Here is a 71,491-nt window from a genome sequence, read left to right as displayed (position 1 = left end):
TTTCTATAAAAAGTTATATAACAAATACTATTACGAAAATAAAAAAGGTGCAAAAAAAGTTTGTACACCTTTCGAAAAATTAACATAAATAATGTTATTTGTTGACAAATCATCATAAATCCAGTCTCCCAACTCCAAATAGGCATCTAATTTGGATTGAATATTAAGTTTACTAACTACTTAGTATAAAAGTTTATATAACTCTGGAAATTCTATATAAAACTTATCTAAACTTAATTTTGCAAACTTTTAATTCAATTAAATGTCAATATATTACCATAGAATTGCTAAATAAACATTTTGGAGTGGGTATAACACCGTTTTGGGGGTATTTGTATCGATAGAATAGATTTTTCGTTGGAATTTCGTACCAACCCGGAATTACGTCGTCGGAAAATCCGCCGGCATCTGAACCGGTCCACAATTCACAAGTCAACCTATGTGGCATCAGAAAGGGCATAAAATTTCCGATCTTTTGATACCCATACATCTAGGTTTTCTTTAAAACCTACGTTTTTAAATACCTGGGCAAAAAGTAAGTTTGATCCACGAGAACAAAAATTACGAAATTACATACATTTTTGGCAGATTGCTCAAACGAAACCATAACAATGTTTTTGCTTAGGTATTTAAAAACGTGGGTTTTATAGAAAACCTGGATGTATGGGTATCAAAAGATCGGAAATTTTATGCCCTTTCTGATGCCACATAGGTTGACTTGTGAATTGTGGACCGGTTCAGATGCCGGCGGATTTTCCGACGACGTAATTCCGGGTTGGTACGAAATTCCAACGAAAAATCTATTCTATCGATACAAATACCCCCAAAACGGTGTTATACCCACTCCAAAATGTTTATTTAGCAATTCTATGGTAATATATTGACACTTAGTTGAATTAAAAGTTTGCAAAATTAAGTTTAGATAAGTTTTATATAGAATTTCCAGAGTTATATAAACTTTTATACTAAGTAGTTAGTAAACTTAATATTCAATGCAAATTAGATGCCTATTTGGAGTTGGGAGACTGGATTTATGATGATTTGTCAACAAATAACATTATTTATGTTAATTTTTCGAAAGGTGTACAAACTTTTTTTGCACCTTTTTTATTTTCGTAATAGTATTTGTTATATAACTTTTTATAGAAATCATCTTTTCATGAGCTTTTTGTAGCAAAATGTTTGGCATAAGTTTCTGAACAAAACGTAGTACTAGGTTCCTGTCAAACTTTACATTTTTAACATGTTTCATCACAAAATGTGCATAGTGCCCAAGGGGTGTAAATACTTTTTTTACATACTGTACATAAAATCTTATTGGTTGTTTAAAAAAAAGAATATGCTTTCAAAGTTATTTACTCCAAATGTGTTATTTTTTAAGCGTTTATTGTAAAAATTTCTTTATAAATTTATTTTTAAAAATTTAAATGAAAAAAAATAAAATAATTATTTAGCCTGATATTTGATCCTTTTTATGAAGCAATTTTATCAGAATCAAAACTCTGTTCCGCAAGGTACCATAGTAGAAATGTTAAACATAATATAATTCTTCCAAAATATAAAAAGAAGAACAAATCATATTAAAAATTGAATCTTGCTAACAATTTTGAATATATATATGTATATATTCCAAAAAAAAAACGAGGAAAAAAATATAACTAAAAAAGAAATTTATGTTTAAAAATAAACATAAAATATTTTATTTTGGAAAAATAGTGTGAAATCTTTTGCGAACAATTTTAAGTATATTTCATCAATTCAAATAGATATTTCACTATAATATTTAAGTTAACTTTAATTTAAATTAAAGTCAAAAATCTAATTATTTCTTTATTTCGATTGATTGTTTTGTAAATTCAAACAGCTTGATTATTTGATTCTAAAACCTCATACATATTTTCCTTCGATATTGACACATATAGTATACCTGTACAAGGATTTGCAAATTCTTGGAAAATCCATCAATTAGTAACATGATTTATGATGAAAAGAAAGTCCTATAATTTATCAATCATTTCTTCGAAAAAAATAGAAGAATTAAATAAAACCTTTAAAAATAACATTGCATTATCTATTTATATGGTTAAATTATGTTTTTCTCAGTTTGAAATAATTAAATTTCACTGAAAATCTTTTGTATTTACACCTTAGTTTTCCGATGAAATTTAGGTTTTATTAATTCAAAAAAACCAAATATATTTTTTATTCACTTAAAATTTTATCGATTGAATTGCTGTGATCGCTATAATACATATATTTTTAAAGATTGATAAATAGATCGCTTGAGTTGATCCACTAAGGTTATGAAGATCAATTAATCAAGTTTTCATTCCATCACATCTTAATATTATGTTTAAAAGAAGTTAATGAATTAAGATTTTTGTATTTATTATTTTTCAACAAGATCAATCAGTTACAAACTGTTTATTCTGGACAGGCTGTTGATGTTTACATTGGGAACGAGCAGGATGCACTGATCATTTACAGTTCAAAGTAATCTCAAAATTCCTTTGTTCAATTCTTCTGTCCATAAAACACAGATAATTGTCATTATTCAATAAGTATTGTACGCAAATAGCTTCTAAAGAGAACTAAATTGCCTATGCATGATGAGAGGACTATTAGGGTAAAATGGGATAATTCAAACAATTCCAAAATATAAATATTTAATTCACTTGGTCATCTTAAGCGTTACAAAGTAATTAATCTTTCACCATATTTTGCAAATTGTTCGAAAAACAATTCAAATTATATGAGATATTTTGAAAAGGGGGCATGGGGTAAAATAGGAAGTTTCAAATAATTCCAAAACAATATCTTTCAGTTCTCATGATCATTTTGTACAAATAACAGTGATAAGTTTATGAAAATAATACGCAAAACACTTATAAATAAATGTAATTAGGGAAAATTAGAAAAAAATGGCCCATGGGGTAAAACGGGTTATTATGAATAATCCTAAATAAGCATTATTTGATTCTTCTGCCGATTTTACACGCATAGTAGAAATAATTTTACGAAATTCCTACGATAAATGCTATAAAAAGGAGTAAAACAACTTAATTCGCCAAAAAGGGCCCATAGGGCAAAATGGGTTACTCCAAATGGTTCAACAATGTCACCATTCGATTCTCCTGCTAATTTTACGTCAAAATATGTATATAGATATCCTATAAATGTTAATATGGTTAACTTGTAGAGTGAAAATCAAGAAAATTCCGTTTTTTAGGACAAATGGGGCAAAATGGACCCTTTCCCGTCATTTCCGGTGGGTTTGCTATGCGGCAATCGATTCCTGAGATTTTTTTACATAAGAAAAACTATTTTTCAGAAGAAAAAAACAGCGGCTTCAATTTAATGGGATTAGAGGTGGGTTTCCGCCCACTGTGCATTGTGTGTGAAAAGAAAAGAATTTTATTTCGTGTTTCATCCTGGTTGGCTTGCTCACAAGCAGAAGAAAATCAGTTCAATTTGTTGGGTGGTGACGCGCGGTTAATTATGTGGCATTGTGTGTGAAAAGAAAAGAATTTTATTTCGTGTTTCATCCTGGTTGGCTTGCTCACAAGCAGAAGAAAATCAGTTCAATTTGTTGGGTGGTGACGCGCGGTTAATTATGTGGCATTGTGTGTGAAAAGAAAAGAATTTTATTTCGTGTTTCATCCTGGTTGGCTTGCTCACAAGCAGAAGAAAATCAGTTCAATTTGTTGGGTGGTGACGCGCGGTCAATTATGTGGCATTGTGTGTGAAAAGAAAAGAATTTTATTTCGTGTTTCATCCTGGTTGGCTTGCCCACAAGCAGAAGAAAATCAGTTCAATTTGTTGGGTGGTGACGCGCGGTTAATTATGTGGCATTGTGTGTGAAAAGAAAAGAATTTTATTTCGTGTTTCATCCTGGTTGGCTTGCCCACAAGCAGAAGAAAATCAGTTCAATTTGTTGGGTGGTGACGCGCGGTTAATTATGTGGCATTGTGTGTGAAAAGAAAAGAATTTTATTTCGTGTTTCATCCTGGTTGGCTTGCTCACAAGCAGAAGAAAATCAGTTCAATTTGTTGGGTGGTGACGCGCGGTCAATTATGTGGCATTGTGTGTGAAAAGAAAAGAATTTTATTTCGTGTTTCATCCTGGTTGGCTTGCTCACAAGCAGAAGAAAATCAGTTCAATTTGTTGGGTGGTGACGCGCGGTTAATTATGTGGCATTGTGTGTGAAAAGAAAAGAATTTTATTTCGTGTTTCATCCTGGTTGGCTTGCCCACAAGCAGAAGAAAATCAGTTCAATTTGTTGGGTGGTGACGCGCGGTTAATTATGTGGCATTGTGTGTGAAAAGAAAAGAATTTTATTTCGTGTTTCATCCTGGTTGGCTTGCCCACAAGCAGAAGAAAATCAGTTCAATTTGTTGGGTGGTGACGCGCGGTTAATTATGTGGCATTGTGTGTGAAAAGAAAAGAAACAATTTACCTTTTATTGTTGTGCTCAAAAAAAAAATCTTCAGCAATTTTTCAAATGAATGACAGAAGAAAATATCATTTGATTATCTCTGCACCATCACCATCAGAGAGTATAGCGACCATCACTATTATAGCTTGTGAGAACTCTTCCTTTGTCTCGTGATTTCCTCGACTCCCTCGCTCGACTACACGCTCTCACCGCTCAATCTCTCCAAAAACTGCAATGACAGAACGCGAGACGGCGGTTAGGAGCCACACATGACGTCCCGCTAAACTGCTTATGCGAAATTGGTTCTACGGCGGCTTTTGTGGTTAAACTCGTCTAAAACGTGTTTTCTGCTCGAAAATCACGTTTTGGACGATTTTTGAGGACGCTATATCTTCTTTCAGGAGCAAGTTAGCACCATACTCTCTTCGGCAAAGTTGTAGAGCACATTCCAGAGCATTCGAATATGAGTACGGTTTTGATATAGCATGAATCGTGGGTTTGATAAATATCAAAATCCAAAAAAAAATGTTTTCCCCATAAAAATGTATATATAAAATTGAATCGCTTTGCGCAAAGTGAGGACTAAACCAATCGGTCCCAAACTTTGGGGGGTTTTTTAGGGCCCCAAAAGGAACCGAAATAGTGCTGTGCTGGAAAATCGATTTTGATTTTACACCCTATTGCCCCATGTTTCTACTCTACTTGTTAATATGTGGACCTTTGACAAAAACAATTCTTCAAAAAATTGTGACTTTAAAACAAGCACTGCTCCAAGTTATTGAATGTCGGGCCAAATTTGAGGCTTACATGAGCTTGCGGACCAAAAAAAAAATAAAAATTTAAATTAATTTAATTTTAATTTAAAAATAAAAATTTGAAACAAAAATGTTTTATTAAAAATGATAAAACTGATAAATACATTTATCAGCTGATTTTTTTAATGCATGATTTTTTCTTCATTTTTGTCATTTCAATACTAGAGAACAAAAAACGCATTTCTCCCACATTGGTTCAAAATTATTTAAATTGACAAAACCAAATCAAAAATATGATAAAACTACAGTATGTAAAAAAAGTATTGACATCCCTTGGGCACTATTCACATTTTGTGATGAAACATATAAACAATTTAAAATTTACAGAAACCTAGTACAACGTTTTGTTCAGAAACTCATGCCACACATTTTGTTACAACAAACTCACGAAAAGATGATTTCAATAAAAAGTTATATTACAAATACAAATACTATTACAAAAATCGAAAAAGGTGCAAAAAAAAGTTTGTACACCTTTCGAAAAATTAACATAAATAAAGTTATTTGTTGACAAATCACCATAAATTCAAACTCCCAACTCCAAATAGGCATAATTGACTTATCAATAAAATAGTTGGGATTGAGTATTAAGTTTACTATAAATTCAACTAAATGTCAATATATTACCATAGAATTGCTGAATGCGCATTTTGAAGTGGGTATAACACCGTTTTGGGGGTCTTTGTAACGATAGAATAGATTTTTCGTTGGAATTTCGTACACCCAAAATTCAGAGTCGAGATAATCGTTCTCTCAAAATTTATTGAGGGCTCAGTGCCAAAATCGATAGAATAATGGTACCAACTCACACCATCATAACAAATGAGTTCATTTGTTAGTTGAATCAATAAATCTCCAACAAGTGTCATACATCGACTTCTGACTTTTCCTTGGTCACCAAGCTGTGGTGGCCGAGGCAGCTAAGTCATTGGATTGGTTTATAAAAGGTCTCTGGTTCGATTCCCGTTGTCGACACTTTTGGATTTTTGTTTGACGGATGAACTTTTTTTGCCAATGAACCTCGAGAGAATAGTTCTATCGCCCATCTCGAGCTGTGTTCTCTGCGTCCGTGAGTGGTACCACTATTCTCTCGACTCGAGACCATCATTCTCTCGGACTAGCGCTGCCAGTTTTGGGTGTACCAACCCGGAATTACGTCGTCGGAAAATCCGCCGGCATCCGAACCGGCCCACGATTCACAAGTCATCCTATACGGCATCGGAAAAGAAATAAAATTTCCGATCTTTTGATACCCAGACATCTAGGTTTTCTATAAAACCCACGTTACTGATAAATCGTTTCTAAAGGATTTTTCATCGATTGTTCCTCCAATTTCAATACATTTTGATCTGGCCGATAAAGGTGTTAGCCACTCAGATTGAGCAATTCTCTGAGATTTCGGCCATTCGTTTTTTTTTTGTATTTTTTAATCCGACTGATTTTTTTTTTTTTTTTTGGTGCCTTCGGTATGCCCAATGAAGCCGAGTATTGTGTGAGCAGCAGTGCTGGGAAGCTGGATTTTTGTGGTGTTCTTTTTGTTCTGTATTCGCGATCGTGTTCATGTTCATATCATGCATGCGGTGAGGGGGGTCATTGTGCTAATGAATATTATTGCGCGTCAGTCGAAGTCGTGATTATTCAGGTTATTTTTTGTGTGCTTTTGTGTCGCTGTTCGTATGGGGTGAGTGATTGTGGTAATTTTACTGCCTCATGTAAATTTATCAACTCACTATATGATTTATATAAATGTTTATATTATTCCTTATCCTTTTCCTTTCCTGTAACATACCATCTCCTCATACCATTTATGATCAAATTGTTTAAATTAACGAAACTTTCTAGAACAGCATGGAAACCATCTGGTGCATTTTTATTTTAAATTACTGCCTTTTTTTTACAGCTTCCTGGAATCATCTTGATTTTATTTATTATATTTATTATATGTATTACATTTGTTTCATTTGTTTTTTTTTTTACAAAACTACATGCTTATTATATAATACACTAAAGACTCACATTTACACGTACAAACTTCCAAATCATTTAATACATTACGCATTCAACCATTTTCATCGGCCCGATGAAATTCCCCTAACCCCCATTCCAAACCTCCCAAAAATATTCCGTTCACTTTCAAAAGTCGCATGGGTTTCCTGCACTTTTGCCACTAGTGAACAACAAAAACATCCCCTCCCAAATCTCCACGGGACTGTATGGGCGTAGCCTTGGAGCACAGTGTTGAAATTTACGTTCTTAGATATTTTTGGATGTACCGGGCAGCAATCAAATTGTCTAAGAATATTGAATTGACCATTGTGGCACCCCCTACAGCGTGGTGCAGACCCGTTATGCTATGCTATGCCTTCGGTATGCTCAATGAAGCCATTTTGCATCACTAGTTTGTCCATATCAAATTTGGTAGCTCTCTTTACAAAAATTATTTATGAAAATTTTAAAATCTGTATCTTTAGAAGGAATTTTTTGAGCGATTTGGTGTCTTCGGCTAAGTTGTAGGTATGGATAAGGACTACACTGGATACACTGGAACCGATGTGATACACGGTAAATGATCCTTTGGAAATGTTAGTCTTGGTTTAAAAAAATTAAAATATTTTTTGGAAAAGATATAGAAAATTTCCTCAGCTTTTCTAAAAAATATTATTTTCAAGGGTGGGCAAACATGAGCACTAATTTAAAAAAAAGAAAAACTGCTTCTATTTTCAAACAAAATGCCTTAAAATGGCTATAACATGAAAACTGTGCACTTTAGAGGTGGGCAAAACCGCTCTTTTTTAGGAGCCGCTCATTTTCGTTCGCTCACTAAAAAGAGCCGCTCTTTTGAACGGCTCTTTCGCTCTTTTTCAAAATTTTGATGAAAAGGTTATTTTTAAGAATTGAGTGATTTAGCGAACTCTTTTCTAAATTCTGATTTAATCGATGAAGTCTATAAACACTGAAGTTAAATCAGGCAAGAGAATTATTTTTTTCCATAATCTTTCAGCTATTTAGTAGATTTTTGGTAATATTTTACAAGCTATGCTATGCAATGGTAATATTTTACAAGCTCAAATGCCCAAATTTGTATTCGGATAATACTTTAATGTACGATCAGTTATATAAAGAAAAGCTTTTTCATTTTGTTTAGAAAATCATTTACTTTTGGAATTTCAAAGAAAAGTAGTAAACTGAAAATAAGTATGAAAACTTTAAAGTGTTGTTTGCAGCAATGCTATTTTGGGATTAATTTTTATAAGCAACTATTTTTCAATTGAGAATTGCATTTTCAATTCTAAAAACAAATTTTCTGATGCAATTTGTTCGAAATTCGATATATTATATTTATAACAAGTTTAATATTCATTCTATATTGGAACGGTTCTTTCAAAAGACCTGAGTTTAAAAAAGAACTGCGGTTCTTTTTTTTGTGAGCCATGGTTCGCTCTTATTAGAGAACCGGTTCTTTGAGTGGCTCACTCTTTTTTTGGCCACCTCTAGTGCACTTTATCAAAATTTCACTTCAGAACTTTTTGATTTCAAATTAAATTTTACATCGAAAAATGAAATTGAAAAAAATCTGCTACTAATATTTCGATTTTTAAGATTTAATTAAAAAATTCATTAGTTGGTCAAAGATTTTTTGCCCATTCTGGAAATTTCCGAAAATTTTGGATAAAAACATATCAAAAAATGAAAAAAAAAATTAAAAAAAATGTTTTGTTTTAAATCAAGTTTTAGTGAGTATACCACATTCTTCCTCTGTAGGGGAGCGGCCGTGGCTGACTGGTTACGGTGTTCGCTTTGTAAGCGAATGGTTCTGGGTTCAATGCCCATCTGCTCCCAACGAGAAAGATAAGAACACAGAAATTTGAAATGATGAATATAAACGAAAAATCAAAGTCGCTCAAGGCGAGGTTCGATCCCCCGTCCTTTGGGTTGGTAAGCAAAAATGCTAACTACTAGGCCATGACGACTTGGTAAGCTTGGACTGGAATTAGGAATACTGTTACAGAGAGCGAGTTGTGGCGCTATAACCACGGCAAATAGAGTCCAGGGCATTCGTGGAAATACAATGTCCCATCCCAGAGGGTCCCGGAGTACCAAACCTTCTTAGCATGGTGCTCCCAACGAATACAACCAAAATCTCGGAGCGTATGGTGGTGTGTCCCCACGCTTCTTCCTCCCCTGTCGATTCAGAATTGTGTTGTTGTTCGAACACTCAGTGCTCAAACTCAACCCAATTACGAGTCATCTCTGCGATACGGCTTTACGCAGTAGGCCTGGCCGCTTTAACGCTTGTGATGTTTCAATGCATTCCGATGCAATGGCGCACTACAAACGTTAATAAATGACAAGAAGAGTGCTAGGCGTCATCTAACCTAAGGCACTCTCCAGGATCCCTTCGAAAGATTGGCTGCGCTAGGGTCTGATTAGATTAGATTAGATTAGATTAGTATACCACATTCTTCCTCTGTAGACCTTATCCATACCTACAACTTTGCCAAAGGCACCAAATCGATCAAAAAATTCCCTCCAAAAAAACAGATTTTAGAATTTTCATAAATCATTTTTGTATGGGCAGCTGCCAAATTTGATATGGAAAAACTAATGCACAGTGGGCGAAATGGAACCCAAAATCGGACTTAATTGAACACGGCTGGTTCCCTAGTATGTAAAATAGTGTTTCTTATATAAAAAAATCCGGGGAATCGATTGGTGATGGTTTCATCCACCGCACAAAATGGCGAAGGGTCCATTTTGCCTCAATTCCCCATTTTTAAACATTTTTTCTTGAAAATCAGTCTGTATTTAAAGCGGAGGCTCTACACGGAGAAAAAAGAATTCCTGAAATCGTGAACAAGCGTTCATGAAAATGGGAACCACGAACAAAGTGTTCAAATTTCATGGTACGTTTTTCAAAATCGTACCATGGGATTTGAACACTTTGTTCGAGGTTCGCATTTTCATGAACGCTTGTTCACGATTTTGGGAACTCTTTTTTCTCCGTGTATGCGGCCATCCAAAATGCACTTAACTTATGTGAAAATGTCCCAGGAATCCAGTAAAAATAACCACTAGCACCGCAAAAATCATCTAGGGTCCATTAGACCCCAATTCCGCTATAAAAGCATTTTTGACCATTTTTTAGGTGCAATTTTTGAGATAAATAAAAGATATGAAAATAAAAAAAAAATGACCATATTTTCATTTGGAAACTGTCTGATTCGTTGGAAAGTCTCATCACATCCGGAAACAGATTGATATTTCTGAATTTGAGCGGCAACTCACCCCGGTTCAGCACACTAGCTTTCATCTACATTCAGATGAATCAAAATCGGATTTAGGGGAGCTGAGAACGACACGACATAAAATTTGGCAAAATTTAACCACACACGAACATCACTTGACCTCCACGGAATTTGTTTTTCTCAACATTCGACTGTTGGAGATAGACGAGTTCTGTCATGATGAATCGATAAAGTGTCGAAAATCGATGCAGTGTGATTTTTCAGCGATTTTTCCGATGAAAGTTCATGCTGAATTGAAATTTTTGCGAAGGTGGAAATGACGTCCAGCCATAAAGTAAAACCTATAGGAGAAAGTGGGGCAAGTGTAACAAGCTAAGGAAATGCTCGTTATAACCAATTAAAAATGTTTAAAAATCTGTCGGATTTTATTATAATCATCTTATTCTAGGTCTTGACTAAGACTTTGTTTAAACAAGTTTTTAAAAAATCCTGTTTTTTAATGTGAAAAATTGATTTTGAAATTTTTGATTTTCCGTACGTTCTACTCAACTAGTGGGGCAAGACGAGCAACCCGTTGGGGCAAGAGGAACAATGCATGAAAAAATATGGTAATTTGCTAACAATTGAACGGTTATCACTTAGATACATCAGATTAGAATGTATTTGAATGGTTTCTTCCATTTTTAGATTAAATAATAATATTTTACTAAAAAATTTATCGTTTTTACGAAAAAAAAATACTACTTCGATGATAAATAGTAAATTTTCATAATATCACTATACTTTGTATGTACAATTTTGTTTAACGATTGTTTATCAGTTTTTAAGTACTTTCATGTATTTATTTCCCAATAAAATATGTTGTTGCAGCAATTCGCAATTTTTTCCATACTAAAAATCCATATGGTACACTTGCCCCACCTGAACAAGATTTTTTAAAAGCTCTCAACAAAAATAACCAAAAGTTAAATCATACTTTGTAATAGGTGCATGTCATTTGTAGGGACACTACTGATCTAGGAAAAATAGCATTTTGATAAAATGAGCCTTAAAACGAACCCTAAGCCTTATTTTGTACTTTCCAAATATTATAAGAAAACAAAGGTTTCGAAAAAAAACTTCATTAAATCTTATGCCCCGCGGCGTTTACGTCATTTTGGCGGTTATGTGGTAGTAGAATCAGCTAATTGCATTGCTAGCAACAATTCCTCATACTGGAAATAATCAAAATTGTACAAATTACGGCCGTAGGAGCGATTGTTCCTCTTGCCCCATATGGTCGTCTTGCCCCACCTTCCCCTACCTTTCTTTAGAAAGAAAGACAAAAGACCGATTTCGTAGAGAATTGCTTATTTATAACCCAAATGAATCAAAGTTCAAATCCCAAGTTGGAGGTTTTTGAGGGTAAATAAGTTTAAGGTTTCACTCATAAGAAAATTGTGCGTTTTAACTGTTAAATTTATTAGGAGTTACACAATCTTTCAAATAAGCCCGCGGGCCAAAAAATCACACTGGTCACCCCGGCTTTAAAACAATCATGATCAACTCTACATTTAAATTAACTTTTTTTTATTATGATAAAAGCAAGAATATATAAACAAAATTCAAACATCATGACATTAATATTCCCATTCTTAAGTTTATAAAGAATACATTTTACTTTATTGCTAATTTTTAGTTAAGTTAAACAGAATGTCGATAGAATCCAGAATTTATTGATTTTTTTTTTTGAAGATTTTTAAATTAAACCCAGCACTAAACACAAATAGTAACACCCCAACAACCAACCCGTTTATAAGCCACCCCAAACCATTCCAGTAATCCTGCCAAACGAGCCTGGAACGGAAGTTAACTTTTTGTTCAAAGAATAATTACCGACAGGCAAACGTGACGAAAGGGATTCCTTCTTGTTCAACAACAACAACAACATTGGGGGGACGAAACATTTGGTCGTCGACAATTTTTGCAACAAACAGGTTCGTCCACTCATGTTTTGCTTGCTTTTTTTTCAACCGTTGACATCCAAGACTTCCATTTGGATTGGACATTTTCCCCCACCCTCTGGAGTATTTTCCCAGCCAGCCAATTCACCATTAAATGCTTGTTATTCGCCGCTGTCACGATCCTACCATAAACAAGTACTTTTTGGGGAGGCCAGGATACTAAATAGCTTTGCGAGACAGCAGCGTGCCAAATGGACTGCCAGCAGGACTTCAGGGCGCTTGGCTGGTATTGCAGTTCTACACGAGTTCTCCTCTTAGGACGTGTGCTTGTTCAACCATTCTTCAACGAATGATGACATAACGATGTGTGTGTTTTTTGTTGTTGTACACATTAAGACATTAATATTAACGTGGTGAACATTGTCATCAGCATCTTTTTGTTACCTACGTTTCAAGCAGCGACTCCGATTTCAAATTTTGAAAATTTATCTACTTCTCAGAATTCGTCAACTTTACCTCTTATTTTGAATTCGGATCCTCAAAATGTGCTGATTTCGCCAACTTAAGCTGAAAATGTATTTATGTTTTTCAAATTTGACCCAAATCTTGTATGATCTTAAGTTAGTCAAAATCCAACAAAGGTACATTTGCCTTAAACCCTGTTTCTAAATCAAAATCAATAAATCCGTCTGCGGGCAAAACAATCAACCAAAGTGCAACCAAAGTGGCTTCCCAGAATACAAAACTTCCACCAGTAACCAAGTACGAGAAACAATCAGGAATATTCAATCCCGTTTAAGTTCCGTTCCGTCACCATTTCCCCGAGGTGTCAGCTGTGACACACTTTGCAGCAGTTTCGGTTGCATTTATGGTGTCTTCTTCTGTTGTGCTGGTGGAGGGCAATGTAACCTGTTACATACTGGAACAGCTGCTGCTACTACTGGTCCAGAAGAAGGGAAATGCTGGAATTGGATCCGTCATTCGGTGCTCTGCTCTGCGGGGAAAGTGGGGAAAGAAAATCCGGAACGTCGGGCAAATACAGCAGAAAATTGCATTATAATGCCCGTCACTTTAGGTAAGGGAGTGTGCAAGTTTTCACTTGTCATAAACAATTGAAATGAAAATTATTCTCCGCCACATGTGCTTCTTCGTGGCTTCGTTGAACTGAATTAAAGTTTTTGCATTTCAAGTGATAGTGAACATTTCGTCGCTGTCGTGCCATTTTGTCGCACGTGCCTTTTGGGCCAAATTGAGTTAAGAACGCCATTTTGTGCAGCTCACAATGCCTCAACTTTTGACCTTCGCAGATCCCCGAAATTCAATTTCAATCCTGAGATATTGAATAGAAACAAAAAAAACTCCGTGCATTTTTGTCACTTTTCATATGAAAGAAGCTTCTATGTTGTCGTGCTATCTTGACTCCCTGAAAATTGATGTAAGTGAGACAAGTGGCCAAAGAGATTGCAGATCAAAACGCGTTTGACATACGTACATGTCCGGCAACCGTAAGAATTTCGATAGCGGTGTGCTCTAATGTTCTAACTGAAAATTGGGCCAAAATGAGTTAATGATGCCATCTTTTAGCTAATTAAATTCCCTACAAAACGCTTCTAACAGATCTGAAAAATTCGTTTCCTACGCGGAGATATCGCCTTGCAACCATTTGTACTAACTGACATTTTCGAACGCATCATGGATGTGCTCTCTTATTTTCCATCATGGCTTGACCTTTTGAAAACACGCAAATCCATAAAAATACGATTACACTATAATATTATGGTAAATTGCCAGGTGTCCTTACTAGTTTGAGCAATATTATGGAGCACTATTTTGGAAGGCAAATAGCACAAGTGTGCACATTTGGAAGCGAGAAGGAATTATCAGTTAGGTGAAGTGTGTTAAAATGGTTTAGTGGAGTAGTTTTTTTTTGTTTGGACGACCCATTGATTAGGATTAGTGTACTTAGGTTCTGTAGGTTAGTTTAAAATGTTGTTACGTAGTTTTCTTTGTATGGACGACCCCTGCAGTTGTACTAAGAGTGCACAACTACTTGAAGAATGTTTCAAATTGGCCTTTGTGTTGGGCTAAGTGAGTAATGGGTTGGGGAAAAATGTTGTTACGTCGTTTTTTTTACCTGGACGACCCCTACAGTTGTGCTAAGAGTGCACAACGATTTGAAGAATGTTTCAAATTGGACTTTTGGGTTAGGCTAAGTGGGTAATGGGTTGGGGAAAAATGTTGTTACGTCGTTTTTTATCATGGACGACCCCTTCAGTTGTGCTAGGAGTGCACAACGACTTGAAGAATATTTCAAACTGGACTTTTGGGTTGGGCTAAGTGAGTAATGGGTTGGGGAAAATTATTGTTACGTCGTTTTTTTTACCTGGACGACCCCTTCAGTTGTGCTAGGAGTGCACAACGACTTGAAGAATGTTTCAAATTGGACTTTTAGGTTGGGCTAAGTGAGTAATGGGTTGGGGAAAAATGTTGTTACGTCGTTTTTTTTTCGTGGACGACCCCTTCAGTTGTGCTAAGAGTGCACAACGACTTGAAGAATGTTTCAAACTGGACTTTTGGGTTGGGCTAAGTGGGCAATGGGTTGGGGAAAAATGTTGTTACGTCGTTTTTTTGCATGGACGACCCCTGTACGTGAGCTAGGAGTGCACAACGACTTGAAAAATGTTTCAAACTGGACTTTTAGGTTGGGCTAAGTGGGTAATGGGTTGGGGAAAAATGTTGTTACGTCGTTTTTTTTTCATGGACGACCCCTGCAGTTGTGCTAGGAGTGCACAACGACTTGAAGAATATTAAATTGGACTTTTGGGTTGGGCTAAGAGGGTAATGGGTTGGAGGAAAATGTTGTTACGTCGTTTTTTTTGCATGGACGACCCCTGTAGGTGAGCTAGGAGTGCACAACGACATGAAGAATGTTTCAAATTGGACTTTTGAGTTGGGCTACTATACCATATTATACCATTTTAACAGAATTTAGAGTCATAGAGACGCACCTGAGAAATGGTAAAATCCGTAAAAAAATACTTTGACTCAATTTCACCCCCCAGACCCAGTGTCACCCCCACTAACGGTACGTAGTATTTTTTTTTTGCATAAACGAACCCTGCAGTTAAGCTGAGAGTGGACAAAGACTTAAAGAATGTTTTTAATTTGTTTTTTTTTTTGTTGGAACCCACTTGTAAAATGTTGTTACGTAGCTGAAACTTTGCTTACATGTTTCCTGCACAATAAAGCTCATACAAAATCCCATACAAAGTACTTAAAAAGATTAAAAAAAACTCACGACCCACTTAGCCCAACCCAAAATCCAATTTAATATTCTTCAAGTCGTTGTGCACTCTTAGCTCAACTGAAGGGGTCGTCCAGGCAAAAAAAAAACGACGTAACAACATTTTTCCCCAACCCATTACCCACTTAGCCCAACCTAAAAGGCAAATTTTAACATTCTTCAAGTCGTTGTGCACTCCTAGCTCAACTGAAGGGGTCGTCCAGGCAAAAAAAAACGACGTAACAACATTTTTCCCCAACCCATTACCCACTTAGCCCAACCTAAAAGGCAAATTTTAACATTCTTCAAGTCGTTGTGCACTCCTAGCTCAACTGAAGGGGTCGTCCATGCAAAAAAAAACAACGTAACAACATTTTTCCCCAACCCATTACCCACTTAGCCCAACCCAAAAGTCCAATTTAATATTATTCAAGTCGTTGTGCACTCTTAGCTCAACTGCAGGGGTCGTCCATGCAAAAAACTACGTAACAACATCTCCCATAGTTGATGTGCACACTTGGCACAACTGTATGGGTCGTCCATACTTTAAAATATTACGTTTTTAATTTATTTGGGGCACATTTGTTCTATTCAATACATTCATCGATTCCATTGCATGAGACACACTTGTTCCAACTGCAATTCACCATAAATCTAAATAACGGTTTGTGCCTTGGATACCATTCGTTTTTGAAAGGTCGTATGATATAATTGAAATAAAATAAACTTACTAAAAGTTTTTACAACATCATTTTCTTCTGTTTTTAGGAATACATCAACCTAGTATTCGTCATAGTTGATGTATTATGGATGGTTTTACAATTATATTCATAAAAAAATATTATTTCACTAATTTTTTCATACAAAAATATTGATTTAAATGCTAATTTTTCCGAAAGGTTAATTTTCCTACCAAATTCAATCTAAAAAAAGTGTTTGAAAAAAGTTTTGATATAAAATGTTTTTCTTACGCTTAAATTGACCAACTCGTGAAAAAATAACATTGAAACAACTAATTTGAACTATTTTAACAATAAAATTACTTTGCACGCTTTTGTACCAAAGCCCTGTGCACGTTTGTGCTAACTCATAAAAATTGACTCCCAAAACACACTTGTGCCAATTGCAAGCATGATTTTTTTTCGTATTTTCTCTGCCAAAATTTTTCTAGCATTTCAAAAGTTTTTATATTTCACAATGTCTTTAAGTAATGTCAGGTGCATACTTTAAAATTGTTAGAACAATTGTTTGTCGAACAGTTTTCCAGAAACAGTAATTCAAAGCTTAAAAATCGAAATTTGGTGTTAAAGGGACTTTTGTGTAAAATTAGACGCCCGATTTGATGGCGTACTCAGAATTCCGAATAAACGTATTTTTCATCGAAAAAAACACTAAAAAAATTTAAAAAATTCTTCCATTTTCCGTTATTCGACTGTAAAATTTTTTGGAACATGTCATTTTATGGGAAATTTAATGTACTTTTCGAATCTACATTGTCCCAGAAGGGTAATTTTTTCATTTAGAACAAAATTATTCATTTTAAAATTTCGTGTTTTTTCTAACTTTGCAGGGCTATTTTTTAGAGTATAACAATGTTCTACAAAGTTGTAGAGCAGACAATTACAAAAAATTTGATATATAGACATAAGGGGTTTGCTTATAAACATCACGAGTTATCGCGATATTACGAAAAAAAGTTTTGAAAACTTTTTTAGTGTTTTTTTCGATGAAAAATACGTTTATTCGGAATTCTGAGTACGCCATCAAATTGGGCGTCTAATTTTACATAAAAGTCCCTTTGACACCAAATTTCTATCTCATCACCGTTTCAGGCTGCAAATTGTTGAAAAACACCTTTTTTTTTCGCATGTTCAAAAATGAAAGGGGTCGTACCGCCCCTCCGTCACGAGATATCAAAAAATGGACCTCGGTTTCGTGATCAGGGACAAAAGTTACCCCTTAGGACAAAGTTTCACGCAAATCGAAGAGGGGTCGGGGCAACTTTTCCCGATTTCGTGTGAGTTGGTAGAGAATTACCCATTACTATTATGAAATTTATTTACAAACAACACAATATTGTATGATCTGGGGGTTTATTATTTGAATTTATTAAAATTTACATCGCGAAATAGACAACCTAGATTTTATGCATAGGAGTCAGGAACAATATTTGTAATGTATTCAACAAACATTATTCTCCATCGTCAATGCCTACAACATTCCACGTTTCAATTTCAGTTTACATGAAAACTCTCAAAATCACTTTATCTTGTCGGCCGAAAAAGCCACGTGCATGGCATAAAATCTCGTTAAAAGAATTCCCCACCCAACGACGGCATTGCAACCGCAGCGAGTGTCCTCCCAAGCCACCGTGTCATTGCAACATCACAGACATAAAGCCATTTTATGCTGTCTGAATCCTCCGTCCGTGTCCTCTCTCTGTACGGTGCAGTGCATTCCCTCGACCAAGGGCAGATTAGGTGGTACTTTTGCTCTTACCTCACTTTTACCTCATTCAACGTAATGGAATTTAATTAGCCACATGGGTGACTTTTGGCTTCTTTCCTCGGCACAGTTCTTTTTTTCGTTCCTTCTCTGCGAAATTCTGCGTTTTCCTTTGTTTTTCGCATTTTTCGCTCGACATTTTCCTTTGGGAGCCGTAAACGCCTCCTTCCCGCGCCAAATTCGATCCTATTCGTGGCTTGTTGCGTTCCAACGTCTGGAAAAAAAATCCCGAAAATCTCAATCAGCTTAAGTCGTACAGGTCGTTCCGTTTCCAGGGCTAGCACATGGTACCCTCCAAAAAATACATTTGAGTTTTACCAATGAGTTCAATACTTTAAGCAGAGGCATCAGACGCGGGGCGAGCTCTTTCCCAGATTGACAGTCAATTGACGCGCGGCTGGCTGTTGAATATTTATATTAAGTGAAATAAAATACTCTCACAAAAGGTGGCTACGGCTTGACAACCAATCTACATTTCATATCATCAATGGTGTGGAACAGAAGCTTTCGACTTGTGGTTTCTAGACGATTTGCAGCTGATCTGCTTGTATGCTTCAGAGAAATTCCAGCCGAAAAGAGGAATTTTTTAGGTACTTTTTCCTCGACCCTATCTGATTGTAATGGAACTTTGTAGACATTAGGGTGGTCCAAATTCGGGCTTTCTCGTGGCTACCCCCTGAAATCAAAGATTAACCCATCACTAGGCTAAATTCCAAATTTGAGCTCATTGTGACCGCTTGAAGTTTGTATGGGAAAAATTGTCAAAATGTATGGAGAAAAACAACTGTTTCAGTTTTTACCTGTGGAGGGCGCAATAATCGTCCAATCTTTGTCAATTCTCAGCTGTAGGACCTTCATCAAATTTAGAACAACCTTTTATTATTTTTTTTTTTGTTTAAAAGTTATTAGTTTCCGGATTAGTTTTGGGAAAAGCTGTTCTAGATTAAATGAAGATTTTTTTTATTCATAACTTATTTTTATTAGGTCCTTTAAGGTGCTACGACCAGGTTAGGACCGAGGATCAGTTTACAATCAAAATATAAAAAATAAAATTAAAAAAAAAACTCATTACACTCCATACTTGGAGATCATGTAACGGGTCTTGCAGGTTTTGAATCTGCCGATGTACTCGGAGAAAATGCCCCACAGCTCAGCAGAACTGTAGAGCACCTCCCCGGCTTCCTCTTTCGTGGCTCCACCGTCTCGGGAGCCACTGCTTCCTTGGCTTCTTCCTGCGGGGCGAGGGCGATCCTTCGATTTTCCGTCCGGGACTGCACCCGGCAACGGAGGGAACTCTGCTTCTCCGCCTTCCTTGCCGGCGGTTTCGGTTTCGACGCCTGCTGGCGCCTCCGGATGAAGTCCGCACGCTTAGGGCAGCTGCGGTCCGTGGCTTCGTGGGCTCCAGAGCAGTTGGCACACCGCTTCGGCTCGTCTTCTTGGACTTTGCACTCGTCCGTCTTGTGGGGACCCCCACAGTTGTTGCACCTCCCTTTCAGGTGACAGTTCCTGGTTCCATGACCCAGCTGCAAGCAGTTCCTGCACTGGGTCACGTTCGGCCGCTTGTTCCGGTAGGCCTCCCACCGGATGATAGTGCTTGCCACAACTTTCATTGCAGAGAGCTTCTTCAGATTGGTGTATCCCTTGGGGAAGACCACAATGTACGGAGTTTCGTCCACGGTGGACTTTTCCTTCCGCTTGATGATATGCACCTCCAGCGCGTCCAGCTTGAGATCCCTCTTCAGCAGGTACTTGACCTCGTCCGGTTTCAGTTCATCAGGAAAACCACGAAGAACCACCCGATGATTTCGTTCGCTCCGCCGATCGTGGGTGTAGAATTCCACTTTCTTCTTCTTGAGTAGCTCTTGCAACTTGTCAAAATCTTTGACAGAGAAGCAGGTCACCTTGGTTCCAAATCGGGTTAGTTTGTAAATCGGTTTGAAACCATATTTACAACTTTCCACTATCGCCACGAGCTTGTAAAAATCCGTGGTGTTCTTCACCACCAAAGGTGGTTGCTTTTGTTTACCTGCCGACTGGCCGGGTGGTGGAACCGCCGGGGCGTCCCCTCCTCCTGCTGGGCTGACATTGTTGTTGTTTTTGTTATCCGCTAGCGGGCTGAACTTGTTGTTGTTGAGCAGGGTCTTCTCAACTTTTTCTCCTTCGATGCCGATTCCAGTGACCTCGCTGGACTTCTTCCGCTTCCGATTCCCGCGGACGGGACGAAAATCTTCCTCCTCGGAGGATTCCTCCACCTCCATCTGTCGAAAACTTTCAAGCACGCGAGATAACAACACGAGCAAAACACGTCTTAACTTGTTATTGTTTACATTGCGTGCTGCCCTAAACTACTATGATTAAATGAAGATCCTACATCTAAGAATTGATAAATGATGATGAAACTTCAAGCGATTAGAGGGAGGGGTTCCCGTGGTCAGAATGAGCTCAAATTTGGAATTTAGCCTAATGGGTCAATCTTTGATTTCAGGGGGTAGCCCCGAAAAAGCCCGAATTTGGACCACCCTAGAAGACATGTTATCCTAAGTTTATGTAAGCCATATTTGCGTATACGGAGCCAGCAGCTCTCAATAATGACATTTGAGAAGGGCGTAAGTGTTTTAAATATTTTTGTTCTTCGTAATTTAGATGTTGCTGTATCTAGAATCTAGTGCGGCAGTGCGTGGCCGAATGGTTACGCTGTCCGCTGTGTAAGCGGATGATTCTGGGTTCGATTCCCATCTGCTGCAACCTTCCATCGGATGAGGAAGTAAAATGTCGGTCCCGGCCTTGGTTGTTAGGCCGTTAAGTCATTCCAGGTGTAGGAGTCGTCTCCATGCCATAAGTACAAACAACACACCAAACCAAGCCTACTCCGGTGGAATCGCTGGCGGCGGTTGGACTCGCAGTCCAAAGGTCGTCAGTTCAAACACTGGGGTGGAAGGTTCCTTGGAGTAGAAAGAGGTTTGGGTGCTCTCCCCATTCAAGCCTTCGGACTCCTAGGTTCGAGCAAAAACTTGCAGTAGAGACCACAAAAGACCCGGGGGTCGTAAATGTGGATGGTTTTTTTTTGTATCTAGAATCCGTGTCATCGTTTCAAAAAGTGGTGTAGGAAATTTGATGGGCTTTCTGAAAAAAAGTACACTGAAAAAAAATTGTGGTTTTATTTAAGCGTTTTAGCAGAATGCATTACTGTGAATACAAAGAGACGAATTGTTTCTTCTAATTCCGCTTTATATTTTTTAAATCTTGACAGATACGTATTTCTTTTACTACTTGCAGACTTCATCAGTGTTCTGTTCTCGACTGAAGGTTCAACGCTGGTGTAAACCACGCCACTTCTATGAGGTTTTTTTTATTTTTTATTTTGGAAATCATATTTGAAGGTGGGCCCACGGAAATAGCCTGAAATGTTACAAATAGACTTACGAAAAATGTAGGACGGAGCAACTCTCCTACAAAAATACAAGATTCATTTAATAAAACTGTTTTTTAAGTACTCTAAACGTCATAATTTTCCAAAACCAAACGCGGGAATCGATTCTCCAGACAATTTTACACAGTGAAGGGCCAAAATTTGAATATTACGTCCATTTAAAATGCTAGTCTTGATTTCGAAATTTTCAAAAAAAAAATTTTTCGAAAAGATCGGAAAATTTCACGAATGTTTCATGTATTAACATTGAAAATCGGACCATTAGTTGCTGAGATATCGTCATTAGAAAATGGTGGGTTGTTTTGGTGAGATTAAGGAAACTTCAATTTTCGTGTTTCTTTTTCTTAAAGCGGCTGTATCTCAGCAACCCGAGGTCCAATCTTCAAGGTCTCTTAGACAATTTTATAGCAAATTTTTTGAACTTTTCAAAAAAAATATTTTTAGAAATGGTCACTCATGGTCTCTTTTTTTAAAAAACGAAAAACTGCAAATATTTCGCTAAAATCAAACTTTCGGTGGCTATATCTTGAAAACGGAGCACTTTATCAAAAAATCTGTAGAGTAGTTTTCGATTTTGCATTGAAAAATAACGTCAAATTTGTTTTTGCATAAAATTTCGATTTTTTTCAAAAATCACTATTTTTTCAAAAATTCATAACTCGACGGCATATTTTTTGACCATGTTTCTCTATGGCTCAAAAGTTGCGGATTGTTGTCCCCTAAAACATATCAAAAAATCTCGAAAATCAAAAAAATATTTTGGGAAATTGAGTATTTGAGCATGAGCATGGTTGACTGCCAATGAGCTGCTACTCCGTTATTGACAGATCAGCTGAAGTTAAACAATGAATCAAAAATGATCAGTGGGAGCCAACCATCCGTTCACTGTTTAACCTCTGAAGATCCCTACTTTATTAGTCAATACCGGCGCCCTCCCAAGAAGCCTGCAGTTCAACAAAAGGGAGGAATGTTAGTCCGATAGTTGAAGTTGCAGACTCATCAAGCACATAGTTTTTCGCTATATACTTGTTGATACCGCTTGAGACCGTTGAATCCACAGCATCTCCTTCAAGCATCACGTGATTAATATTTTTTGGGTTAGTAGGATAAGGTATTGGCTTTTCGATGCCTCCCGAGCTACGACGCTATGGGGAGGACTTTCATAACAGACCCGTCGGCGAGCCTACCGAGCAACGATGCTATGGGAAGGTCTTTCTGGTTAACACACAAAATCACTCACACACAGTTATTTCCCTAGTAACATTTTTAAACTTACAGGTTTTATCATGGTTCTGGAAACCCTCATACGGCCTCAATAGGCTTTTATGGCCTACTTAAAACCTAAAATGTTACCAGGGTTTGCTCCACTATTCACTCAAGGATCCACTATTCACGTCTTTCGATCATTATATAGAAATGGCTTTTTCACCACAAAAAAATAAAACCTTATTCGAAAAAATTTAACACAATTCACCCGACGCCGTGCCTTCCGATCAACGATGATATAGGAAGGGCTTTGAAAATCACAAAAGAATCACTTTTCACTCCGAATATTTTTTACGACCACGCGCTCCCTTTGTCAATTATGCACTGATAACGCTGCATTTTCAGAGGGCAATCTTCTCCTCGCAACACACAATACACGACAAAAATGCGAAACAAAAGGCACACACGAAAAAAACAATCACTTTTCACTACGAATATTTTTTACGACCACGCGCTCCCTTTGTCAATTATGCACTCATTTTGGGAAATTGAGTATTTGTGAAAAAAAAAGTTGATTAAAAAATTAACAATTTTTTTTCCGTGTACCTATTTTTTCTGAATTGTCCTCAACAATACCTACAACTTTGCTGAAGACACCAAATGGATCAGACAATCCACTTAAAAGTTACAGCTGTTTGAATACTTACATACCATTTTTTTATGGACAGTAGCCAAAATTGTATGGAGACTTGTATGGGTGAACCAATGACACAAAATAGCTTATTTGGTCATGGGGAAGGCCCCCACAAAATTTGAGCCAAATAAAAAAATACAAAAAATAAAAATGGTCGAAATCTGCCGATTTTGTAGAGAGTTGCTCAAGTCGTAGATGGTGTCTTTCTCTCTTGGGACAATGACTGTCAATGATGGGTCTGAATTTAGGTTCCAGAAGGGGCAAATTTCCGAGGACCGTGGTGTAGGGGTAAGCGTGGTTGCCTCTCACCCATTCGGCCTGCTGTCGATTCCAGACGGTTCTGGTGGATTTATTCGAGACGAGATTTGTCTGATCACGCCTTCCGTTGGACGGGGAAGTAAATGTTTGCCCCGGTCTGACCTAGAGGTGTTAGATCGATAGCTCAGTCCAGGTGTAGGAGTCGTCTCCCTGAGTCCTGTCTCGGTGGAGTCGCTGGTGGGCAGTTGGACTCACAATCTAATGGTTGTCAGTTTGAATTCCGTGATGGATGGAAGCTTAGGTGTAAAAAGAGGTTTGCAATTGCCTCAACAATCAAGCCTTCAGACACTTAGTTTCGAGTAGGAATCACGCAATCGAGTACGCCAAGGCAATGCTGTAGAGCGAACAACTTATTTTACTTATTTATGTTTAAGGGTAAATTAAAATGAACAAATAATAACTACTTTTAAAATGCTTCTACTAACAACACAAAGAAAACAAATTTTTAATTGATACATTATGGATGAAGATTTGAATGTTTTTCTTAAACAAACATGGCCACCAAATGGCCGATCGGGAATGATACCTTTCAGAGCCTAAATCGCTAATAAAAATCGCCTAAAAACTAATATGAGTGGATCGTTGAAACTAAATTTGGTTGGAACGATAAAATAGGCAGGTTTCCGTGATTTATACCGTGATTCACTTAACTCTCGTGAAATTTCACATGGTTTACCAGAAGAAGAAGAAAAAACTAATTTAAGCGTTCCACCCCGTTCCCCTCGTAATTTATTCCACCCGAGTGATCCTGGCCACACCCTGCCAAGCCCCCTTTTCCCATTCTTCCCCCTTCTGTTTTTGGCAAGGAAATTCACGCAAAAAGGTTCTGGGACGGAGGTGATTTCGCGCTCGAACACTTGATGAGCCGCCTTTCGCCACATCGTCGAGCCCAAGGCGACCACATCACAGCCCCTCCCAAACTAAATGGCACGAAAATAAAAACCTTTTTGAAAGGACTGTGTGTGACTGTGTGACTGGGTGTGAGTGTGCGGATGTAATTTGTGTCTTGTCTGTAATGGAAAATCCATTATCTAGCGTGACATTTAAGTTTGTCCTTTTCGAGGAACCTTTCGGGATGATCTCGAGGTGGGGGCAAGGATGCCATAAAGTATGTTACACAGGTTTATGGCACGAGGATGGCAAAATTGACTCCATGATTACTTTGTGCCATTTATGGTATAATTTAGCTTCAAACAATGCATTGTTGAATTGATGATAATGGATGCTGATGTTAAGCATTGTGGATTTTGATGATAATGTATTTTCTTTTCTTCCGCAAATTGTGTGGTTGCAACAGAAAAGATAATTTTGTAATATAAGAGTTTGGTATTACCTTCAACATAAATCGTCGTCCATGATTATTTGGCAGAGCATTCTTTTCATGCCAGTTCTACGTCAACTTTAAGCTAATTAGTACAACTGAAAGATGGGAAGCCTGTTCTATCTCATTTACAGAGCTATTTTTATTCCTCTACAATGCTGCACCACTTACCGACTTTTATAGCTTTAATTGGTCATCTGATATGGAGGTCGCACACTCGCCGGATTGGCCGAAAACTAATTGCAATCTGTTCTGGCTCTGGAAACAGCCCAAATTAGACACAACCATTACCTCTGATAACATTTTAGTCGCTGGCTGAGTCCACAACCCACGGACGCACACTATTAAATTTGTCCACTCTCGGTGAAGAAGGGCGCGTGTTTTTCGGTCCTCATAACCCAGATGTCGCAATTAGAGGCCCCTCCGGAACTCTCTTTGAGGAAACATCCGGGCGGCAATTATCGTAATTGAAATTGAAAAATATGTGGTTTGGCTCTACTGGAGTCTTCTGCTGCTGCTGCTGCTGCTAATAGGTCAGGATGGGCTGGGACGATTTTATGCTTTTAATTTGGCTTGAAACAGACATCGGAAGCCGAAAGCGATAAATTGCTACCGGGATATCCAATTTGTGCATTCCAGTGGGGACTGTAATTGGAGGTAGGTGGTTTGATATGATGTGGTAAGATTTATCTTCGATTTTTAATGATTTTTTATCATAAATAAATTAAATTTTCAACTGCCAAAACTTTTTAATTTTATATTTGGATGACCAGTTTTTGTTTTTTGTGTGTTTTTAAAACCGCCCCGAGTCAGGGGTATTAAAAAAACACCCAAAAAGCAAAAACTGAAAATTTGGTTTATTGGACCTTTTAAAACAACTCCAGAAATGGAGTCTATTCACGCCACATACATGACGCCATTTTATATTTCACCCGCGTCAATATTTAGAGAAAATTTAGTGCTATTCAGTGCTCCAAGGGCAAGATTAGTGCACATTAAAATTCTTAGCAAACTCCCTTACCAGATTCTTAGCACAGTTTAATTTGTGTTCTTTCAAAAAGTAAGAGTAAAGTTTATGTTGCCGTCAGTAGAGGTGACATTGGGTCAAGTTATTTTTATACGAATTTTACAATTTTACAAGTTCTTTTTAATAAATTTTTTAAGGGGTTGTGTAGAAACTATCTTAAGATAGCTTTGCTGAAAAAAATCACTTTCCTAAAACAAATCCTGAAATATGTCTTTGGAAAAAAAACCTCTCGAAAAATTAACCATTCATTTTTTATATCAGGGTAATTCTCTACCAACTCACACGAAATCGGGAAAAGTTGCCCCGACCCCTCTTCGATTTGCGTGAAACTTTGTCCTAAGGGGTAACTTTTGTCCCTGATCACGAATCCGAGGTCCGTTTTTTGATATCTCGTGACGGAGGGGCGGTACGACCCCTTCCATTTTTGAACATGCGAAAAAAGAGGTGTTTTTCAATAATTTGCAGCCTGAAACGGTGATGAGATAGAAATTTGGTGTCAAAGGGACTTTTATGTAAAATTAGACGCCCGATTTGATGGCGTACTCAGAATTCCGAAAAAACGTATTTTTCATCGAAAAAAACACTAAAAAAGTATTAAAAATTCTCCCATTTTCCGTTACTCGACTGTAAAAAATTTTGGAACATGTCATTTTATGGGAAATTTAATGTACTTTTCGAATCTACATTGTCCCAGAAGGGTCATTTTTTCATTTAGAACAAAATTTTTCATTTTAAAATTTCGTGTTTTTTCTAACTTTGCAGGGTTATTTTTTAGAGTGTAACAATGTTCTACAAAGTTGTAGAGCAGACAATTACAAAAATTTTAATATATATACATAAGGGGTTTGCTTATAAACATCACAAGTTATCGCGATTTTACGAAAAAAAGTTTTGAAAAAGTTACTTTTTGCGTTTCTCTTTGTTTCGTCGTCCGTGTCTGTCGCGGGTGACCATGAACGGCCATGATCGATGACGACCAACTTTTTTAAAACTTTTTTTCGTAAAATCGTGATAACTTGTGATGTTTATAAGCAAACCCCTTATGTATATATATTAAAATTTTTGTAATTGTCTGCTCTACAACTTTGTAGAACATTGTTACACTCTAAAAAATAACCCTGCAAAGTTAGAAAAAACACGAAATTTTAAAATGAAAAATTTTGTTCTAAATGAAAAAATGACCCTTCTGGGACAATGTAGATTCGAAAAGTACATTAAATTTCCCATAAAATGACATGTTCCAAAATTTTTTACAGTCGAGTAACGGAAAATGGGAGAATTTTTAAAACTTTTTTAGTGTTTTTTTCGATGAAAAATACGTTTTTTCGGAATTCTGAGTACGCCATCAAATCGGGCGTCTAATTTTACATAAAAGTCCCTTTGACACCAAATTTCTATCTCATCACCGTTTCAGGCTGCAAATTATTGAAAAACACCTCTTTTTTCGCATGTTCAAAAATGGAAGGGGTCGTACCGCCCCTCCGTCACGAGATATCAAAAAACGGACCTCGGATTCGTGATCAGGGACAAAAGTTACCCCTTAGGACAAAGTTTCACGCAAATCGAAGAGGGGTCGGGGCAACTGCTGTGTGAGTTGGCGGAGAATTACCCATCACTAAAAAAGTACCTAAATGTTTGAAAATGTCCACTTCTATCATTGTAGCATGTCAATATGATTCCCTCGAAAAAGCAAAACTGTTTGATGACTTGCTTTGACTTTTTTTTTGAGTTCGAGCATCATTTTAGTTTCATGTGACGCAATGTCACCCCCTCTAAGAAGTCAGATTGGGTAAATTTTCAAACGATTGGCATATAAGGTAGAGTTTATCATATTCCATATTTAAGAAAAATGTCAATAAACTTTCTAAGAACAATCCAACGCCAAACGTATTTGAATTGATTTTGTTATTTCGAAATTGCGAGAGATTGCGTTTTTCGACCAAAAGTCACCCCAAAAGTGCTCAGTGCTGATGAACTAACTTGAAAACTTAAATAAATGATTTTCCAGCTAGTATGAAGCTCTGGCTGGTAACGACCAATCGTTTTGAAATTGAAATTATACTTTGACATTTAGCAAAATCAATGATTTTTAACTACCATGAATTTTTTCCCTAACATGTCGACTTGAAATTAATTTTTTTTATCGATTTTGAACAGAATTATTGATTTTTCTATATATACGAATTGTTGTTCTGGCTGGTGATGAATTTGATAATTTATTTTGATCTACGATTTTCGACTTGTATGAATAAGTGCTCTGAATCCTTTAATTTTAAAACTATTTTTATGTAAAATTGTTTGAAGGCAAACTTCTCAGTTTTGCAAGCGTTTGCTTAAAAAATCATGAAAAAGTGATTGAAAAATATGTTTAAATATGCTGCTGCAGTTTGCTGAAATTCACTATTTAAACAACTTATTTTGCAAAACTGTTGATAGAAAATGGCTTGTTCACTTCTTGTTCACTCGATTTCAGTTGATAACGCTTTTTATGAGCTGTAATTGAACGCCAAAGCGCTGAAATGCCAACATTAGAGGCACGATGGAGTTAGATGCTGTTCCCCTAGTTCACAATGGCAATTTAAATTTTGCATTGAAAAATAATTCCGATATTTTTCTGAATTCTAGGGATCCCAGTATATTTTTGAAACAGTTATAAAATCCATGTTTTCATTGAATTGGTTAACATAGATCTAGGGGTTTCTCAAAATTTATTTTCCCTAAAAGAGCACCCAGCAAGCAATATCTTAACGTAGAAATATGTACCCTACCTGCAAAAGCTTATGAAATGATCTCAGTTGAAAGGTTCTCCAAATCTCTGAATTGCAAATGGGTAATTCTCCGCCAACTCACACAGCAGTTGCCCCGACCCCTCTTCGATTTGCGTGAAACTTTGTCCTAAGGGGTAACTTTTGTCCCTGATCACGAATTCGAGGTCCGTTTTTTGATATCTCGTGACGGAGGGGCGGTACGACCCCTTCCATTTTTGAACATGCGAAAAAAGAGGTGTTTTTCAATAATTTGCAGCCTGAAACGGTGATGAGATAGAAATTTGGTGTCAAAGGGACTTTTGTGTAAAATTAAACGCCCGATTTGATGGCGTACTCAGAATTCCGAAAAAACGTATTTTTCATCGAAAAAAACACTAAAAAAGTTTTAAAAATTCTCCCATTTTCCGTTACTCGACTGTAAAAAATTTTGGAACATGTCATTTTATGGGAAATTTAATGTACTTTTCGAATCTACATTGTCCCAGAAGGGTCATTTTTTCATTTAGAACAAAATTTTTCATTTTAAAATTTCGTGTTTTTTCTAACTTTGCAGGGTTATTTTTTAGAGTGTAACAATGTTCTACAAAGTTGTAGAGCAGACAATTACAAAATTTTTAATATATATACATAAGGGGTTTGCTTATAAACATCACAAGTTATCACGATTTTACGAAAAAAAGTTTTAAAAAAGTTGGTCGTCATCGATCATGGCCGTTCATGGTCACCCGCGACAGACACGGACGACGAAACAAAGAGAAACGCAAAAAGTAACTTTTTCAAAACTTTTTTTCGTAAAATCGCGATAACTTGTGATGTTTATAAGCAAACCCCTTATGTCTATATATCAAAATTTTTGTAATTGTCTGCTCTACAACTTTGTAGAACATTGTTACACTCTAAAAAACAACCCTGCAAAGTTAGAAAAAACACGAAATTTTAAAATAAAAAAAAGGTGCAGTGGTAATGCTACAGGCATAACCATAATGACGAAGAACTTCGGACACAAACGTATATGAAAAGTTTTAAGAATTATGATTTGCATTCCTTCATATTTAGTCCATTGAATAATTTTATGAAATTCATAAAGGGGGATTTAATGTTGGATTTTATTTATTTATAAACAATTATTTGTTTAAGAATCACTCTTTCGTGATTTCCGGTGCAATAGTCCTGAATAGAACAGATGTATATGAAATTCTGAGAGCAGAGCTAGAATTGATTCAAAATCTTCCAGTCGTGAGATATCCGTCCGTTAATTTCCTTACGGAAGTATGAATGGTTAATCTGGAACGAAATAAAGTAATAGATTAATTCCAGATTGTTCTTTTTGTGTTGCATTTCATTAGTTTGCTTTGGTTTGATTTGCGATGAGTAACTCTTTCGTGAGATATTTGGTGGTCCTGAAAAGGACCGTTTGTTTTGAGTGCCCTGAAAAGAAAATTTGATTAGTGGTGATCCTGGGGCTGTCGTCTGTGGTGTTTTTGGGATGTTCGTCCTTCCTGTCATTCGTCCTTCCTGTCGCTCGTCCTTCCTGTCAATCGTCATCGTTATAGTGGGTTTAAATCTGAAAATAAATGGATGATCTCTGCAAAGATCTCGATCGGTAGATTTGTTGAAATTAGTAGAGGTGTTATTTATGTGAATTCGTATGTATGTGTGTATATGTTTACGTGTATGTGTGATTGTATGTGTGTGTAGAAGAGTTTAAATATTTAATCAATGGGAGAAATATCATTGGGTGGTGGAAAAGGAGGGGGGGGGGGATTTAAGTGTAACATAACTTAGTTTTAAAGTATGCACTGTTCACTTCAGCTTAACCTATTATGTACATTTCATTGGATCCCTATGTGTTTGTGTATTATTGTAAGGGGAAGGAGGTTATGTAGTTGTGTCAATGTCTCAATAGTAACAATGAATTCAATTTGACCTTAATCTAATAAATGAACAGTTCATTGTGAGTGTGTGTTAGTGTCAGTGAGGTTAGAATTTAACAATAAATTTTCTTCTTCGGTTTCATTTTTGTCTTCTGTAGGTGTAGATGCTGTTGTCAAATCCAGGTTGTAGTTGTTGTAGTCGAATCCAGGTTGTAGTCAAATCCAGGTTATAGTTGTGCGCAATCAGTCATGCGCAGAGGACAGCTGTTCAGATCGCCTGAGATGGTTCGGATGCTGCTGGTCTTAGGAGAGACAACATCGGCCGATGATAAGAGAAATATGCAATGTACCGCGTGACCTCCGCCGTCATGTTCTTTGTGAACGTAAGGTCAAGAGCTGTACCACCAAGTGTGGTCGTCTTCTTCGTATCATTGCACAAACTCAGCATGAAATGTTCTCGCATATAACCCACGAAGTCTGCACTATCCTGCTTGGTGATGTCAAGATTGAAGTCTCCGGTAACCACCATTGGCGTATCCACATAGGCAGTACGAATCAAATTGCGAGCAAGGAACCATATTTTCTGCTTCGTTGTGGTTCCTGGGGAGATGTATACTGATACCAGCAGTACTTCAGTACCCATCACCATCACCTTTGCTGCACAAATATCTCCGTACTTTTCTGCCTTGCCGAATTCTTGGTCGCGTTCGTTGCCCACCACTTCAAGCGTATGAGGGACTGCCAAGGTAGTATCCGGATCGGTCGTATTCTGGTAGATTGCAACACCTCCCGATCGCACACCAACCCGCTTCGATTGGATGATACAGGTAAACCCTTCTATTTCCTCTGAGGAGTGGTCATCCAGCCACGTCTCACTCAGTGCTAGAAAGTGAACCTTGGGAAGTATGGGATCGGTGGTTATATCCAACTTGTGAGCTCTCAAACTCTGTACGTTGATGGTCATCAACGTGGTGGCAGGTCCGCTGCTCTCAAAGACCTCACCCACTTCGTCCACAATGGTGCGCAAACGGTTATTCTGCAAACGCTTGTACTCGTTACGCAGTTCTCGCATTTTTGGGCTGTCACAGCCTTTCGCATGGTGGAACTTGAAGTCTCCCTTTGAGTTGGTCAAAAAGAGGCCCTGCAGCGACTTCACACGTGATAAACCGACGTACACCATTTGCTGATCCTGGGACTTATCATAGTCGTACACAATCTTATCAAAGGTTCCACCTTGAGATTTGTGTATGGTAAGGGCATTGGCTGGTACAACCGGGAACTGTATGCGCTTGCATTTAATGCGGTTACCCAGATCGATGTTTGCGGATCGCTTCACGATTGGAGTCCAATCTGACTGCAAGATGTCGGGTCGTGTGCGTATCATAGGCTCCACCTCTTTCCTCGCAATGATCCCGATCTGCGCGTTTTCAAATTTGATCCAAAGTCTCATGATGCGATCCTCTGAGTCATCAACGCCCTCTTCGACATACATCAAGTCCCCAATTGCACCATTCACTATGCCATCTTCCACATTGACAACGATTGCCACACCACAGCGCCACATATGGTGTTAGACGGAGGCTTGAACACGGCGCGAGCATTGACTGGGGGCAACTGCATCACATCTCCACTCACCAACACATTCACACCTCCATATGGAACATCATAGATCATGTAAACATCCTGGAGGCGTATGTGTGCGGTATTCAGGGTGTGGGCGCCAACCATGCTGACCTCATCGATGATGTGAAACTTGATATTCTGCATCTCGTTCCTGTACATCTGGAGCGTTTCGAAATTCATCTTCGTTGCCTGGCGAGACATGGTGATGTGGTAAGCGTGGTGCAGGGTGGTTCCACCAATTGCGCTGGCTGCTTTTCCAGTCGAAGCTGAAGCTACATACGCGTTGTCGCGGGAGTTGTGAGTTTGGCTGTACCGATTGATCGTTTCCATAAGCGCACGCAATACGAAGGTTTTGCCGCTTCCTGCCGGACCGGTCAAGAAAACCTGCAGCGGCTCGTGCTCTTCGTAGCAATGCATCAGATGGATTACGTGCAGAATCAATGCCCGTTGCTCTGCATTCGTAGCTCGCATCATCTCACAATATGCCTCCTTCGACAACACGTTTGTGCGTTGCTTGATGACAGATCTTAAACCTCTTGTGGGCAGCAGCTCAAAGTCATCATTATTCGGCTGCATGATGACTGTCCGCACCAGCTCGTCGTGCTTTTCGGTTGCTGCGTTGTTCTCCGCTCCATCCTCCAAGTTCGCAATAGTGCGCAGATACTCCTCGACCGTTTGCTCCATATTCAACTCACAGTCGTATTCCTTACGCTTTGCCAAGAGTTGTTCCTCATGCAAATCGTACAACTGGAGGAACTTATTGTGGTCGAGAACATCCACCACCTCATTACGAAATGGCAGAAACAGGAGAACAGATTCGCGCTTATACTCAGTAAGCTCGCTCATACCGAATCCGCGCCAACGCAGCACCCTTGGCTGTGTCCTTTTCTTGTAGCTCTTTTTACCTCTTTCCTGAGAATACCAAGCTACGAACTCAGCCAAGCAGACGTCTTCCAGGCCTTCACGCTCTTCGTACTTCTCGATGATGTTCTTGTTCCACACATCTGTCGAGTCATCGCCAACTCCTTCTGCATCCATGGTCTTGAAGTGCTTCCTGCTTCTTGTCCGGTCTTGGGGCCACGCAGTTGGAATGAACTCAACTTTCTTACTTGCCTCGGACATCGGCAATCGCAGTAGGAACCAGGCTGCTTCCTGAGCGCACATCTCCACGGCTCCAAGCATCTTCAGGCTGATCTTCTTCAGCATCTCGCCGTAGTCCATCTCGGGGTTCTGCTCTTGCATGAGGATCAGCTCTCGGTGCAATCCACTAACACCACGATTGGACTTGTTGACGTACTCTACCAGGTAGTGGCAAAGTTTCTTTTCGTCAACAATAAACTGGAGATCCATGTTCGAACGCAGCTTGTCCGCAATCCATGCGTTGAACGGATTCGTTCGCAGTTCCTTTTCATCCATCGAGCGCTTGTAGAAGACCGTAGGCTGTTTCAGCGATGCACGAACTACATCCAGGTAGTACTCGTATGTACACTCGCAGTGGGCCAGATAGTCCTCAATCGTATCGAATACCATTGTTGCCAGGACATCACGCATTTCCTCAGCGCGTTTCTTCAACTCTTTGCGGCGACTGTCGTCAGCCTTAAGAGGAAGCAGGACCCGTTGTTCTTTCATGGGCCAGTACGGTATATTGAACCGACAGCGCTTTTCCCCTCGCTTTGTGCAAGTGAACGTGCAACGATGAACCTGCTTAGTAGCCGTCTGCGTGGGAAGGTCCTCGAATCTAATGGAAGTGATGGTGTTGATCAGTTCCAGAGTAGCAGGCATGTGCTCGGAAGCAGGTTCCTTGGGATCGTTGGCGAGCCAAAGCACTGCATGGCAGTGGGGACTACCGCGATGCTGGAACTCAATCCGTTTGAAGTAATCGACGACGTAGTACTTCCCGAACGGACTATGAGTTTTCGAACCCAAGATCAAGAGGATGACTTCGATCAGCTTGTTGAAATAGAGGCAGCACGTGACTGGATCTTCACTGACCAATACTGCTCTTTGAAGTGCTGTTAGTTGCTCCATCGGTTCTGTCAAGTCGATCCTGTTCTCTTGATCCGAGAGCTTGTACAGTATCTTCAGCAGTTCGGGCCAGTGAGTCTCGTTAGCACTCATAGTCAAGAAAACCGTTGGCTTTCCCAGCTGTCGAATCATGGCGAACAAATCTTTCTCCCGTATCTGCCAGTACAATGCCGAGTTCGGAATCGATTTCAGCCACGCGAAGTTCCTCTCGATAAGGCTCTGCATGAACTGCGGGTCACTGAGTTGAGCACGGGTCACATTGTTCGTACCTTGGACCCTAAAGGAGCTCGAAACTCCATCGTGAACCCGAAGACGCATGATCTTAACACCCATGTACAGGATGTGAGTCGGCTTTGCTCCACGCCGGTCACGTCGTCTAGTTTCACTGGTAGCCTTATCGTAAGGAGTAACGCGAACCCCTTTCCTGTACGATCGTATTTTTCCTTGGTAGATTCCGGGAAAAGAAAGCTCTTCTGCATACTGATCGTACACGATGGAAGTCGGCATTCGGTTCTGACCAGGAGCAATATTTAGACTCATGTCCTCGTTCCATAAGACGGTCTGTTGCTGTCCTGTGAACAATTCCGCTTCAGTTTCGAGTACGTCAAGTGCAATTTGGTCGTTCTGCTGGGGAATTCTTGGGACATCTCTTGGGACATCCACGACTTCCGATACTTCCAGCTCAACCATTTCCTCACCGTCAGTACCTTCTGGTACATCTGGTTCTATGAGGCTTTCATCCAAAACGATACCTTCGCGCTTATACAACGGAGTGTTGATAAGATAGCGAAGCCATGCTTTAACGACAGACTTCTTGACATATCCCTGCAGGTAGTTGGACTTGTGGATCAATTGCTTTTTAATGCAAACATTAAAGGCGTAATCATCCTCCAATTGACGCGGAAGCATCCGAACCATCTCGTTGACATCAACAGGGACATTTATAATCTGCCCGATGATTGTGTAGCTTCCTAAAATTTCAAAGCACGTCACCAACTACAAAATTCAAAGTTGATAAACAATTTTCACCTCGCGCATGACTGAGCCGACGAATTTGCATGAACGGCAGCCTTGGCGCAATCAACCGCTCGGTGATCGGATCCAGTGGTGGAAGGTTCGCTGGCTTCTCCGGGTAGGTAAATCCGTTCGATGTGGACAAAGTGGGTACTTTTCCATTCCTCAGAGAGTTGTGGCAGGTCTGGCACACCTTGAATCCCGCGACTGACTCAAAGTGGCCTGCCTCGACCAACACTCTCCCGCCATCGCTTGTGATGGACCTCAAGTCATTGCTGAACCAGATGCGTTCACAAACATTGCAATAATCACCCAGTTTGTTGTCGGTAAACTTTTTGTGAAAAGCAATGTCGGCCTTCGCGCAATCTGGCTTGCCACCAGCTGTGGCAGTCGTACCCGTCTCTACAAAACATTAAACAATTGGGGATAATATTGAAAGACCTCCCTAAGTTACCCAGACTTACCCTGACTATTGGGTACTGATACCTGAGAGGACTCGTTCAGAGCGGAACGAGTCGGTACGATTCCTGTAAGATACAGGAAGATCTAAATAGTTGCTTTTGATTGTATAATATTAAACCCAAAATTCAAAGTTAGACAGTGCGTAGAACAAATGCCTATCTCATGCTAAAACTCTAAAACAGATTATTTTTATTGGCTATATTAACTGTGTTTGTTTTAAGAACAAAATTAAATTATTCTGCCAACTAAATTCATATTCATACGTTAAAATATCCGCTTTATACAGAGAAAATTCATTTCAAGAACACAAATTGTGCATGCAATGTGAAAACTTTCAAACATGATCAGCATTATATTGCTAAGTTGTAAAATTTTGTTGAATTTAGCGAAAGTTAAAAATCTTGGTTTCACAGTTTGGCGTTATCTTGTCTTAAAAGAATAGACAATAAAATTAAAGCAAATCTTTGTTCTGCAGTTTATCACTTTTTGCTAAAAACTCACCAAGAAATGTCTCGGAATCGGCCTGGAACGTGCCCCTTCCAGAACCCGACGGAATCTGTACCGGGTCAGGTCGTGGGTAGAACCGTACTGGCCCCGTGCTCGGGCCGGGCATCGGCTCCAAATTCACAGTTGCTGCTGGGTTACCGGCCGCTACTGTACCTCCTCGCTCGGCCTCCTCTTGCGCTTTCAGTTTCTTCCGCTGGCGGAATTCCCTGACGCGCTCAGCGCTCGTCTTGGCAGGCCTCCGCGGTTTCGGTGCCTTGATCTCCTCTTCCTCCTCCATCTCCTGCTCTCCCTCCTCCTTCTCCATCTCCTGCTCTCCCTCCTCATCACGATCAGCAATCGTCTCCTCAGCTTGCCTCAGTGGCGCCACCACTCTGTTCTCCTTCTCTCTCTCCTCACGCTTCCGCTTGCGATGACTCGCAAGGTATTTCGCCGCCAGGTGTCGTGACATCCTCACTAGCTGAATGCCAAGAGCAAAGTGTTTGCAGTTTTGCGGGCGATATTTCTTATATAGTTGCGCAAAAATATACTCTCTCCCTCTCTTTCTCTCCCTCCCTCTCTCTCTACCCCCATCTCTCTCCCTCACACACAATCACACACACACACACACACACACACACACACACACACACACACACACACACACACACACAATCACACACACACAATCACACACAATCACACACACACAATCACACACACACACAATCACAAACATACACAATCACACACACACACACACACACACACACACACACACACACACACACACACACACACAAATCGACCATGTGGCCTTTTGGCAGGCAATTCATTTTGAAATTGAAGAATCACTCTTTCGTGAGGGTTTTGTTGGCCCTGAAAAGGGCCGTTTGATTTTATAAGCGGTGCTCTTCTTCTCTCCTCTGCTGGTGCTGCTCTTCCCCTCTGCTCTGCTGGTGCTGCTCTTCTTCTCTGTCGGTGTTGCTGCTGCTGCTGCTCCGCGGTTCGACCTTCACTCGTCGGTAGTCCGGATAGAATGAAGAGGCTTCTGCGCTGGGATTTTTCTTTTATACTTTCGCGCGACCCAGATTTTGCGCTGGAGGGTGGAGTCTCGATTGACGTAGGAGGTTCATACGTCCCCAATTCGGGCGCATAAGTATTAGTGCTTTGCAGAGACTCGGTTTCAATCTGCGAGCATCCATTAGGTGAGGTGATTTTGTCTCGCCACTCGTCGTTTTGCTTGGGCGATGTGCTAGTCGCTTTTTGTCGTCAAATGCAAACAATTTTGCCTGCCACTTGCAAGGAAAGAATTTCCAAGAGCTTTGATTGTGTGCAAAATTGAGCCAAGGCAAAAAATTGTCAAATATTTTATAATTTTATTCTTTCTCAGTCCACATTCTTCAGGCGACCGAAATCAGTCATGGATTTGTTTTAAAATTTAGATAAAATGCGGTAGATGAGACAGTGAGTGTGTGTGTGTGTGTGTGTGTGTGTGTGTGGGCTTGCAAATTTTACTGTGTTTGTGTGTGTCTGTGTGTTTGTTACAGTAAATGACGAGCAGCAAAATCAAATGTAAATTAAAGGAATTAGAAACATTTACCCATTTTGAGCCAATTTTGCTTCTCATTAGTAAGTGCATTTCCACCTCCCCTTCACAAAAACAATTTTAGATTTGAAGAATAACTCTTTCGTGATTGTGTTGTTGGCCCTGAAAAGGGCCGTTTGAATTCATAAGCGGTGTGCCGGCAGATTTACAATGCAATCCGCGACTGATCCGGGACAGTTCCGGCTGTTTTTCAGCTTTTACTTTTTCTTCCTTGTTGGCCCGAACGAGAGTGAAGAACACTTGAAGTTGCTCTTCTTCTCTGCTGCTCTCCTCTGCTGGTGTTGCTCTTCTTCTCTGCTGCTCTCCTCTGCTGGTACTGCTGCTGCTGCTGCTGCTCCGCGGTTCGACCTTCACTCGTCGGTAGTCCGGATAGAATGAAGAGGCTTCTGCGTTGGGATTTTTCTTTTATACTTTCGCGCGAGCCAGATTTTGCGCTGGAGGGTGGAGTCTCCATTGACGTAGGCGGTTCATGCGTCCCCAATTCTGGCGCATAAATATGATTGCTTTGCAAGCCATTCTTAACTCATTCGAACGGAACGAAGCAGCAAACAACGAGCAGCGAGCAAAGCCAGCAGAATGGACGATGTACATGGCAACTTTGCACCATTATTTGGGCTGCCTCCCATTGACCCTCGGACGGAAATGTTAATTTCCCCCAGAATTCCATTCGTTTTCATCCGACCGCACAACTGCGGTGATCGGATTAAATGTGCTGGAAATTAATATTTCCTTTTCCTTCAATTATATAAAATCAAACGGCCCTTTTCAGGGCCATAAAAATATTCACGAAAGAGTTATTCTTGTCAATTCTAAATTAAGGTTAACATTATTTATTATGCGTAAATTTTCACTGAGCCTAATCATTATATTTACAACATTTAAAAAACCACTGCAACCACTTGCATGTTGAAATTATCATGTGCTGTGTGTGTGGCAAGCAAGCAAAATCAAAAGTCGAAATTTATTACAGTCGACTCTCTGGCTGTCGATCTTCTCGATATCAATAATTCTCCATCTATCGATGAATTCTTCAGTCCCTTCAATCTGCATACTTCAATTATCTTCATTCCTCGATATTTTTCCTTGCTTGAAGGATCTCTTCCTCGACGGTCCCTTGGATTCTGTTTGCATTAAAAATCTCTTCCGGTTGTCAATAATTTCACTTTCTCATGGCTTGCATAGACATTTTTCTTGGCGAAACGAAGCTTTGAAGGGTATTTGACATTAGTTTGTTTTTGTTTGATGGACGTTGCCATGTTTCTCTCCCATAGCTGGGTCGTTCTGTAAACTGATGATTCTCTTCCTCGACGGTCCCTTGGATATTGACAACCAGAGAGTCGACTGTACTTTCACTTCTGCTCTGCAGAGCGCTTAAATTATGAAGCATTATGACGCCTAGCGTCGCAGGTTTGAAATCGGGCTGCTTGAATTTTTGACCGTCGCAGATTTGAGGTCCCCTGGTGGTGACCGCTGCTTCTGCAAACGCTCATTCGACGGTGGACGATATCTTTAAGAAAGAATTTTGAGGGCTATTTAGGTACTTGAATGTCCCGTCCGTGGAGGGGAAGCTCAGTTGTTAAGTTCCATTTAGCGTGTACCAACAAACAGGTGTGTGTTTGTGTGTGCACGCACATTCTGAACGCTAATTGATTGCTCTTTTGTGGAAAGGACTATCTGAAGTCCCAAAACTGGCTACATCTGCTGCCGAGGCAGCCCGACGTCCATTTTAAGCGCGCTTTGGTCGATTTAGTGGTCTCGGGGTTGATTAAACTTTGCTAAGTCCGAGACGATTTTAGGTACTTGAATCGAACGTCCGCGGAAGGGAAACTCGACGCGTAGAACCCAATCAGCGTGTACCATCAAACGGGGAGTGTGTATGTGTGTGAGGACGAGCATTTACTACTTTCGCGGGAATGCAAGCTGATTTTTTTTTCAATTTTAAGAAATAACTCTTGGTTATGGATTTCTGCCAGCAAAGTGCCATTTAAAGCATCTGGCTGTTTTAACTTCACCGGGAAGCTCAACGCAGCGCACGAAATATAGCATCACATTTGGAGGCCGCGACGTGTGCATACGAACACACACTCCGTCGCGTCCCAAGCCCACCGAATCGAAGTCGTGGCGTGGAATCGAAGTCGTGGAGAGAGAGAGAGAGAGAGAGAGAGAGAGAGAGAGAGAGAGAGAGAGAGAGAGAACCCATCCGAGTGTAACAAAATTAATTCATTTTGAACACTATTCTGGGTGCTTCATTTTACTTTTTCCACATTACCAGGATTTTTGAATATTCGAGAATAACTCTTTCGTGAGGGTATTATTGGCCCTGAAAAGGGCCGTTGGTTGGTGGTAGGCCATTACGGCAAGCACAAGTGTTGGCTCCCGCGCCTCTATTGCTGCGGCTTCGTGTGCAACACGGTGGTCTCCTCCCGCAGATTCGTCCTCTCCTCCCGCAGATTTTCATCCTTTGGCCGCTTCTTCCTCCGCTGCACCGAGTGCATTTCTTGTTCTCTGCTGCTGCTGCTGCATCAGGAGCTCCGTCCGGGTCGGCGTCACCGGTTTGGGGGAGCGGGGTGAAGGCAGCTCGCCGAGCTGTGAAATCCGTCACCCCGCGCGTCCTTCCTTGGTTCCGTCCCGCAATCAGCAGCAGCAGGTCCCGAATCAGCAGCAGCAGGAGCTCCTTCCAGGTCGGCGTCCAAAATTGATTTGACTTGATTTTGTATCGGCACCTCCTTTTATATCAAATCGTTTTGGCGTTTGACGAAGCAGCAGCACAAAAGGAATAAATCGCCAAATTGTGTCAAGGCCAAACGCAGGCAAGGCTTTGGGGGCGGAGTCAAGAGAGAGAGTGTGCGCGTGTGTGTGTTGTGTGCGTGCTTGCTTGCTGTGTGGAAGCAGTTTTATTAATTTAAACTCAGTTTTTAAGTGCTTCAACTAAATTTCATGGCCATTAATTAGGTATATTAAGAAAGCTTGAAATCTCCCCTTTCGTTTGGTGGGTACCACTTTTACGTGTGTTGAACAGGAGTTGAGATATTATTGTTGCAAATCTTGCAGTCGCGTTTATTTTCTTTTCGTTACATTTCGCTCCGCGAAATTTTGGATTGCTACCCTGTATAGAGCCCTAAGACGAAGTTCTTCGTCAAAATTTTGTTCTAAATGAAAAAATGACCCTTCTGGGACAATGTAGATTCGAAAAGTACATTAAATTTCCCATAAAATGACATGTTCCAAAATTTTTTACAGTCGAGTAACGGAAAATGGGAGAATTTTTAAAACTTTTTTAGTGTTTTTTTCGATGAAAAATACGTTTTTTCGGAATTCTGAGTACGCCATCAAATCGGGCGTCTAATTTTACATAAAAGTCCCTTTGACACCAAATTTCTATCTCATCACCGTTTCAGGCTGCAAATTATTGAAAAACACCTCTTTTTTCGCATGTTCAAAAATGGAAGGGGTCGTACCGCCCCTCCGTCACGAGATATCAAAAAACGGACCTCGAATTCGTGATCAGGGACAAAAGTTACCCCTTAGGACAAAGTTTCACGCAAATCGAAGAGGGGTCGGGGCAACTTTTCCCGATTTCGTGTGAGTTGGTAGAGAATTACCCAAATGTGACATCCTGGAACAGAACTGCTAAAATCTAATAAAAACACAAATTGAAAATATTGAAATTGAAAATTATATTTGTTATGTTTTTTAAGCCTAAAATCATATAACTAGCTCAATACTATAAATTGGTGACAATCTAAACTTCAACTTAAACAAGGACCGCAGATTGTAGATAGCTTAAGAGCAGTTCTCTCAGATTTCGGTCATTCGATTTTTTTGTATTTTTGGGCAAAACAATATCTTTAAAATGTTTAAACCAAGACTAACATTTTAAAAGAGCGTAATATTGAATATTTGGCCCTTTTGAAATGTTAATCTTGATTTAAAATTTTGTTTTCGAAGAGATCGGAAAATTTCACGAATGTTGCATATTTTAACATTGTAAATTGGACCATTAGTTGCCGAGATATCGACATTAGAAAATGATGGGTTGTTTGGGTGAGACTTGGAAATCATCACTTTTCATGTTTTTAAACCTTTGCATGGCAATATTCCAGCAACTGAGAGTCGTATCAACAAAGTTCAAAAAAGCAAAATATAGAGAATTTTATCAGCTCTCCAAAAAAAAAATCCAAAGGTAGGCAAAAATGTGCACTTATTTAAAAAAATGAAAATCTGCAACTATTTTGAAAAAAGTTACTTAAAAATGGCTTTAACTTGAAAACGGTGCACTTAATCAAAATTTCACTTTAGTACTTTTTGATTGCAAATTTGATTCAAAATCGAAAAGTGTTTGTGACCAATATTTCGATTATTTGAAAAAAACAGTATTGACAACCTGGAAATTTCTGAAAAGTTGGCATTTGATGTCCTCTAAAATATATCAAAAAATGAAAAAAATAAAAAAAATGTGTTTTTTGCAAATCAAGTTTTAGTGACAAAAAGTTAAATAAAAAATCATCAAAAAAAATTTACGTGTATCATTTTTATCAGTGTAGTCCATATCCATACCTACATTTTTACCGAATATACCAAATCGATCAGAAAATTCCTTCAAAAGATACAGATTCTGTTATAAATATTTTAATCGATTACAGTTTTTAAAACATGATTCGAAAGGCTCCAAAAATGTCTTTGAAAATGTAAAAAAACGGCATCAAATAAAATTACATTCAGGTAACCTTAAATTTAGATAAGTATTGAATTTGGTCAAAATTGGAACTTCAGTCTAAACAAAGAATCTGGAGCAATAAATTTAGAAATCAGTGTACTTACTGTTTTGTTCTGTTTCTAATCAATTAAAAAAATCAATACGCTATGCAAAAAAAATGGCTTCAACAGCTGTCTTAATTCTATAGATTTATCCTGATTTTCCTCAGATGCCGTTATTTTGGATAAATTATGAAACATTTTTTTAAATAACAAATTATTAATATACGTAAATGTTGTATCCAGTGTTTAAAAAATGTAGATAAATACTAAAATGTTATCAATTTTTCCTAAAAGTCAGTGTTGGAATTCGAGCGAGAAGAAGGAAAGCATTTCTCGCTCGCAAACGAGGGAGAGAAGTTGTAGTACTTTTCTCTTCTCGCTGGCGTTTCGTTCGCGTTCTCACTCTCGCCGCTCTGGCTAGCCGTTCGTCCCAAGCTAGCAATTTGTTTATCAGGCTTATGATTGCGAACCAGGCGATGGTATAGAGGTGTAACTTCAATCGCTGTGTTGTTTTTTGTTCGTTTCCAACACGTTCAACTTCTCGCGAACGGGCAATCCTGGCTCGGGAGAAAGCCCGTTCGCGAGCGGAGGAAAGCACGGGCAATCAGTGATTTTCTCTCGGCAGCTCGAGAACTCGAGAGAGAGGATTTTTTCTCGCGAGAGCGCGAGAATACCAACACTGCTAAAAGTTAAATTAATGCTGATTCATGAGGAATTAATAATTTAATGTTATACAATTCTTATCTAATTACTAACTATTCAACTGATCAACTTTTTCACCACCTGTTCAGAATGTTCAGACCAAAATGTTTTATTTTTCTTCCAATTTCGGGAAAATCATGGATTCTACGTCCAATTTCCTTCAAAATTGAGTCTAAGACCGACCCTCTAAGATTTGTGGTTCCTGAGTAATCGCCGTTTGAAGACAGGGGTTTCGCTCAAAAATCGCCAAAAAGTCGATTTTTTGGGAGGGTACAAAAATGGGAGGGGTGGTCCGATTTGGATGAAATTCGGGATTTTTGCATGTTTTGATAGTCTCAACAGCTCTGCCAAATTTGGGCAGAATCCGAGATGGTAATTTTCAAGTGCTGTTCCGCTTCACATTGATTGCAATGTGATAAAATCCAAATTAATTACATTAAAATTTTACGTTATCTGGATTTGTATGGAATAGACACAACAAAACATTCAAAGGAACCCATAACAAGCCAAACAAGTTCTACTATGCATCGAAGCATAACAACTGCTGTCTGCTATTCACGCAGCACTGCCTTAATCCAAGTTCATTGAGCGATGAACTCGCCGCTGGTTGGCGTTCTTGTCCCATCTGACCTTGAAGCAAGATCCGACATTGCCTTCCCACACAACCAAACTCAAAACAGCGCTACGCAGACAAGTTTTAGCATCTCTTGTTTGTTTATTCTCTTAGCACTTTTGTAAATTTTTATCACTTGTTCCTCTCTGTAGAAACGATAAATACTGCAACAATTAAGCACTTAAGACATCTTTAATAGCTGCGGAACTGCTGCAAGTAACACAATCAGACAACTGAAGGACAGCTGGACGGTAGAGGAGGCCTAAAAGTAGATTTTTTTATGTAATTAATATGCTACTTCTGCATATGATCAGCAGAGGATCACTTACCGATTTGGCAACGGACACAGAAGACGAACCCATTCCATTGTCCGACTTGTAGATTGTTGTCTGAGCAAATCCATTCTTGTTACTGTCGGTATGCTGGGACACTATATTGGAGTTGTCGAAACCGGGACTAAAACATAGTTAATAATTGGATTAAAATTTTGTTATTTAAAAGCTTCAAGCAGAACTTACGGTACAAAGTTAGGGAATCCAGGAAGGTTAGTTTGTTGGGCACTTCTCGGAAGACGAGCTAACGGTTCCAGAGCAACATTTCCTTTATTCAGCTGAACTTCATTGGCTGTTTAAATAGTCAAGAATAGGATAGTATTACTCACTTAATTTCACTATGAATCACTTCGTGCACCTACCAAAAACTCCCACGAAAACCGCTGCCGCCACCAAAAACAGGCCTTTGATCATCATTTTGATGTTTGTCGTTCAAGTTCCGAACACGAAATGAACGCGAATCGCTCGTCCAAAAAAGAACTCCAACTTGTCATTAACATGGTGCTGTTAACGTTTGTTGGCCCCAGTTCAGTCAGTCATCCAGCGTAGCACACCTTTGTTTGTGGTGCTTTCAAGGGGATCTTCGTGGTATGGAGTGTCGTCATCATGATCGTCTGTTACATCGTGCTAAGAGAAGACCGGCTGGATCGTGGTGCGATGGTGTTTGTGTGCTGGAGTTGTTGTTTTGGTGGAGTGAATCATGCGAGAATGGTTGAATGACTTCCATAACTGGGGGAAGTGCGTAAGTTCTGTTTACGAAAATGAATCACTCGAGTGCTGGAAAGATCGCCCTTATACGAAATTATATATTTTTCATGTGTGTATTGAAAAAAAAAAGTTCTACATAAAAGTTTTGATATTTTCATAAAATCGACGCCGTCGTGCTAATTTGTCGTACGTGCATTTTTGGCCAAATTGAGTTAAGAACGCCATTTTGTGCATTACATCTCACAATGCCACATCTTTTGACCTTCACAGATCCCCAAAATTCGATTTCAATCCTAAGATATTCAGTGAAAACCAAAACAGCTCCGAAAATTTTTGCCACTTTTCATATAAAAGTAGTTTCAATCTTGTCGTGCTATCTTGTGACTCCCTGAAAATTGATGTAAGTACGACAAAAGGCCAAAGGGATTTCAGGTCAGGATGCGTTTGACGCACGTACAAGCTAGACTACCGTAAACATTTGTAATTATAACTCGGGACTCCAGCAACCAACTTCAACCAAACTTCGGGACAATGTACAGAATGGTCAGCCAAACAAAACGTGTTTGTTATTGTTTACATTGCGTGCTCTCGTTTTTGTTTATTCAAGGTTAAACATTAAAACGCGTTTTCTCGGAACGTCAAAATGGCGGGTGCGACAAGATAGCACGACGACGTCGAAATGTTAGAAAATGAAAAGGCAGTAAGGCTGATGCAAATGTTTTGCAATGTTAATGACAAGGGTTCGTTCAAAATTATGTCCATCAAGAGGGGGAGGGGGGGGGTCTGAGGTTTGTGACAGTCGCTGTAAAAAGTATAGGAAAAGTGCCTGACGGGGTAGAACTACCCCAAGTAGTTCTCTATGATTTCACAGCTTTTCTCGCTATTGAGCAGTTCTCTCAGATTTTGGTCATTCGATTTTTTTTTTCGTATATTTTAATCCGACTGAAACTTTTTTGGTGCCTTCGCTTTGCCCAAAGAAGCCATTTTGCTTCATTAGTTTGTCCATACAATTTGCCATACAAATTTGGCAGCTGGCCATACAAAAATGATGTATGAAAATTCAAAAATCTGTATCTTTTGAAGGAATTTTTTGATCGATTTGGTGTCTTGGGCAAAGTTGTAGGTATGGATATGGACTACACTGGAAAAAAATGATACACGGTAAAAAATTTTTTGGTGATTTTTAATTTAACTTTTTGTCACTAAAACTTGATTTGCAAAAAAAAAACACTATTTTTAATTTTTTTTTATACATCAAATGCCAACTTTTCAGAAATTTCCAGGTTGTGCAAAAACTCTTTGAGCGAGTTAAGAATTTTTGAATCTGATTTTGAAACTGATTTTTTAAAAAAATCGAAAAATTGGTCGCAAAAAATTTTCAACTTCATTTTTCGATGTAAAATCAAATATGCAATCAAAAAGTACTTTAGTGAAATTTTGATAAAGTGCACCGTTTTCAAGTTAAGGCCATTTTTAGGTGAGTTTTTTGAAAATAGTCGGAAGTTTTTCATATTTTTAAATTAGTGCACATGTTTGCCCACCTTTGAAACAATATTAATTCTCCGCCAACTCACACAGCAGTTGCCCCGACCCCTCTTCGATTTGCGTGAAACTTTGTCCTAAGGGGTAACTTTTGTCCCTGATCACGAATCCGAGGTCCGTTTTTTGATATCTCGTGACGGAGGGGCGGTACGACCCCTTCCATTTTTGAACATGTGAAAAAAGAGGTGTTTTTCAATAATTTGCAGCCTGAAACGGTGATGAGATAGAAATTTGGTGTCAAAGGGACTTTTGTGTAAAATTAGACGCCCGATTTGATGGCGTACTCAGAATTCCGAATAAACGTATTTTTCATCGAAAAAAACACTAAAAAAGTTTTAAAAATTCTCCCATTTTCCGTTACTCGACTGTAAAAAATTTTGGAACATGTTATTTTATGGGAAATTTAATGTACTTTTCGAATCTACATTGTCCCAGAAGGGTCATTTTTTCATTTAGATCAAAATTTTTCATTTTAAAATTTCGTGTTTTTTCTAACTTTGCAGGGTTATTTTTTAGAGTGTAACAATAATCTAAAAAGTTGTAGAGCAGACAATTACAACAATTTTAATATATAGACATAAGGGGTTTGCTTATAAACATCACGAGTTATCGCGATTTTACGAAAAAAAGTTTTGGTCACCCGCGACAGACACGGACGACGAAACAAAGAGAAACGCAAAAAGTAACATTTTCAAAACTTTTTTTCGTAAAATCGCGATAACTCGTGATGTTTAGAAGCAAACCCCTTATGTCTATATATCAAAATTTTTGTAATTGTCTGCTCTACAACTTTGTAGAACATTATTACACTCTAAAAAATAACCCTGCAAAGTTAGAAAAAACACGAAATTTTAAAATGAAAAATTTTTTTCCTAATGAAAAAATGACCCTTCTGGGACAATGTAGATTCGAAAAGTACATTAAATTTCCCATAAAATGACATGTTTTAAAAATTTTTACAGTCGAGTAACGGAAAATGGGAGAATTTTTAAAACATTTTTAGTGTTTTTTTCGATGAAAAATACGTTTATTCGGAATTCTGAGTACGCCATCAAATCGGGCGTCTAATTTTACATAAAAGTCCCTTTGACACCAAATTTCTATCTCATCACCGTTTCAGGCTGCAAATTGTTGAAAAACACCTCTTTTTTCGCATGTTCATAAATGGAAGGGGTCGTACCGCCCCTCCGTCACGAGATATCAAAAAACGGACCTCGGTTTCGTGATCAGGAACAAAAGTTACCCCTTAGGACAAAGTTTCACGCAAATCGAAGAGGGGTCGGGGCAACTTTTCCCGATTTCGTGTGAGTTGGTAGAGAATTACCCATTACACATTCAATATATATTTAACATTCAATATTACGCCCTTTTAAAATGTAAGTCTTGGTTTAAAAATTTTGAAAATATTTTTTTCGAAACGATCGGAAAATTTCACGAATGTTTCATATTTTAACATTCACAGAAAAAAAATCATGGTAATATTACATCTGGGAAGGGGTACATCTTTTATGTCAGAAAAAAGGTGTAATTTTACCTTTAGAAATGTGTAATTTTACCACTTTTCTTGTTTAATGTCACTTTTTCAGTCTAAATTGAGGTAAAATTACATCATAAAAGAGGTATTATTCAACCTTCCAAAATTACAGCTTCCAAATTTACATTATTTTTTTCTGTGTTGAAAATCGGACAATTGGTTGCTAAGATATCGACATTACAAAATGGTGTGTTGTTTGGGTGGGACTTAGAAAACATAAACTTTCCTGTTTTTAAACCTTTGCATGGCAATATCTCAGCAACTAAGGGTCGTATCAGCAAAGTTCAAAAATACAATTTTCTCAGCTTTTCAAAGATATTTTTTTCAAAGATGGACAAACATGTGCACTTATTAAAAAAATGAAAAACTGCGACTAATTTCAAAAAAGTCACCTTAAAATGGCCTTAACTTGAAAACGGTGCACTTTATCAAAATATCACTAAAGTAATTTTTGATTGCAAATTTGATTTTACATCGAAAACGAAGTTGAAAAATTTGTTCGACCAATTTTTTGATTTTTGGAAAAAATCAGTTTCAAAATCAGATTCAAAAATTTATAACTCGCTCAAAGATTTTTTGCACAACCTGGAAATTTCTAAAAAGTTGGCATTTGATGTCCTATAATAGATATCAAAAAATAAAAAAAATATAAATAGTGTTTTTTTGCAAATCAAGTTTTAGTGAGAAAAAAGTTATATCAAAAAAAACCAAAAAAAAATTTTCCTTGTATCATTTTTTTTCAGTGTAGTCCATATCCAAACCTACAACTTTGCCGAAGACACCAAATCGATCAAAAAATACCTTCAAAAAATACAGATTTTTGAATTTTCATACATCATTTTTGTATGGCCAGCTGCCAAATTTGTATGGAAAATTATATGGACAAACTAATTATGCAAAATGGCTTCTTTGGGCATACCAAAGGCAACAAAAAAGTTTCATTCAGATTAAAAAATACAAAAATTAAAATTTTAAGAAAAAAGACCGATTTCGTAGAGAATTGCTCTACTCTTAAGTGATTGAGAATTATTAAATCCAAGATGGCGGTCAAAATGGCGATGATGAAATATTGAAAACATATATTTTTTTATTTTAAAGGCAATTAACCATTCAGATTTTACTAAATTGGGGACACAGAAATTTATGTTAAAAGTAAGAAAATAAAAAAAATACGATTTTTTATTTGTTCGTGACTCGATTATCCGAAGTCCCCTAATTAGCCTGTGGGCCGATTTCCAATGTTAAAAATTGTAGCTTTTGTGGAATTTTCAGACCTCTTCAATAAAAATAATTATGGAATTTTATCAATACTTACCTTTTTACAGGTCTAAAAATAGATAACTAAAATATTTTAAACCAAATTTAAAAAAAAGATATATTTTTTTTAAAATGATCAGAAAACTTCGCAAAAATTCACCAGAGGTGCTTTTCTTTCAAGATTTATTTAATGAACTCAATAAACCTTTAAAAAATGACAATTTATTCCTTAGCCCATTTTATCGACAATTTTATTCTCGAGTCATTTTGAGCAACTTTTGTTCCACGAGAAACTTTACTTCTCTTGTTCTATGTTTTTCTTGTTTCATCTTAAGTATTTTTATGTGCATTTATCTTGTTTAATTTAAGTTTGTTTCTGATAGTATTTGGCTAACTCTACTACCATCTATCATTTTTTTTAAAGTCACTTTTTCAATGTTTTGCTTATTTACATTTTTTTTAAATCTGGAATGGCATTATAATCATTTAAATTGTTTATAAATGGTTAGAGGCATAGGCTGGAACAATACAAAAATCACTGCAAACTTTTTTACATATATTAAAGAAAATAAAAGTGTAAAACACAGTCAAAGTTTTGGTAAAGTCGCATAAAACAAGTCACAATCCCGACCCAAATTTTTCTTAAGTTTTAAAGAGTTCTTCTTTTTAATGCTTTTTAAAGATCAAAAATTGGTTGAAAAATAGATTTTTGGTGATTTTTTAGATCGATTCCCGTCTAGAGGCGGGGTTGGGTTGTAGAGGGCAACCATAACTTGAAAACGGTAAACTACACCAAAAAAATTGAAGTATTTTTTGAATGCAAATTTGATTATGTATGAAATATAAATGTTTGATATTTTTTGTGTCAGGATTTTAGATATTTTCGATATTTTTTTTCTGTTGTTTTTTGTTTTGTTTTTGTGTTGAGAGTATTTATTGGTTTTGCGTAGTTGGAATGAGCTGGATTTTGAAACGATGAAATTGATTTGGCGTTAAGTTTTAAGAAATGTAACAATACATTTTCATTTCACCTAAATTTGCAATCTCAGAACAGCAGTAAACACATCCAAGCTCATTTTGTAAACGTCTAATGGTGACATCAATTGACAAAATTATTAAAATCCACTATCGCCAACGACACCCGTTGGACAAGGAATTTAAATTAAAATTAAACATTTATCATTTTCCAAGCGGACCATAAAGCTGTCCTAGCCGAGTCCCTTTCCCCGTAGCCACAGACAAGAAGACAAGCGGGTTGAGGAGAGGCTATAATACGATTTATTTCCTGCCGCACTCCTGATCCCTCCAACTAGAACTCCTGTCCTAGAAGTCAGTTGTCTCAGAGTGGCACTTCCTGGCTGAGAGGGTTGGCAGTCACACACACACTTGTGGCCTCGTTTAGCCGGCCATAATCTGGCAAGTTTCAGAAGCCATTCATAAAGCGATGAGCCACCACTAGCCATAAGTTTTGCCATGGAGGTTCCAGTTCTGCTGGGCCAGACTCCATCCATCTGTCCCGACCAGCGCCAGACTGACCTGATGTACCTACTAGCAGAGAGGAGGTTAGGGGGAGGTTCGGACGACCGTAAGTGTGAAGGAGATTCACATTTTCCACGTGATTAAATATTCAAGCTAAAACAGGATACAATCTTTTACGAGAGAGGCTGACCAAGTGGCATGTATGGGCGTGCTTGGAACGCCCTGAACTCGAAATTGAAAGTGGAAAGTTGCACTTTAGTGGCATGAATGTCTCACCTGAAATTGTTGTCATTAGATGGAGCAGATATAGGACAATTATGGATTTACGTTCAGTAAAGGTGTTGCCCACATAACACACTGGCTTAGGGTAATATTTAACTATTGTAAATGTTTCGTATTAAGCACTACAGAGAAGTGGAGCCAGTAAGAGGTCGATGTCTGTTATCCCAATTTTGGTTTGTGAGGATCGTTGTAGACTCAGAATATTCAGCAGGAGTGAATGACTTTTGACCATGAATGAGGCCATATAAATTCTGTCACACACCTCTTCTGGGTTATTTGTGATGAAGAAGTGTAAGATATGGTTCAAAGGTGCAATAAATCAGATTGGAACAGGCTTTTCATGAGCAATTAAAATTAGACAAATGGGGTCTACACATTACAGCGTGACATTTTTAAATTTGATCAAGTTTTAATCTAACAGTTTCAATCTGTGCACATTTGTTTCAATATAAATTTTAAGAACTCTCGAGACACCAACTAAAACTTCCTTATTCTCAGACATTTTTTTTCCCAAGTTTATTCATGTTAAACCCCTCGCATTACGCGGATTATTATTGTTTTCTCAAGACACTATTCAGGGCGCAATCTAAATGCAAATTGAGCCCAGCAAAGAATCGCGAATTAGGACTGCGTGGAATTCACGTGGACCTTCTTCGGTGAGGCGGCTGCTCTGCTAGCTAGGCGACTGGATGAAGAACGATGAATAGCTTTCTGAACGACTTGAGCAAGCTGCTCGGTTTTTTCTTGTGCTTTTTTTTGGTGGCTGGTGACTCTTCTGCAGATGAAACCCACCACGAAATAACCCTCATCAACGCTTGGGATTTGCTAGGGGAGGATGGGGGTTTTGATCCGAAAGATCCTTGATTTTTCTTTTAAAGATACAAATTTATTTTTCGCTTTTCTTAACTCTACTCTACTCTACTCTACTCTACTCTACTCTACTCTACTCTACTCTACTCTACTCTACTCTACTCTACTCTACTCTACTCTACTCTACTCTATTCTACTCTACTCTACTCTACTCTACTCTACTCTACTCTACTCTACTCTACTCTACTCTACTCTACTCTACTCTACTCTACTCTACTCTACTCTACTCTACTCTACTCTAATCTACTCTACTTTACACTATCTAATGACTTAAAAACAAATTTTCAAAAAGTGAGCCCCACACACCCTCCACTCCCCTAACATCATCACGTTGAGATGACACTGACAAAAAAACTGCCCAGTTTCCGTCAACACAACGCAAAAAAAAACGGGTAAACCCCTCGGATTCGGAGCAAATTTTGCTCCGCTTCAAACACGTAAAAGACCGCCAGCAAATAGCAAAAAATCGTATTATCTGAGATAATCTTCGCTGGAATGACATTTTTCCAGCGTTTTCCTTTTCACCCCAGCTCTTTTCTTTTTTTTTCGTTGTGCCCTCCGTGTCACACTGTTGAGCTGCGTGCAAATGAAATTTATCCCGTCAAATAATCGACTTAATCGTGGGTGAAAAGCAATGTGGATTGAAGAGTCCACAGGACGAAGGAACCGACCGACGGCCGAAAATTTGCATAATTTTCCACTCAGGAGTAAACGACACGACAATGAGCGAGGGGCGAGACCACCACAAAAGTTGAAATTGAATTAGACGAAACAGTAGTGTGGGAGAGGATGCTTTTTCATGTCCTCGGTGGAGTGAGACCCTGTGAAGTGTCCTTTTTTGTTGAGGGGTTTTGTTGTGAGGGGATGAAAAGATGAATTTGGGGGTGCACTTTTGGGATCCGGACAGAAAGGAAGGGGAAAGGGTGCGACATTGCTTCAGGTGGAATTGGTAGAGTTTTCCCTATTGGGCAGCTGGAATGGTAGGAATTTTTTAATGACTGATGATATTAGATGGGTTCTTGTGGACCAATTTGATCGTAATTGATTTGCAAATAATTATTTTTTTGGGGGTTTCAATAGCTGATTTCTTTCAAAGGATTAGTAATTATCAGAATCAAAATTAATATCAAATATCGGACAATGGTAAAGATTTGACGAAAATAACGTAACAAACTTGAAATAGTGGCCTAAGTGATTATGACTTTTTTGCTTAAATGTTGTTGTTTTTTTTTAAAAAAAAAAGCATAAGAAAAGTAAAATAAACAAAAATGTTTTCCATCTTAGTTAAAATAAAAAACTTTGTGTGAATAATGCAAAAAATTTATGGCACCACTTTATATCTCCTTTTTAAACAAATAAATAAATGTTTTTGAATAGTATTGAATTTACACCTTTCTTACCTCGGTCACGTTCCAAATCTAAGAACATGAGGACATGAAATTAATTAATAATCACCATTTTAAGTTTTTTCAACATTATTATTTTTAAAATGGCTGTTACTTCTCAAGGATTGGACATTAAGACCTTGGTCAATATGGAGACTTTTATGAAAAAATGTCTGGAGAATCGAACAATCGATACATCTTAGACTAACGTCATGATTCGAATTCCCGGACGCTTCGAAACCCGGACACCTCATCTTGTTTTATCAGTTATTTGGATATAAGTTCGCATTTTAAATGTCAAAAATGGGTTATTTGATGAATTCTAACAACAACTTTCATTTAAAGTTTGTTTGAACGCTGTAGTTAATGTCAAAACAATTAAATAAAATAAAATTATGAGATTACCAAAAATGCGAAACATTTCAAGTGAAATATTTCATAGGTGTCCGAAGCACCGGGAAGGCAAAGCAGAAATTTATGGTTATGATTTCCTTAAAATCAAGCAAATTTTTATATAAATATCGATTGTTTTGATGTTAACAGCTTATTTGAGACCTAAAGAATGCCATTCACTAACATTTCAGTCAAAATTTGTGCGATTCATAAGCAAAAACGAGTGTCCGGAATTCGAAGCAAAAGTGTCCGGATTTCGAATCAGCTTTTATCAGTGTCCGGGATTCGGAGCACAACAAGTCATTTTAATTTTCAAATTCTGATGAAAAATTGTTAGAAAAGACATATTTTGTATTTATTCTCTTAAAACTTACTGTTGATACTACATCCTGATGATATTTCTTCATTTCCAACTTATTACATGATTTTTTGTCAGCTATAACAAAAATGATATGCTACTAAGTGTCCGAATTTCGAATCATGACGTTATTTCCTCAAAAATTTTAAGCGAAAAAAAAATCGTGACATCACCTTAAAATTTGTCTTTAAAACTTAAAAACTGAAAAATCTCATAAAAGTGGCCTGTATTCTTCTTTTAGTGTATTTTTTTCATTTGGTCCGATTTTCAATGTTAATATATGAAACATTTGTGAAATTTTCCGATCTTTTCGAAAACATTATTTTCAAAATTTTCAAATCAACACTAACATTTCAAAAGGGCCAAACATTCAATATTACGCCCTTTATTTGAAAATTTTGAAAATAATGTTTTCGAAAAGATCGGAAAATTTTACAAATGTTCCATATATTAATATTGAAAATCGGACCATTAGTTGCTGAGATATCGACATTAAAAAATGGTGGGCTGTTTGGGTGAGACTTAGAAAACATCAATTTTCCTGTTTTTAAACCTTTGCATTGCAATATCTCAGCAACTAGAGGTCGTATCAGCAAAGTCCGAAGAAGCAAAATATAGAGAATTTTCTCAGCTTTTCAAAAATATTTTTTCCAAAAGTGTGCAAACATGTGCACTAATTAAAAAAAATGAAAAACTGTGACTATTTTCAAAAAAGTCACCTAAATATGGATTTAACTTGAAAACGGTGCACTTTATCAAAATTTTACTAAAGTACTTTTTGATTGCAAATTTGATTTTCATAGCTCGGTCAATGATTTTTTGCACAACCTGGAAATTTCTGAAAAGTTGGCATTTTATGTCCTCTAAAACATATCAAAAAATAAAAAAAATTAAAAAAAGTGTTTTTTTAGTAAATCAAATTTTAGTAATAACAAGTTAAATAAAAAAATCACCAAATTTTTTTACCGTGTATAATTTTTTTCCAGTGTAGTCCGTATTCATACCTACAACTTTGCCGAAGACACCAAATCGATCAAAAAATTCCTTCAAAAGATACAGATTTTTGAATGTTCATACATCATTTTTGTATGGACAGCTGCCAAATTTGTATGGAAAATTATATGGACAAACTAATGATGCAAAATTGCTTCTTTGGGCATACCGAAGGCACCAAAAAAGTTTCAGTCGGATTAAAAAATACAAAAATTGAAATTGAAGAAAAAAGACCGATTTCGTAGAGAATTGCTCTACAAGTTTGCCTCTGGTTACTTTTTGAAACGAAATTACAAATTACAAAATTGTTAAAATAACTTACGCCTTTCTAAAATGCTATACATATCCATTTACACAAAAATGTCTCATATAAGCCTAGGATAACATGTCTACAAAGTTTCATTGATATCGGAGAAGGTCGGGTTACAAAGTACCGAAAAAATCCTGATTTGAGCTTGAGTTGCTCATTAATATTGCCATTACTTTTAATAAAGCGCGTTGAATGTTTGATTTAGTATGTTTAGAAACAATAAAATCATTTTAAAAATACTGTAAAAAAATATACAACATTGCTGAATACTTATCAGAAAACAATCTTTTTTAAAAATGAAAAAATGCCAACAAAACCTATTTTGAACATTGATTCAAAAATATTCTTCATTCACTAAAAAAATCATTCCACTGAAAATGCCAATGACTGAAAAATACAAAATTCTGTTTGAAAAAGTCATTTTCATTTTTTTATATATTTTAAAAACATTGTGACTTTAAAAGTATACAAATAATCTTATTTCCAAACTTTTTATGTTTTTTTTAAATTAATCTTCCGGAATACACGTGTTTTAGCCTCCCTGACAAACATCCTTACAAACGATGCACAAATTACACAAGCGAAATTTCCGAAAGGTTAAACTAACTCTTAAAACTTGAAGAAATGTGAACGGGGTCTACTGGGATTGAACCAAGGGTCCCGATTTTCAGTTCAATGATCAAAAATCACTCACTCATCACCGAATGAATCTTTGCCGACTGGAGCGCGCAACCATTCGCGAGCGAAAACTTCCCGCTCTCTGCCAGCGGCTTGCTCAATCACTTCACTCATCGAATCAAACACTTCGTGAATTTCTTTTCCTACTCCGTCTTTCAACCCGAGGCACCCATGAATATGCTCAGAGAGGAGAGAGCCTAAAAAAATACTACCGCGGCGCTCACTTGGCCTACTCTATAACAGTTTGCCGTCAATTAGAATTTGGTATAGTGGAAATTGCTGCCAAATGTGTCTTTGGTGTTGTTTTAACAACAAAATTGCAAATTTTTATTGCTATCATTGATTTTAAGCCATTTCTTAAATAATAAAGTTTATCGCAAACTATTTTCAGTCAGCTTTTAGCGACACAACGAAATCGGTCTCTCTGAACCATTCGCTTTACTACCCGAGTGGAGTGAGAGGGAGAACAAAGCGAGAGTGTTCAGTAGCGATTGTTGTGGAAGTGGCGCTAGATTTGAACTCGCGAGTGACTGAGTCTTTTTGCAGCTTCAAGGCCCTTGGATTGAACCCAGGACGACTGGAATGAAAGGCAACCAACCTCGAGATCATATCAAATTTGAAATAAGGCTGTTGGAAATAGTTTTAAAAGATTTAGTTGTTATATGTTTGATAACATATTGTGTTTTTAATTAAAATTATTATCAACACTTTTGTTTACATTTTTATCGTTTCCATCTCTGAAAAAATAAAAACTAAGAATTTATCTGAGATGGTCAGGAATGACACTAGTTTCACGACTTAGCTTCGATGGAAGAATCTACGACTTGTGCAGAAAAAGTATAATTTTGACATTAGTTGCATATATGTGCAACTATTTTACGCATGGGGGTTGCCGAAATCTTGAGTTCAATTGAATATTATTAGTTTATCCTAAATTATGGTTTAACAGGATTCAACACAAGGTAAAAATAATACTATTTCAAATATATCCTTCCCTCAAAACCAACAGTTATCACCCTCTCTCCGTATGCTAGTGCTGCGATCACGCGCTTAATCAAAATCAATCACACCACAACTTCGTGCTTCGATTGTCATCTTTTCCGTGACAGCCTTCCGGTACGAAGACAATGTCAGGATTAGCAGTGCAAATTGTTTGGCCAAACAAATTACCACCACCACCACCACTTTACTATGCCATGAAGCGTGTCGTCGTAGTTGAGTGGCATGTCCCGACGACGACGACGAGGAAGTCCTCTCACCGGAAGGGCAATAATAAGATTTTCCGAGAGCATGATCCTTGGTGCAAACGCACACACACACACACACTGAGAGGAAACCCCTCACATATTGTAGCAAAGCCAAAACGGTTCCAGAATACTAAGTAGGACACCCGGTTCTTGATACTGCAATCCGATGAGAACCGCAAGAGGAAAAAGAAAGATTGTAGAGGTTGGAAAAAAGCTTTTGGGGTTGGAGGGCAGAGAGGAGCAGTATAAAAAACGTTACTTAATCCACCTTTAGGTGGTTGGTGCCTTCCTCATATTCATAAAGTCAATACATTCAGTAAAAATAGCAACATTCCCCCTTAACATGTTTAACAAATCAACTTTATTACTCATTTCTTTTGATATGGTTCGCAGACCATCAATATTTCTGGCTCATCGGCAAGGTCTGATAAAAAAAACCTATCCAACGATAGTTCGCATGGAAGATTCAGACAATATTTTTATCACAATATCTGAAATCAAACCTCTAAAAAGTGTATAAATAACACTTAAGTGCCAATAACTTTTAATAGGGTTGTCAGATCCTTGATGTTTTAGGCTCATTTGAAAGGTCTTTCGATTATCTAACTAACGATGGGTCGCATGATAGACCCGGACATAATTTTTACTGAAATATCTGAGATCCGGCCTCCAAAAAGTGTATAAATAACACTTAAGTGCCAATAACTTTTGATAGGATTGTCAGATCCTTGATGTTTTAGGCTCATTTGAAAGGTATTTCGATTATCTAACTAACGATGGGTCGCATGATGGACCCGGACATCATTTTTACTGAAATATCTGAGATCCGGCCTCCAAAAAGTGTATAAATAACACTTAAGTGTCAATAACTTTTGATAGGTTTGTCAGATCCTTGATGTTTTAGGCTCATTTGAAAGGTCTTTCGATTATCTAACTAACGATGGGTCGCATGATGGACCCGGACATCATTTTCATTGAAATATCTGAGATCCGGCCTCCAAAAAGTGTATAAATAACACTTAAGTGCTAATAACTTTTGATAGGATTGTCAGATCCTTGATGTTTTAGGCTCATTTGAAAGGTCTTTCGATTATCTAACTAACGATGGGTCGCATGATAGACCCGGACATCATTTTTACTGAAATATCTGAGATCCGGCCTCCAAAAAGTGTATAAATAACACTTAAGTGCCAATAACTTTTAATAGGGTTGTCAGATCCTTGATGTTTTAGGCTCATTTGAAAGGTATTTTGATTATCTAACTAACGATGGGTCGCATGATAGACCCGGACATCATTTTTACTGAAATATCTGAGATCCGGCCTCCAAAAAGTGTATAAATAACACTTAAGTGCCAATAACTTTTGATAGGATTGTCAGATCCTTGATGTTTTAGGCTCATTTGAAAGGTCTTTCGATTATCTAACTAACGATGGGTCGCATGATAGACCCGGACATCATTTTTACTGAAATATCTGAGATCCGGCCTCCAAAAAGTGTATAAATAACACTTAAGTGTCAATAACTTTTGATAGGATTGTCAAATCCTTGATATTTTAGGCTCATTTGAAAGGTCTTTCGATTATCTAACTAACGATGGGTCGCATGATGGACCCGGACATCATTGTCATTGAAATATCTGAGATCCGGCCTCCAAAAAGTGTATAAATAACACTTAAGTGCTAATAACTTTTGATAGGATTGTCAGATCCTTGATGTTTTAGGCTCATTGGAAAGGTCTTTTTAATACCTTTCTGAAAATGTATAACATGACAGGGTTTCTTACAAAAACCACCCTTTTTACAATCTTCCGGACATACGCCAAAATCGTTTTTTTAGCATAACTTTTGAAGTACTTTACTAAACTTCATAATTTTCAATAGGGACTTATGGGACCCCAAGACGAATCGAATGAGACCAAAACGGTCCAAATCGGTTAAGCCAGTGCTGAGATAATCGAGTGCATATTTTTTGGTGCACAGACCCACATCCCTACACACACACACACACACACACAGACATTTGCTCAGAATTTGATTCTGAGTCGATAGGTATACGTGAAGGTGGGTCTACGAGGTCAAATTAAGAAGTTCATTTTTCGAGTGATTTTATAGCCTTTCCTCAGTAAGGTGAGGAAGGCAAAAAGGTCACACCTACAGGAAAACTACACTTGAAGAAGGAAGTGTATTGGCAAATTGGTTGACACAACGTGACGGTCTAGGCGGGGACCTTCCGAGTCTTGTAGATATTTAGTATTTGTCCACTATTTTTACTGGTATGGGATTGATGCATTATTGTACTCACTAAATTGATACTAAAAAAAAGTTTGGTTTTAATTGCACTGAAAAATACTAACTTTGTAAACTTGTGCATACAATTTAACAAAAAATCATGGTAATATCTCAATATTGAAAATAAGAACAATTATGTAATTTTAATTTCAGAACTAACCTAAAATTAATTATGGGTACTTTTTTACCCTGACCCTCTCCAATTTACGTGAAACTTTGTCCTAAATGGTAATTTTTGTCTATGGAATGAATCCAAAGAATAATTTTCGATATCTCGTGAAGGAAGACCGAGCCACGTAGCCCAGTGGTAACGCTTCCGCCTCGTAAGCGGTAGATCGGGGTTCAAATCCCGGCTCGGACCAACACAACTGGTGATCTTTTCCCTTCTGGAGGCGACCTATGGAATGTTAACATTAACCTTAACATGTTAACATTAAGTTGAGAATGAAACTGCCACTGAATCCGCTTTGTAAATGCCGGCCCCGATACTCTTCAAGGGTGTTCCCCTCAGGAACAGGGAAAGATTTACTTACGTGAAGGACGAGCGGTACGTACCCCTTTGCGTTCTTTTTATCATTATTAATTTGCATTTGCAAAATGGTGATGAGTTCGAAATTTGGAACCAAACTTACCTTATTGGTCATATCCACTTTGATAGCGTAACGTCATCTGGGGCGAATCGAGCAGCTATTTTAGCCAGGTTCTTGCACAATTTTTTGATATTCTTGATTGATTTCGGTTTCAACACATTCAGAGCAAATAAATTAGTGCATATATTTCTTTATATGAAGCTTTCAATGCTTTACAAACTGCGGTTAAAATTTCACTATGAATAAAAAAAGTGTTATAAAACCTATTTTGGAAAATATTAAAATATTCTGAGAAATTATATAAATAAGGCTACCAACTCCTGCTGAGCAAAAATCCTTACGATATGACAGCATGGTATATCAAAAACTGTCAAGGAATTATTTATATAAATGAAATTAAATAAATTTGAGAAGTTTGAGAAACAGTGTCGTTTTTACAGCTAACAAATTTCACAAAATGCTATCAGAGTGCTTATGACTTGCACGTTTAAAAGTGTTCATAAAATAAACCGTGATTTGAATCAAAATATTATGTTCTTAATTTTTTTTAGTTTAAAAGTTTACGAAATGTCAAGTTTGCTTTAACGAATAATATCGTTCTCAGTGTTTTCACGAACACAATTAAAAATAAATTGAAAAGGTCCTATAACATGTGAAACACAACAGTTTATAGGACTCTAGATTTGTTAATTCAAATGTTCAAAGCTTTTCACAAGTTTTAGATGGCCTTTGGATATTTTAATGGATAAATTTATTTAGTAAGGAATTTCTAAAAGAACAATCCGAAATATTTTTTTAAAGGTCCTATCAACATATGAAAGACAATAGTTTATAGGACCTTTTAAAAAAACTCTTGACTTATTGATAATCTAGTTGAATTGAGGAAACCCGGAAAACTCTCCCTTTTTTAATCAAACTCACAGTAAAATAAAAATAAAAATGTCTAGTTAACAAAAGCTTTGACCAAATAAAAAAATGCAATTCAATGTTTAAAAAGTTGTTAAATTTCCGTACAAATCCGTATTATGCGAAAAGTTCCCTACAAAAATTCCGGCCTGTTAAAAATCTGCGAAGAGGGTCGGAAATCCGTATGATAAGGAAAAAATCCGTACAGTTGGTAGCCTTAGATATAAATATTTTTTTGTTTGGCCTGGAATATCAACGATTTTCCTTATTCCACCTTATTTTATGTGGAATTTGGTTTCGTCACTAAAGCCATTGAGTAAAAATTGAAAACAGCAAATTTTCAAAATTCCTTATGAAAACGTAAATTATTTAATTATTTTTATTATTTGACAAAGCAGCGTAAGCAAATACAAATTGATATCTACAGTTTTAATATTTTTTTAACATTTCGATGAAAACTCTTTTTAAAGATAAGTTATATGGTTTTTCAAACAAAAATGTTCGAAATGAAATTTCTTACAACATTGTTTAACTTGGAATATACGGATAAATTCGTAAAAATCCTATAAAAACCACACTTTAAAACTTTAACATGATGTCAACTCGTCGCTTGTGTGCTATCTTGTGAAACAACCTTTTTTACAGAAGAAGTGTTACAAGATAGCATACAAGTGACGAGTTTTAGAAAAAACGACTACCTGTATCAATATAAAATTACAGATCATTTCTGGTGCGACCCCTACACACAAAACTGGGGAGCGCTTGTCCGAGAGAATAGTGGTACCATTTATGGACACACAGAACACAGCTCGAGATGAGCGAGAGAACTATTCTTTCGAGGTTTAATCGCAAAAAAAAATCATCTATCAAAACAAAAAACAAATAGTGTCGACTATGGGAATCGAACCAAGGACTTTTGACAAACTAACCTAATGAATTATCTGTCTCGGCCACCAACTCTTAGTGACCAAGGAGTGGTCAGAAGTCGATATATGACACTTGTTGGAGTTTTATTGTTCCAAATAACGGATGAACGCATTTGTTTCGATGGTTTGAGTTGGTAGTATCGATTTTGGAGCTGAATTCTCAATAACCTACAAGGTAAGATTTATCGTGAAATACATTGTGATTTAAACTTTTCTTTTTAATATTTTACAGGCAATATATTAGTATATTAGAAATCAAGAGCACTAAACAGTTTTTGGGAATTTTTCTTTGTTCTTTTTCTGGACATTTTAGTTTCCAGTCAACAACCAAATATTTTTCAAAAAGAATGTTAATTGGTGAATTTCAGAATTTCAACTCGAAATTTGATTTTAACACAACAGTGGCATCAGACCATACCAAAATCAAAATATGGATTTAAAATGTGAAACTTGTTATCCCATATGCTTTCAAATAAAGCTTGCGTTCTAAAGGAAGAATTGGATAATTTGTAGTGCGCATGCCCGATAAAAAAAGTTACGCCATTCGACCACAGATGGCACAGAACAAAGCTAATGAAGTTTCTAGTTGAACAAACAGATAGCGTTCGGGGGTAAAATTGTTACGGAACTACAATTGAATGTTTGTTTAGTACAAATCATCATGTTTTGCACGGTTTTAAATGTAGTTTTTAATGAGGTGTTTTGTCCTACAGATTATTTACCAGTTTTTCCGGATTTTTTTTTCATATGAGATCATTACTTAGACATTTTGCGTTACAAAATAAAGTTTTTTTTTAAATATGCAAATCATCAAACATTTAAATTGTTATAATAGAAAATAAAGATGAAGTTCGAGCAAAACAAAAATCGTTATCAACCCATTAAATGGATTCACAGCACTCGGTTAAGTGAGGTTTATTTGCATTCGTCGTCATTGACACGTCAGTCGTCATTTTGGAAAAGTGGTCGTTAGTCAGGTTTTCGTTTCAAGAGGTATCTTGGGTCATTTTTAACAATTCTTCGTAGCTTAATGCGACCTTCCGCACCACTGATCAACGTGACGGTTGCAAATGAACAGGAAAAATATAATCACCCCCAGCATGTACACCGAAACGTTGGACATAAAGTACAGCCACTCGTAATCCTCCATGGCCCACGAGAACATGTCCAGCCCAAACGAGATGATCATCGCAATGAAGATCAGCACCGTCAACCCAAACCGCTCGTGGTCCAGCTTGGTGTCGGTACGGATGGTGTCCTCCGGCTGGTTGACAATTTTGTTGACCTTCAGCTTAGTCTTCACCAGCAGAACCCCGTTCACCACCATCAGCAGCGTCATCGGCAGGAAGAAGTACAGCAGATCGGCGGTTTGATTTTCGTTGCCTGAAGAAGGGGAGTGGTTTTGGAGGGAGGTTGTTGGAGAATTGACCAAGACTTACCGATGGCACACCCCCAGAAAGTAAACGGTGGCTTGAGTTTCTCTTCCAGAATGTTCAAATTGTTCAGCGCCAGACAGATGGTCAGGTAAGCCCCCGGAAGACCCCACCCGTATAGACAATATCTGGCCAAGCTTCGAGTTCGCCCGCTGAACACCGCGTAGCAATCGTAACACATGACGTTGAACCAGCAAATGCAAACTATTATGGAGAACCCGAGCATGTATCCCAAAGCCGAGCACGGTATCACCGTTACGTGGGAGTTCATGATCACGAAGCTAAAGTACAGCGTTATCAGTCCAGCGAGGAAACTTGGCAGCGCCCAACCGTAGATCGAACGGATCTGGGGGATTCGAATGTGCAAATATAGCACGATCAGCATCATCAAAATGCAGCAAACACCGGCTAAAAGAATACGAAAGAGAACACATTTGAGCAACATTCACGCATGGCTTCAAAGTGCGACTTACTCAAGATATACGGATAGGGTAGAATATCTTCCTCGAAGACATCTTTAGGAACTGCTTTCTCCGGATCTGCTGCTACTAGCGTTGCCATCAGCAACATTAGCAAACAATCCTTAAATTTAATCCTCATATCTTCAATCGATATCACTACACAAAAAAAAATCAACCTGAAGAGACAAAATTTCACAGTCAAGTTTGGAAGTCAAGATCAGAATGACACCGCGAGACAAGCGCCGCGGTTGTTTTTGTCTGGCTTTGATAAGTGCGCGATCGCGATCGCCTAAAAATAAAAATTTCATTCATTCGCTCTGGGTGCGGGTGATCGTCGTCCGTGGATCGACGACGACGACGCCGCCGTTAGTGAAATGAACCGTGATGGGGGAGAAAGCATTCGCGGGAAGAACGCGTAATGACGGCGAATTTGTAGGTACGTTTGATCGTTACTATAAGCAATTCGTCGTTGTCGTGCTGTCTTGTCGCACGTGCATTTTGGGCCAAATTGAGCCATTTTGTGCAGCTCACAATGCCTCAACTTTTGACCTTCACAGATCCCCAAAATTCGATTTCAATCCTGAGATATTCAATAAAAACCAAAAAAGCTCCGTCACTTTTAATATGAAAGAAGTTTTAATCTTGTCGTGTTATTATGGCACCACCCTGAAAATTTATGTAAGTGCTTCAACTGGCCAAAGGAATTTCAGGTCAGAACGCGTTTGACACACGTACATGTCCGACTACGCTTCTTTTTTTTTTTTTTGCTTTAAGCACAGAAGTCATGGATCTTTACAGCTCTCCCTTGTCGTATCGATTTTCTTCGAACCTCTTCTTTCGTACTTAGGCCGTTCCAAATATTTTTGAAAGTTTATGTCGCCCTCCTTTAAAATCGGTTCGAAAAATTAGGGGGCAAAAATGTATATTTTTCAAAAAACTTAAAAAGTTAAAGGAAGCTTAATCAACTGAAAACAATTTGAAATGCATATTAAGCATGCCTGGGATCGATCAAAACAATTTTGATATGTCATGACGGAGGAGCGGTACGACCCCTTTCATTTTTGAACAAGCGAAAAAAGAGATGTTTTTTACTAATTTGTAGCCTGAAACGGTGATGAGATAGACATTTTATGTCAAAGAGACTTTTATGTAAAACTGGACGCCCGATTTGATGGCGTACTCAAAATTCCGGAAAAAACGTATTTTTCATCGAAAAAACACAAAAAACTCTGCCATTTTCCGTTACTCAAATGTAAAATTTTTTGAAACATGTCATTTAAAGGGAAATTTAATGTACTTTTCGAATCAACATTAACTCAGAAGGGTATTTTTTATTTAGAACAAAAAAAATCATTTTAAAATTTTATGTTTTTTTCTAAATTTGCAGGGTTATTTTCTGAGTGTAAAATGTTCTATAAAATTGTAGAGCAGACAATTAAAAAAGTAAAACTGCAGAAATTAAATAATACTTACAATCATTCAGGTTCCACATCTATAAAATAAGGTGAAATTATTTTATAAAATGCTTATTAACGGACGAACGGACATGATACCAACAACAATTTTTTTTTTTTTCAAATTTCTGAAGCAAACTATCAATTGCGCCATCTACATCCAAGTTGTCGAAGTAGCATCGCGCGATTACGCGTGATTTCTCAAAATGTCTTATGCAATAATTAATTAAAACATTTAGCATTAGTATTTTTCTAGAAACAGCTTTTTTGACAGTAAGTTTGTCTTTATGATTCTATGTAGTTTATCATGGATACTAAAATTGTCGAAAAAATGATAGAAATGGTATTTTTAATATAAATTCATACGACCATTTCAAAAAGTGCCCTTAAGTTTGCACCATCAGCTGGCTTTGTTTACGTTTAAGACCACGTGGCGCGAAGATTTTGGCATAAGCAATCTCGCTTGCGCAGGTTTCCGCCAAGATGAAGTAAAAGAACACCTGCTTCACTTTTTGAAACCCTGTGTCATGTCCGTTCGTCCGTGGTTTTAGCATGATTGAACCAGTTTAGAAATGCAGGGGTTGGACAAAAAGATTGTGGCAGACAAATTTTTGTCAAAATTCAAATGCCCATAACTTTCGGAAAATTAAATTGATTTTGGTTCTTCTACAAGCATTTGAACGAGAAAATTATTCTAGGTGTGCAACATGGACTGGAACGAGGTTATGGTCTTATGGTTATGGTTTCAAGTCTAAAGGCTACTTTTTCCAGTGCGTTCCATTTTAACCGAGATGAGATTTTCACTAGATATTTTTTTTCCTGAAAGTACAATCATCAGGAGTGAGCATGAACAGAACTGTAATATTCCTTCAGCACGACCGATCATAGGCTTCAACAATCCCTTATCAACAACATGTATGAATGCGTTGAAAAGATAAAACATCATGATTGCTGAAACTTCATCAGTTGCGAATAGGTAACAGTCATTGGCCATCAACGGCGCCCGCCATGTTAGTTTGTAGATCTCGATTTTAAGGGACAGGAATGTTAGTTAGCATAGGTTGCAACTAGGGCAGCTGGTTTACCCTGTGCTTACACCCCACAAGTGCTAGGAAACTGAAAATTGTTTAGTAAGATAGGGTATTTGATCAGGATTCACCATTGAAGATGATGATGCGACCGAAAAACAAAGTGTTTGTTCAATGCATTCATGTATTTATTTTTTTTTTCAATAAAATAAAGTATTATTAGTCGTGAAAAACGTTTTAATCTGAAGGCAAACAATCGGATGCTGCGGATGAGACATTTCCCGTTTAACTTTTGATGAAATTTTAATGAAATGGTTTAATCTTAGACAGCCGGCTGTGGAAAGATAAAGCCAAGTAATGTTTAATTCATAAATTTGTTACGGAATAAACGCGACGAACTCAACCGGCAACGTGCCATCCGATCTTCTTTCTGTTAGTCAGATAAGGTATTGGTTTTCAACACAAAAAAACACTCACGCACCACTCAACGTTCTTGATGAATCAAAATAATTGTGTTATGCGATAAACCTAACGAACCGAACCGTCAACTTGCCTTCCAATCAGCGATGATGAAGAAAAGGCACAACATTGAGCAATAACTCACCGATTAATAAAAATAATTTCAAAGATCGATCTTGTTTTATAACAAAACGCATCCCTTCACTCACTTCTGATTTTTTTATTCACCCTGCACACAAACACAACCATCCGCTCGCACTGGTGGAACATAATTCTTCGCACTAATCACTCGACAAAATTACGCCGAAAACACGAAAAATCCTGCACAGCATCCGCGTTCTTTCACTTTCCCCCCATCAACTCAGTACAATCATCAGGAGTGCCGGAAAACCAAAGAATCCATTTTAAATGTAACTATATTGGTCTCCTGAAACATTCTTTACAACTAAATCATTATCAACGCGACCTGCCACACCACTGAGCAACGTGGCGATTGCATGTAAACAGAAGAAATATGACCACCCCTATGACATAGTACGAGTTGCTGGACAACAAGAGCAACACCTGGTTGTCCGGGAAAGCCCACGAAAGAACGTTCAGCGTGAATGAAATTGCCAACACGGCGAAAATCAGCACTGTCATGAAGAATCTCTCGTGGTTGAGCTGGGTGTCGGTTCGAATGGTATCCTCGGGCTGTCTGGCAATCTGGTTGATGCGCAACTTAGTTTTCACCAGCAAGCATAAGCTGGCCAGCATCATCATAAAAACGGGAAGATCGTTGTACAGAAGCATTGCGGTGTCATCGCCTGGAAATTAAATTGTTGGAATTTGTTTTTGAAAGTAAAATGAATACTTTTTACTCACCATAGGAACAAATCCATTCTCCGAAGGGTGGTTTAAATGATGAATCATTAATCAAGTTACTTAGAACCAGACAGATTACCAGATAAGCTCCAAGAACTCCCCAACCGTACAAGCAACACTTAGTAACATTCATGATCCGGCCACTAAATGCAGCATGGCATTCATAGCACATCACGAAAAACCAATAGACGCTCGCAATTATTGAGAATCCAATCATGTATCCAAGAATGGAGCATGTAATCAAAGTATCCGTTGAGTATAGAATCACTAAACTGGAGTAGAGTGAAATTTTTCCTACTAAGAAACTCGGTAGAGAGCATTCGAAAATTGCTCGTATTGTCGGTATTCTTATATGCATGTAAAGAACAATTAACATCATCAAAATGCAGCAAACGCAAGCTGAAAAGATAACAAAGTTTCAGTTACTTCTTTGCAAAATAATCTTATTCATCTTATACTCAAAATGACTGGATATGACGAATCTTCCTCGAAATCTAGCGTTGTATCATTTGATGCTTCACTTGAATCGATAATCATTGAATATTCTTCTGCAGCAGCTATTGTTGCCATCAGCAGCAATAATATCATATTTCTCAGCTTGGCACGCATTATTATCTACTTGAAAATTCACAACAAAGTGCCACCAACTCACTTGGAAATCGAAAACAGAATGACAACCGAGATGTTTATGTCCGCTCGTTTAGTGAAATTTAAAACTACTAAAAATAAACTTAACAGAGCAGTCTCTGCACAGTAAAAAAAAACCTTTTTGCAATTCCGTCGTGAAACTACTTACATTTCCTGTCATTTTTGAACGACGAAATAGCCTACTTTTCTGTACCAAAAATAACAGAATCGAATAGCAACACTTTTCAAAATAAATGCTGAAAAGTTCTACTTTTCAGCACTGAAATGGGTGCTGAAAAGTAGAACTTTTCAGCACTTGTTTCGAAAAGTAACACATTTCAACATTTTTTTGATTTAAACAATTTATTGAGAAAATACATGAAAATTTGACTTAAAATTTCACTCAATGGGTGTTTTTCGGAATTGCTAAAAATGTTGTATGGAACTCGTTGCAAAACTTGATTTTTTCAGCACTCTTCGTATTTATCCAACTCGGTGAACCTCGTTGGATAAATGTACGACTCGTGCTGAAAAAATCCTCTTTTTGCAACTTGTTGCATAAACTACTATTGGGTGGTTGATGTTTTTTCTTCTATTCATATGAATGAAGGAATCGGCTTAAAAAAAATCAATTGATCATCAGTTTATTGGTCTCCTCATACTTTTTTTCTACTAAATCTTTATCAACGAGATCTGCCGCACCACTGATCAACGTGGCGATTGCAGATAAACAGGAAAAAGATGACCACCCCCACGACATAGAACGAGACGCTGGACAGGAAGTACAACACGTGGTTGTCTGGGAAAGCCCACGAAAGTACGTTCAGCGCGAAAGAAAGTGCCAACACGACGGAAATCAACACCGTCAGGAAGAACCGCTCGCGATCGAGCTTGGTGTCGGTTCGAATGGTATCCTCGGGCTGGCTGGCAAACTGGTTGATTCGCAGCTTAGTCTTCACCAGCATGCAGAAACTGGCCAGCATCAGGAATGACAGCGGGAGGACGTAGTACAGTAGCATTGCGGTGTCGTTGCCTGAAACATAAAAATTTAAATTAAACAAAACTGAAATAAAAAGATTCTTATTAACTCACCAAAGGAACAAATCCATACAGCGAATGGTGGTTTAAATCTAACATCTTCAATCAAGTTACTCAAAGCCAAACAGATTACCAAATATGCTCCAAGAATTCCCCAACCGTACAAGCAACACCTGATAACACTCAATTTCCGGCCACTAAATGCAGCATGGCTTTCATAGCACATAACGGAAAACCAATAAACGCTCACAATTATTGAAAATCCAATCATGTATCCAATAATGGAACATGAATTCAAAGTATCCGTCGAGTACAGAATCAATAAACTAGAGTAGAGTGAAATCATTCCTACGAGAAAACTTGGTAGAGAGCACTTGAAAATTGAACGTATTGTAGGTATTCTTATATGCAAATAAAGAACAATTAACATCATCAAAATGCAGCAAACGCCAGCTGAAAAATTATGAATTTAAAGTTACATCTTTTCTTAATAATCTAATTCATCTTATACTCAAAATATCCGGATATGGCACATAGTCTTCGACAACTAGCGTTGTATCATTCAATGCATCACTTGAATTCGTAATCAATGAAAATTCTTCTGCAGCTGCTATTGTTGCCATTAGTAGCAGCAATATCACATTCCTCAACTTGGCTATCATGATTATATCCTCGAAAATTCTCGACAAACCACCAACGCGCTCGGAAGTCAAACACAGAATGACAACCGGGATGTTTTTGTCTGCTCGATTAGTGAAAGATGAAACAGCTAAAAATAAAAAAAAACACAGTCTATGCCACAGTAAAAATGGTTACTACAAGTGTTATTTTATGTATTTCTGAAGATTTTAATTTTGTGAACAGTGACAGTTAACTTTTTTTTTCTAATTGCTAACAGTATCGCACGCTTAATTGCAGGGCTGTGGAGTCGGAGTCGGAGTCGGAGCCGGAGTCGGTGGAGTCGGGTCTTTTTGGGAAGCGTGGAGTCGGAGTCGGAGTCGTCAAAACACGAACAGCTGGAGTCGGAGTCGGAGCCGGAGTCGGCTAAATTTTAAGAGCTGGAGTCGGAGTCGGAGTCGGAGCCGAAGATTTCTGATAACCCGGAGTCGGAGTCGGAGCCGGAGTTATCTTAAATTCAACAAAAAATATGTTTTTTTTTATTGTTCAGTATTTCCTATATAACAGCTTAATTTACAAATCAACTTATATTTTTAATTGATTTATCAGATGCCATTATGTTTTGAAGCTATTTATTGTGATTGAAAAGCTCTAATTGTATTATTACACTATAATCACTAAATGATAACCTCTTACCCAAGTATGTAGTATCATAATTTTAAAAATAATAAATAAAAAAATTGGTTATGTACTCAGACTATATTTATGTGCCCTTTTAATTCAAATTTGACCAAATTTCATCCAGTTATTTCTGAAAAAAATACACACAAAGTCATCTTTTACCCCAATAGCGAATGTCTTAGAAGTTTTCAGTTAAATCATTTTTTAGGAAAAAATTACGAGGTACATAAATAGATTATAAATAGTAATCACTGTTTTTGTAGATCGAAAAAGAGTCACTGACAGGTTAACTTTTGTAACAAATAATCAACGATAATAACAATCTCTTACTTGGAACTCAACCTGCGCATTTTGTTTATAACTGAGTACAAGAAAATCAAAGTGTTGCATTTAAAATAATTGAAACTAACAAAAAATGTCAAAAGAAAATGCAACAAATTTGAAATAATCATTGATTGTTGATGTTGATGTTGATTGAGCATGAGCATGAGCATGGTTGACTGCCAATGAGCTGCTACTCCGTTATTGGCAGATCAGCTGAAGTTAAACAATGAATCAAAAATGATCAGTGGGAGCCAACCATCCGTTCACTG

The 71,491-nt window shown here is 37.7% G+C and overlaps 5 protein-coding genes across 6 annotated transcripts; all 5 read right to left on the bottom strand.

Annotated features, from left to right (window-relative positions):
* Positions 1-30,239: 30,239 nt before the first annotated feature.
* On the bottom strand, positions 30,240-36,331 carry LOC120424652 (uncharacterized). Its single transcript, XM_052709904.1, has 5 exons — positions 36,322-36,331; positions 35,992-36,054; positions 35,826-35,929; positions 32,420-35,509; positions 30,240-32,387 (listed from the first exon to the last, which is right to left on the bottom strand). Exons 1-5 carry the CDS (start codon positions 36,329-36,331, stop codon positions 31,134-31,136), a joined length of 4,521 nt encoding a protein of 1,506 aa, XP_052565864.1. The 3' UTR covers positions 30,240-31,133.
* Positions 35,359-37,132, bottom strand: LOC120424659 (uncharacterized). The gene has a single exon (XM_052710709.1). The coding sequence runs from the start codon at positions 36,942-36,944 to the stop codon at positions 36,441-36,443; it is 504 nt and encodes a 167-aa protein (XP_052566669.1). The 5' UTR covers positions 36,945-37,132; the 3' UTR covers positions 35,359-36,440.
* A 7,100-nt stretch (positions 37,133-44,232) lies between these two features.
* On the bottom strand, positions 44,233-45,007 carry LOC120424657 (uncharacterized). The gene is made up of 4 exons (XM_039588830.2): positions 44,849-45,007; positions 44,673-44,778; positions 44,484-44,610; positions 44,233-44,416 (listed from the first exon to the last, which is right to left on the bottom strand). Exons 1-4 carry the CDS (start codon positions 44,901-44,903, stop codon positions 44,336-44,338), a joined length of 369 nt encoding a protein of 122 aa, XP_039444764.1. The 5' UTR covers positions 44,904-45,007; the 3' UTR covers positions 44,233-44,335.
* An 18,114-nt stretch (positions 45,008-63,121) lies between these two features.
* LOC120424654 (probable G-protein coupled receptor Mth-like 12) lies at positions 63,122-64,367 on the bottom strand. Its single transcript, XM_039588827.2, has 3 exons — positions 64,142-64,367; positions 63,675-64,076; positions 63,122-63,618 (listed from the first exon to the last, which is right to left on the bottom strand). Exons 1-3 carry the CDS (start codon positions 64,266-64,268, stop codon positions 63,263-63,265), a joined length of 885 nt encoding a protein of 294 aa, XP_039444761.1. The 5' UTR covers positions 64,269-64,367; the 3' UTR covers positions 63,122-63,262.
* Positions 64,368-69,189: 4,822 nt separating this feature from the next.
* Positions 69,190-70,320, bottom strand: LOC120424658 (probable G-protein coupled receptor Mth-like 6). 2 transcript variants are annotated; one of them, XM_052710708.1, is made up of 3 exons: positions 70,111-70,319; positions 69,654-70,052; positions 69,190-69,594 (listed from the first exon to the last, which is right to left on the bottom strand). In XM_052710708.1, the coding sequence occupies exons 1-3, from the start codon at positions 70,259-70,261 to the stop codon at positions 69,245-69,247; spliced, it is 900 nt and encodes a 299-aa protein (XP_052566668.1). In that variant the 5' UTR covers positions 70,262-70,319; the 3' UTR covers positions 69,190-69,244. The 2 variants fall into 2 exon arrangements, with proteins under 2 accessions (XP_052566668.1, XP_039444766.1); XM_039588832.2 differs by having other exon boundaries at positions 69,190-70,052; positions 70,111-70,320.
* Between the last annotated feature and the right edge of the window lie 1,171 nt (positions 70,321-71,491).

Source organism: Culex pipiens, chromosome 3 (assembly GCF_016801865.2).
Source record: "Culex pipiens pallens isolate TS chromosome 3, TS_CPP_V2, whole genome shotgun sequence".
In the NCBI taxonomy this organism is placed as follows: Eukaryota; Metazoa; Arthropoda; class Insecta; order Diptera; family Culicidae; genus Culex; species Culex pipiens.
The sequence above is the reverse complement of the archived record's forward strand: the minus strand, read 5'-3'. Positions and strand labels throughout refer to the sequence as shown.

What these genes read in the sequence shown, in the direction of transcription:
- LOC120424652 (XM_052709904.1), bottom strand. An exon ending in AACTGGGTGATTATTGCAAT is followed by an intron (nt 35,510 to 35,825) that starts GTTTGTGAACGC and finishes TGAATTTTGTAG; the next exon opens with TTGGTGACGTGCTTTGAAAT. An exon ending in CTAACACCATATGTGGCGCT is followed by an intron (nt 32,388 to 32,419) that starts GTGGTGTGGCAA and finishes AATGTGGAAGAT; the next exon opens with GGCATAGTGAATGGTGCAAT.
- LOC120424659 (XM_052710709.1), bottom strand. Translation starts at nt 36,944, where the DNA reads ATGTCACGACACCTGGCGGCGAAATACCTTGCGAGTCATCGCAAGCGG.
- LOC120424657 (XM_039588830.2), bottom strand. Translation starts at nt 44,903, where the DNA reads ATGATGATCAAAGGCCTGTTTTTGGTGGCGGCAGCGGTTTTCGTGGGA. An exon ending in GGATTCCCTAACTTTGTACC is followed by an intron (nt 44,611 to 44,672) that starts GTAAGTTCTGCT and finishes ACTATGTTTTAG; the next exon opens with TCCCGGTTTCGACAACTCCA. An exon ending in CTGTGTCCGTTGCCAAATCG is followed by an intron (nt 44,417 to 44,483) that starts GTAAGTGATCCT and finishes ATCTACTTTTAG; the next exon opens with GCCTCCTCTACCGTCCAGCT.
- LOC120424654 (XM_039588827.2), bottom strand. Translation starts at nt 64,268, where the DNA reads ATGAGGATTAAATTTAAGGATTGTTTGCTAATGTTGCTGATGGCAACG. An exon ending in ACCCTATCCGTATATCTTGA is followed by an intron (nt 64,077 to 64,141) that starts GTAAGTCGCACT and finishes GTATTCTTTTAG; the next exon opens with CCGGTGTTTGCTGCATTTTG. An exon ending in TTTCTGGGGGTGTGCCATCG is followed by an intron (nt 63,619 to 63,674) that starts GTAAGTCTTGGT and finishes CCCCTTCTTCAG; the next exon opens with GCAACGAAAATCAAACCGCC.
- LOC120424658 (XM_052710708.1), bottom strand. Translation starts at nt 70,261, where the DNA reads ATGATAGCCAAGTTGAGGAATGTGATATTGCTGCTACTAATGGCAACA. An exon ending in GCCATATCCGGATATTTTGA is followed by an intron (nt 70,053 to 70,110) that starts GTATAAGATGAA and finishes ATAATTTTTCAG; the next exon opens with CTGGCGTTTGCTGCATTTTG. An exon ending in TGTATGGATTTGTTCCTTTG is followed by an intron (nt 69,595 to 69,653) that starts GTGAGTTAATAA and finishes TTTATGTTTCAG; the next exon opens with GCAACGACACCGCAATGCTA.